Below are 71,929 nucleotides of genomic sequence, written 5' to 3'. Positions count from 1 at the left end.
GCCGAAGAATGCAGCGCCCGAAAAGAAAGAACAGCCTAGAATTTCAACAAGCAAAGCATACCAATGTATACACGGTGACTATTAAAACTCCGGCCTACACTCCGGAGAGTACAGTAATAACAGGGGACAGCACTTGGGCTGTGTGTACAGTTGCTACAAGTGCACGTTAGTGTCAGTTGCGGTCTCTCCCGGTACGCGGTGTGCCTTGTGTTGTAAAATGATGTGTTGTTTTCCTGCGTGATGGCATTCCCCAAACTGTCTCGTCTAGTCGCGTGCATGTGTGATATGAGCATGCGCGATGTTGTAGTCGAGAGCCCTTTTGTCACTCGTCTTGTTCGTCCCTGTCAGAGCAGTTTGCTTTTCCGTAATGTCAAAATATATAATGTGAGCCGCAATCAGCGAAAACGACCCTTAGAGGTTTCGTAATTTTTTCAAGAAAAATGTCGATTTGTGACGTTCAACGATTTTTTGATCGCGCTGCGAACAGCGCGACGAGTTCTTCTTGATCTCCTTGCTTGAATTTATTTGAAGTTAGTTGAAGTGGTGTCGAGTGGCGACTCGAGTGTTCCTTGATCTTGTTGCGATGGCTGCGGACGCCAGAGTTGTTCGCAGAGCACACGCGGCAGTCATTGTGTACAGCTAGCTCGAGCCTGGTGGGGAGTGGATGCTGAAGTAGCCGCTGAAGTTCAGAGTGAGGATGAGACGTTCTTTGGTTCCGACATCGACATCGATGTCGACAGCGAGGCGGAATCGCAGCCGTCATCTCCTGCTGCGTTGCGGCTCAAGGTGGTCGATGACTCGTCAGAGTCGGAAGATGAGGAGTCATCACCTGAGATAAATTCTGAGTCTGGGGCTAGTGACGGCAGCGACGTCGTGTCGTCAGCTGCGCAGGAAGAAATGGAAGACATTGCGGAACGACTCCACGCAGGATGCAGCTGCAAATAAGTCGATCATGTCTCCGCACTGTTCCGCTATTCTTTGTCATTCTAGCTGCTTACTGCGCTATTTCAAAGGTATTCAAGCTGCCTACCCACCTAAAAATGCTGGATATTTATTGTACACATATATCGTATATATACATTGCACCAATTTGGAGTACATCTTGTATATTGGTGTATACACCCGTTTTGAATCGGAATATTGAACTTTTTTTTGGCTGAGGTCCTTCAGTAGATGTGTTTCAACAAATTTCTAACCAAAAAGGAATTTTGAAAAATTTGACTCTAAGGGCTGTTTTCGCTGGTTGAGGCCCATGTAACAAACATGTCTTGTCCTTTGTGTCCTGCGTCCCGGGGAACGGAATGGCTGTGATTCCGTAACACTTGCTTTTTTTACAATGATCACTGCTCACAGGCAACAACAAAAAGTTGCATAGTTGGAGCATAGTGATGGCGAGGCTTTTTTGCCCTCGGCCGACGTGAGGTATCGACGTCATGGGGACTGCATTTGTTTTCTGGAGAAAAAAGAAACGGTTCTGTCTAAGCGAGACTGTGTCCATTGGCTGCGGATTACTTGTGTTTCTGTTAATAATAGCCTTCCCGTCTGCGACTAGAAATTTCACGAAAATGAACATGCAGAACATTTGCCTTGTTGGGGGCCATCCGTAATTATCGATCTTTTTCTCCAAGTATGATGGACTAGTCATGTACTATAACAAGTTCGGTTTGTCACAATTCGTCTTCGCTTAGCTTCCCCTTCTATGTTTATTACATAAACTTGAGCCTCCCAAGTTGGGTGGTCTGTTGCTTTGCGTCGTCGAGTTGTAGTAAGGCCGGTCTGTCCATTAGTCTTACTAGTTTCGTCTTTTTCACCAAGAGAAAAGTTTTGTTCATGGGTGCCGTGGGTGGGTTGAGAAGAGTTTCGTTATGAAAAATATTGATAGCTGAAACATCAGTCCAATTTAGCTCTCAAGTCACTATATTTTCCATTCATGGGGTCAGTGGGTGGGGAAGGGTCATAACTAAACTTTTTTGTTTCGTAAAAATTATCGATAGTTCCAGACGGCCCCTTACATTCTAAGCATATGCAATAGCAATTTTGCATCAGGTAATCACAGCACACAAAGCAAATTACTGACTTACCGTCACAACAATTCCTCTAAATCCAAGCCAAAGATCAGATGCACTGCTCAGGCTTGCCATTGTTTCAAGGTGGTGAGTTCGGCTGACACACACGCACCTCTCCTTTTCGAATACTAGTGCTCTCAATTATTGCACTGCAGTGTATGTAACAAATATTATAGGTGTTCGTGTGTGTGTGTGTGTGTGTGTGTGTGTGTGTGTGTGTGTGTGTGTGTGTGTGTGTGTGTGTATGTGTGTGCATGCAGATGTGTGGGTGTGTGGGTGGGTGTGTATGTATGTGTGTGTGTGTGGGGGGGGGGGGGGTGTATGTATGTGTGTGTGTGTGTATGCGTGCATGTGTGTGCATGTGCATGTGTGTATGCGTGCGGTGGGTGTGAGGGTGGATGTGCGTGTGGGAGTGTGTGTGTATGTGTGTGTGTATGTGTGTGTGTGTCCATGTGTGCGCATATGCGTGTCCACATGTGTGCCTGTGCACTTGTATTTGTGTGTGTGTGTGTGTGTGTGTGTGTGTGTGTGTGTTTGTTTGTGTATGTGTGTGTGTCCATGTGTGCACATGTGTGTGCGTGTGCACAAAAATCGGTCACCAATCTCCTGACTATGTCTTCTGCTGTCCTCTGCTTTCGAATCGTATGCCTAGGCCAAAACCTACCCGATGAGTTCATTGACAAGGAACGCAACGCCTTGTCTCCATTGCCCTCAAGCAAACAGAGCGCGGCAGACTCAAGACGAGTGAGCCAGAGCAGTTTGGCCAGCACATCCAGCTTGTTTGAAAAGCCGTCGCCATCGTCGGCAGCTAGGGGAAGCCGCTCCGGCAGCCGCGGCTTGGCCAAGTATCGCAACCCACGCGCCTTTGCCCACTGGCTGAGAGGTGGTAACCGTGGTGACAGGAACGTAAAGGTCGTCGTCAGCCAACATGGTGTCTCCTTGGTCCGCAGCCGCCCTGCCGCTGTGTCCACTGACGAAGTCTATATGGAGGCGACAAAGCACGACGTGCTGTACGACCAGGAGATCTATGAAGAGCAGGATTTCGGAGCCAACTTTGCTAAGGGGGAATCGCACAGAAGAGAAGTGCAAGGTAAGCCCGTCGACGGTGTCGCGCCCCCAATGCCCAAAGAATCCGCTCGCCCTGTGACCATCTCAACACGTGCCGGTGACTCCATATACGCTGACAACGAAGGAGAATGCATCTACGAGCGAACCACAGGGGCAGGTGATTCCCTCTACGAGGGAGCCAGGCCCGTTAATAATTCCCTGCATGAGAGGACGACGACTGTTGATTCCATGTACGAGGACGAGGACATAACCAACAGCGTCTTAGCCCGAATTGCGTCAGAGAATAGTGCAAAACACTCGGCTGGCAGTCCGGCAACAGTGCGGAACGTGGCTCCACTACTGTACGCTGGTACGAACAGCGACAGTGATCTCTATGGCAACGACCCCCATGGTGACGATCTCTATGGTAACAATACGGACTACGACACAGCGGCATTAGGACGTGGCTCGGCGCACACTATCCAGTTGCTCCGGAGCGGTGGGACTTGTGATGTAACGTCAGCACTGGAAGAAACTTTAACGACAGCAACAAGAAACGTGTCTGCAATGACAGAGATGGCAGACGAGGACTCGATCTATGGAAACAGAGATGACGACGCAATGAGCCAGTCATCTGGCTGCTATGGTAACAGACCTGATGACATCGTGTACTGCGCGTCGGAATTCGTGGACAACATGCACGGTACGCCGGGTGGGTCTTCTCGCCATTACGAGAACAAGGCGACTGAGAGACACAGCCAGGCAAGCATCCATTATGCCAACAGACCTGATGACGTCGTGTACTGCGCGACAGAAGGCGTTGACAACAGGCAAAGTACGCCGGGTGGATCTCGCCATTACGAGAACCGGGCGACTGAGAGACACAGCCAGGCAAGCATACATTACGCCAACCGACCTGATGACATTGTGTACTGTGCGTCGGAAAGCGTTGGCAGTGGGCGGAACGATGCGCTGGGTGGGTCATCTGACCATTACGTGAACCGGGCGGCTGAGCAGTACAGCCAGTCAACCATCCGTTACGCCAACGCTAACAACTTGCAGAGCAAGAAAGCCGACGATGAAGATGTGTATGGCAACAACGAAGATGAGGACGACAACTATGATGATGACCTGCGTGGCACAAGCAGGCAGGCCAGTTGCCATGACAAAGTATACGAAGCGCTTTAGGAAGCAACGGCGACGGCGTGCCTATGGCAACGCTGACCAACTGTATCGGCCAGCAGCAGCATTGTTAGTGACTCTCGTCAAATTCCCAGACTCCTTGCACCAAAACTATTACAGTAGTGGGTTGCTGTCGTAGTAGTAGTAGGCAAACTCCACAGTAGTCGTATTAGTTCTAACATTATTAATATGAATATCATGAATAGATACTCAAAGAACTTCATCATGAATAGGTAGTAGTGGTGGTAGTAGTAGTAGTAGTAGACATAGTCATCGTTGTTGGTGTGCTTAGGAGTCGAGAAGTGTCCCGTCTGTGCACTACCCACTACCGGGTGTCTTAGAGTAGTAACTGTAAAGCAGGGTCACGAGCTTTCGCGGTGCAAGTAGGCACCCCGTTGGTCATGTGATAACAGGTCACCCCCAGACAAAGTGATTCTCCAAGAAAACACATTCCTGCATGTTTTCAATTCAGCATGCCACATTCTATATATTTCAAAGAGGATTCTTTTCTTCATAGACATCATAAAAATTACACCTATTAATTTTCTTCTTCACTAGTTTGAGGGAAAGACACAATTTTCTTCCATTTGCTGATGCATGCCATGAGGAAATGTACCTCCGTTAGTCAGAGAGTTGTTTTTACACACGATGCTAACGTACTGTGTTCTCGACATTACGGCATTACCGTGCGATGCATTATTATTATTATTATTATTATTACTATTCCACAACCACGATGACATTGTGCCCATAAACATGTGATGCGGGTGATTTTAACCAGCCATGGTGGGGAAAACTGAGAAAAAGAAGGAGGAAAAAGAACAGTAAACCAAAACAAAAGGAGTACTAACTACCGCCTGTGTGCATGTATGTATTCATATTTCTCTAGGGCAGTCCCCACAGACATATGGTCTCCTTACGGGGTACCCTAGCCAATCTAGGATTGCGATAGGAAAATAATTGACTTGGTGAAGCAGCAAGGCGGACCGATGCCGGAACTGAGTTCCAGCGGTCAGCAGCTAAAAAAGAAATAAAATAAAATAATAATCTTTATTTCAGGATTACCCAAAGGCTAACGCCTATCTGGGGGATCTCCTATTTGTGTATGTACTAGTAACATAGTTAAGGATGCGAGAGAAAGTGCGCAAAGTGAGTGTGAAATGTTGGTTTTAAAAAGGAATAATAAGAAACACAAGGAAAGAAAGTAAGACAGAAAAGAAAAGAACAAGCATGTAAATCAATGATTGCACATCAAAGGTGTACCAGTGCAGTCGAACTGATACTTAGCAATGTGAATGCGTAAATGACGCTTGAATTCAGATAGGGAATCTAAAGTTGTCAATCGGGGTGGAAGACAATTCCAAAGAGAACCAGTTTTCTGTAGGAAAAGGGATGAAAAAATACGACCATGTGAGTAAAAAACGAGCTTTTTGGGCCTACGGGCACTACGTGATATGGTTATCGCAAAGCGAGAGAGATATTCTGGGTGGAAATTGATGTACTTAAATAAAACAACAAGAGAAATCAAGATACGGCGAAATTGCAGAGATTCTAAGTGACACAACCTATTCAAATTGGATTTTGATGAAAGAGAGGAAAAACCAAATCGAGAGGAGGCTCGTGGCAGTACAAGTCCAAGCGAGACTTGAGACCTTGTGCAGGTGCGGCTACGTGCCTCAGAATTGGCACGAAGGCAGAAAAGGCGGCACGAAGTGAACTGGCAGAAGAATGAACGCATCTGAATACAAGAAGGTACAGTTTAAGGGAGAAAAGGATAGTGATGGGTGTTTTTGTTTTTTGGTTTTTGGTTTTTTTTACTAAGGCCACAGCTTCCAATCATGACATGCAAAGCAGCGGTGCAGCATCGCAGGCATGAATCGTGGACGTGGTGACGGGGTCTGATGTGCTCCACCGACCTAGGGTCTCGGCTTCACTGCAGGGCATTCCATGTTGCAACGGTGCAAGCAGGGAATCCTTGGAGACAGCTATTCCGGGTGTTGGCAGGCAGGCCAGTTGTCATCTGGTATGGATGGGAATCCTGCGTGTGAAGTTGTTTCGAGCCAGAATACGCTGAACATCTGCGGTGGGTAGGTAGCCAAATACAGTACGCAATGAACGGCGAGAGATGCGGGTGAGAGAATCATAATTCATATTCATGTTGTCGCAGACTGTGTACATAAGCATTGCTTGCCTACTCCAGTGTAGACTGGACAAAAGAGAGATAAAATGTGCGCCTCGCTGCATTGGTCAACATGGTGCGGCAGCGCCGAAATGCACTTTTGCACTGACCTTCTTTCGGAGTGCATCATACCTCCACTGCTTGGCACACATCCACTGCTTGGCACACATCCACTGCTTGGCACACAACCACTGCTTGGCAACCATCCACTGCTTGGCACACATCCACTGCTTGGCACACATCCACTGCTTGGCACACATCCTCTGCTTGGCACACATCCACTGCTTGGCACACATCCACTGCTTAGCACACATCCACTGCTTGGCACACATCCACTGCTTGGCACACATCCACTGCTTGGCACACATCCACTGCTTGGCACACAACCACTGCTTGGCACACATCCACTGCTTGGCACACATACATGTACACCCTACTACTCGGCTGTCTTCTCTACATTACGAGTCATTTACGACATAAATTATTACATGTACTTTGCAAACATACACCCACTGCTTGACGCACATACACATCCGTCACAGTTAAAGGGAAAGTGCATCGATTTTTCAAGTTGGGCTCAGATGAAAGACAATTATTTGATATCGGTTCCGATTGTACATGTATACGAGTAGTCTCTCGCCTCCGTACGATATGGCATGTTCTCCATTTCTTTCCTTGGCGCTGATAGGTGGAATTCTCTGCCTGTCTCGTGTCGTCAGGTTGAGCATCTATCCGTTTTTGTTTCGCTCTGTAAAGAGCACTTAGGGTTCCCTGTAACAAGACGGCAACGTCTGTAGGGCCTTCCCTATCAAAATAATAAATTCTACTACTACTACTACTACTACTACTACTACTACTACTACTCCGTACGATATTGCAAACTTGCCATACTCAGTATAAATGGCCATATCGCCGATTTTCTTATTGCGTTTCCATGGCGACTACAGGTGATGACGCACATTCTGCTTAGCTCCGTGAGGGAGAAGGTCGATCACTGCAGTGTCATTTTCAGTGTTCTTATTGAATTCACGAAGTGATAGAAGTGAACTGTGTAGAAGAAAATGGAAGAACGGGGGTAAAACTGTGTGGCGAAAAATAGAAGACCGGAGGGTCAAACTGGGTTGAAAGAATAAAAGACCGTCCTCGAATACAAGACCGTCCTCAATTATAAGGCCGGGTTAGGACAAGTTTGAAAGATTAGTAGACCGGCCTACTATTTGCGGAAATACGGTATTGACAGAAAATCGAAAATCTGCAAAAAAAGTATGAGCTTTCTTCGATCTTCGCCGGCGCCGACGGCGCCTTGTACGAGTACATAACGTCGTGTAGATCTCCATGTACAGTCAACTTGGCTAATAAACGACCGCGGATATACCGTATATTCTCTATTATAAGCACAGGTCTCCATTACTAGCACAGTCTCTAATACTAGCACACTGTGAGCACCTTTCGAAACATTATAAGCACAGTCTCTATTATTAGCACGGTCTTGGTGGAAATCAATGCTGCATGCATGATATCTAGCATGTATTTCTTCTTGCTCTGTATGGATGTATTGGTTGAAAAAAAATATAAGCACGGTCTCCAATATAAGCACGGGGTAGAGGGGTGTTGAAAAAATAATTATAAGCACGGTGCTTATATTAGAGAATTTACGGTAACGACAATTCGCGAATAACGACAGAATTTCCATGCCCAGAGGCAAAGTCCCATCCAACTGTAATTATAGCAATAAAAACTGCTTTATGGCAGTTTTCTATTTGTATTTGTATTTATATCATTATCTCATGGCACATCATGATGACGGCCAATAAAACTGAGACAAGGGTGAAAGCCAACCACAGCAGTAAAACAGATAAAAGAATACAAATAAGAGGCAAAGAAGGCAAAGGAGGAGACAAACCAGCAGGATATACATGAAACCTATAATTGAGCAGAGATTTTAGCAACAAAATTATCCATCGACGTGCTGGTCTTGGCCTGCGTTGGTAATGTTGCCCAAAACACATAGCCAGCAAAGATAGGGGATCTAGTGAATAGGGTGGAGGCAGCGCGTGGGAGACTGAGTGAGTTCCGGGTGTTCCGTGTTTCGGAGAACCAATTATAAGCCTGCATATGCAAGGGTATTTTATTTAGTAATATTTTATGTATGAGAACACAGAGGTGGTACTTATGTCGAGTGGAAAGGGGACTGATCTTGGCAATTTCGTAAAGACTAGCGGAGGGAAAGCGACGATCTTTGCTAAATAAGATTTTAAGGAGCATGCGGTTATGGGTTTCTAGCTTGTTCAATACAGTAGTAGTTATGCCACACCAAGCAGTATCACAGTAGTCAAGTAAGGGCAATATATAGCAACGATAAAACAAGCGTTTGCAAGAAAGAGGAAGATGTCTACAGTGGGCTTGAAGAGCCCCAAGGATGGAGCTTGTGCGCTTGCAGACATACTGCACATGGGGTGACCACGACAATTTAGAGTCAATAATAACGCCAAGATGCTTATGCTCTTCAACAATGCGAATAGCAACACTTGAAGAAGGAAAACAAAGTGGCAGGGAAGGGGGAGAGGGGGAAATGTACATAGCTGCCGTTTTATCAACGTTTGGCTGCAACTTCCAATCATGCATCCAGGTTATAACTTTCCCAATGCTATCTTGCATGGCTTTGTGCAGGCGTATAGGGCAAGCATTGGAGCAAAGCAGAGCTGTGTCGTCAGCGAAAAGGCTGACACCAGGGGCAGTATCGGGGAGGTCATTAATATACAGGAGAAATAGCAGTGGCCCAAGGATTGAACCCTGGGGGACTCCAGAAGTAACGGGTAAAGGCTCCGATAACACAGTTGAGAGGCGTACAAGCTGATGTCGGTTAGAGAGATACGATGAGAGCCAGCCGATAGCCTTGCCATCAATGCGATATACTGTTCGCAGCTTAGCTAAGAGACCCCTGTGCCAAACAGTGTCGAAGGCCTTTGCGAGATCGAAGAAAACTAAACCAACATGGTTATGGGCGTTCCGGGCGGTGTGGATGTCTTGCACGAGGCGGGTAACCTGGTACCTGGTGGAGTCACCCCGACAAAAGCCCGACTGTGCTGGCGAAAGTGAAACTAAAAAAAGTTATTGTGTTCTAGTCCATGGACCTCGTCTAAAAAGTAAGAAATGAACGAAATGTGATAGCTGAAAATTAAAATTTCACACAAAACCTCGCAATAATCGCAACACTTGAAATGCTGCTTTCAACTTTAACTTGTACTGCACCAACAATTGGCAACATGCATGCATAGGAAAGAGGATCACGAGGGGAAAAGGTCTTCTACATGTAGCTTTTAATTCTGTGTGTGATTATTGTGAGGTTTTGGGTGAAATTTTAATTTTCGGCTATCACATTTCGTTAATTTCTTACTTTTTAGACGAGGTCCATGGACTAGAACACAATAACTTTTTTAGAAAACTGCCATAAAGCAGTTTTTATTACTATAATTTCTTTTGTTTTTTCCTGTCACCAATCAATGGAATGCCCTATATCAATATGTAAATGATGGCCTTCACATCATATCAATACCGTATTATACGCATTGATGTGCAAGCCTTTTCTTGCAGAAAATGGCACTAGCATAATGCATGTTCTTCTGCGGGGAAACATGTGAGTAGTGGTGGTGATACTTTTTTTATACGAAGGTCATTCTGTGCATGTTGCTGTTGCAGAATTTCATGACTGTCATAAATTTGTCTTGCCTTTCAGATATTTCAGATTTCCCCACCCTCGATCAGATTTATTTGAGAAATGTAGCCATGCGCCAGGTGTGTGTCGCAGATGTTTTTGTTGATTCTGTGTTTATAATGGTTTATAATCATGGGTTATCGTGATAAGGTCATCCAGCATCATATTGCACTGAAATCGTAATCCTGTTGATGTCGATACAACTTTTGGAAGTAGTTCAATGACTTCAAACTGTTAGTCCACGATTTTCTAAAACAACACAGCAAAGGAGGAACAATAAACATGTATTAAAATGTAAACAAATACATTGCTGAGTCCGACACCTCGTTCCAAGAACTACACTGATCCTGAGGATAAAAGGGTCAAGGCTATGGTTGGAGGTACTGATACTGAGAGATAAACAAGGCACTCCATGATAATAAAATCTTACACATCTTTTGGTGAGTATGAATGATATCTAGTCGAACCTCTTTAGGACGAACACCAAGGTACCGATGGTATTTTATTCTGTGAGTTTGTCTTAACCTATCTTATAACCAATGAATACAATTATTTCTCCAATAGACATACGAATAGATTTCTTCTACAGTGAAAGATTCTAAGTCACACCGACTCATTGACTCGTCTCGTATGAAACAAATGAGTCACTAGAGAGGTTCTGCAGAACAAAAATGCGTACAAACTTTCGCTCTACGTCATGAAGTGCAAAACTTCGCACGAACTTTCGCAACTTTGGACGCGAAACTTACATGGAACGCCAAGACTCGAGTAAACAAATCCAATCATACAAGTAGGAGATTTTCACGAGACGAGACTGCACCCATTGGCTTGTTTCGTATGAAGCAACTCCACAATGGAGATTTTCCCTGATATGCGAATTTATTTGGCAAACTCGGTCAATGAGTCCTTGAACCTTTCCCTCCAGATTGGGAACTGCCAACGATAGTATGCCACTGACCAGTGCCTTACTTGTAACGTACTAATGTGCAATGAATATGAGTCTTTCGACAACACATCTAACATAAGCCTTACCGTCAAGAAGGTGAACTCGCATTCTTCGCACACTGTAGGCAAGGGCAAAGAGATAAAAAATGGATCTAAATCCGAATAAAATCAGCACACGTTTCCGTAAATGAAAGGGTGAGCATAAGCAAATAAATCGAAGGAAGCTGGTCAACTCAGAGATCACCTGTCATTGAGTATTCCGTAAAAGTGTAATAGGTAGCCGAGTGGTAGGCGCGGTGAAATCAACAATAATTACTTTTATTCTACTTTCAGGTACACACCTGAGATATAATCGTTCGTGAAAGAAGAAGCGGCAAAATAAAGAACTTTCTCTCCGGTGCTCACCTAGAGGCTGAATCCTTATTCTTCGAGTTAGCTTTCATTGCTATCCAATCTAATCTAATCTTCTCTTCATCAAAACAGAAATGCGCAGCCGCTTTTATGCAGCAGACGCCGTACGCTTATATGCGGAGATACAACATAAGGTCGTTCCGTATTAGTTCCGTACTGCTTCCGTATTGGTCGGGCAGGGATACTACACCCTCCCTTCCTACAGATAATCACGCCCTCGTGATTTTCAAAAAATTAGTGAAGAGTTACGAACACAGCGTCAACCGGAAGATGGCAAATTATATCGGAAATGATAACGTTTAGAGTAGACAGAAGAAATGAACTGATAACAAATCATAAAGTAGAAGCACACCAGGTTCACACGATCTCACCGGGGTCAAAAGGGAAAGAACTGTCCTCCAAATAGGACCTGAAACCACAGCACTCGTGCTGCACTACGCTGGCACAACCCGCCAGGAACATCGCAGTTCAAAAACCAAACTGAATACACTATAACTATAAGGGGCGTTGTCACACACATTGTCCCACGTTAGCTGGGTAAGCCGTGGCTCACCATGATCAGACGCCTACCAAACTAAACTGGATTCACACACTCGCATAAAGGAAGACTGAAGAGAACAGGGAGACTGAAGGAAGACAGGAAAGAAAATGCCATACCTGGAATCAGCGTTAGTAACCACGGCGGCGGCTGGAGCTACGGCGGAGAGCAAGCCAGGTGTTATCTTCATCTTGGTTGAGCCGGTCACTCAGAGCGGCTAGCTCGGCGTCAGACAAATGACCTCCCTCCTCGTCTTGAATCGTGGTCTTCACATTGTCGATAGCATCGCTTTGCGCGACGTAAAGAGTGATGGTCTAGCCAGGAAGAGTGTTGACGAAAATCTGCATCCCACCACGGAGACGAAGTACCAAGTGAATAGTGGACTCCTGCTGAACGTTGTAGTCACTCAGGGTTCGGCCGTCTGCCAACGGCGTGCCGGCGAAAATAAAACGCTGCTGGTCTTGGGGAATACCCTCCTTGTCTTGGTCAGCAGCCTGCATGTCGTCCTCCTCATCAGCTTCACCATCACCACCGGTAGTATACGTGTAGGTAGCGGGTCGCTTGGAATCGCCATTGGAGTCTCCAGTGGACGCCATGCGGAGGGAAGGGTGATCCACGCTAGCACCCTGACTGAGCTGCAGGCTAATAAGCAGTGCCAGGCCGAGGAAGGCAAGAAACATGATTCTCATCTTGATTCGTCGCACGGAGCTGTAGCGGGTTGAGCCATCGGAGTCTGGGGTCGAATCACGTTGTTTTATTTAAAACTACACCGCTGCCACCAATGTAACAGGTCGCCGTGGTAGTCGCGGTGCAATTAACAAGAATTACTTTTGTTCTACTTTCAGGTACACACCTGAGATATAATCGTTCGTGAAAGAAGAAGCGGCAAAATAAAGAACTTTCTCTCCGGTGCTCACCTAGAGGCTGAATCCTTATTCTTCGAGTTAGCTTTCATTGCTATCCAATCTAATCTAATCTTCTCTTCATCAAAACAGAAATGCGCAGCCGCTTTTATGCAGCAGACGCCGTACGCTTATATGCGGAGATACAACATAAGGTCGTTCCGTATTAGTTCCGTACTGCTTCCGTATTGGTCGGGCAGGGATACTACAAAAGGAGGCCTCGGCAGCGGAAAAGCTAAATTTAGAAAGGAGATCCTGTCAGCTTTTCCATTATTTATTGCATTCCGCGCCGCCCAAAATCAGCACACTTTTCGTAAATGAAAGAGTCAACACAAGCAAATGAATCAAAGGGAACTGGTCAACTCACCTGTCATTGAGTAATATTCCGCGAAAGGTCTCAGCAGCGCCGAAACGAAATAAGCCAGGCCAGGAGACGAAATATCCGAAACAGCTCATGCAAAAAGCAGTTCCAAAGAAGGAAGTTCCTCGTGCATGCACATCCGAAAAGGCAACAACAAAAAGTCTGCAATGCACAGGCATGCGGCCAGCCGGCCGCGCGATGGTAGGAGCCATGGAGTAGCTCCCTGGTCCAGGACCAGGTACCGAGCATCTTCTTACGTACAAACTTACGTACATGTAGCTACGTAGACAACGTGTCTGGTGTCGTTAGGTAACGCCATGTGAACACAATAATGGGGCTGTTAAGTGATGACGTCACAGTTCCTTCGATACGCATAACAACGATCCCACTGGGGACAAACAAAAGTAGCGTCGTCTCCACAGAACCAGTTGTCAGTGGCAACATATAGGAATCGTGTACATTTCTTCGTTTCTTCTTTGCTGTTTTCAGTGAGTGTTTTGTTTTCTCTTTGTCCTTGATCTCGACGATGTTGTCGTGCTCATTACCTTACTGAGACGTCTCTTGTGACTGTAGCCAGTGTCACGGAGGATTTTATTGGCGTGACAAGGTAGATCGCCGAGATCGAGCGTGAAAAACGCTCTGCATTAGTAGCTCCTGTAGAATGTTTTCTGGGATGGCGTATCCATGGTCAACAAAACCAAGGTGCAAGACAGCATGAGAGATCGTGTAAACGATGTGAACTCCAAAAGATAAGCTCCTGAACAAGTGGAAAGATATAGGTATTTACAAACTCTCTCTTCATCCATCGATTGCCGCTATACATTGCATTTTGTCTTCACAGATAATCTGGCCAAATTTATTGTAACTAGAGAGTGCAATCGTGCTTGGGGGCCATCCCAATGTCATCACATGGCTGTGGTGACTAGTGTATATCTGGGAGAATTTTTCCTCCACTGATACGGAGTGCAGGTGGATCGATTATGAGAAATGCGAACATGTGAAGTAAGTAATTAGGTGTGTCGAAGAAATGTGCAATAAAATAAAATTTACTTTACACTCAAACATACACTGTAGATGTACATGTAACATCAAGATAATGATTCCATCTTCATTGTCCCGCAACTGGTACACCATACGCACCGAATACATGGTGTGTGTGTGTGTGCGCGCGCGCATGTACATGCACACACTCTCATGCGTGGCCGAGTCGGCCAGATGAACAGACCATGCATTTGCACGAGGTGTCCGTAATGTCATTGGAACGCTGTAATTTATGACTTTATTCCAAAAGAGTATGTCTTGCCCCTGATGAATGGAGTTGTGTCTGTGCTCAGCGGGTATCGGGCTATGACGCAACACTGCAATCAGCGCTGCAATTAAAAGAGCACTGCATGGATTATTTTGACTAACTTCCTTTGCGTTTACTTGGTTGAGCCCGTGGTTTCATTTCTGTGTTCTGTCATGATTGGCCTCTGGAAATAATCAGAGTGGATGTCATTTTGCCATATATGTGTGCCTTGTGCGACAGGTTCAAGGCTAGATGCACTTCACATCCAGCGTGCGATCTCAGCATCTGGGACCTGATGAAGTCTTGGTTGGATGATTATTCAAGCCTGATACTACTCGACACACCAATGTACATGTCAATGTAATTTTTTCAGAGCTGCACTATTTACGTGTTGATGCTTACTTCGGTGTTAGCGTGTTTCCCCCGGATTGTTTCTATCATCATGATCGTGTGTTCTTGGGCTAAGCGAGCACATGCACAAGTGTGCAGCTATAACCCTGTGTATCTTTGGTTACACTTTGTTCTGCAATGCATGTACCTTGTAACATTATGTGCTTGCACTGCTTTGTCTGGCCTGCGTATTTCGGGACTATTCAGTGCATTAGACCCAGGTTTGTTTGGTTGCCGGATGATCTCTTGTTGCGTCGCTCTGTATTTGTATTCATCAATTTTTGGGCTTGAGAATTGAGCTGTTGTGTGGTTCCCAATATGAAAACATCATGCTGGTGCTCTGTGTTTCGATTATCGACTGCCGTAGCAGTCATGCATTTATTAGCAGAACGGTCAATACTGTAGTCTTTTCACGTGTTTGTCCTTTTTTGTGTTTTTGCCGGGGGTATTAGCGGTAACGCTGCACACAGAACGGCAGTGTTGCATCACTGGACGACCCTGCCTCTGCATCTGACTTAATTTCCCCAGGATCTGGTGCAGTTACACCAGACAGCCACTTCCTGTAAACACGCAAACAGCAAAAGAAGAGATCCCGCAAATCAGGAAAAACCATTGTGGAAAATATAGAGTAGATCATACAACATTCAATAATCTGGAGTAATTACAGTGGGACAAACACTTCAAATAGTGTTCTCTCTCTCTGTCTCCATCCTTCCAAAAATACCCTATGACAATTCCCTAGAATTATTTTATTTTATATTCTTAGGACATCATTCTGAACATAATAAATTCTTCCATGGCCTGTCTTCAATCACCACGGAGGGCGAACATATATCTACAGTAAGTCATGCAGTTTACGGGAGGTGCGAGCTGTCATGGATATAGAGGCTGATATTGTGCCAGCGTGAGGGCAGAGACAGAAAGAAGACACTGATTTCTTGAACAACTCACCTATATATAATCGAATCCACAAGGAGCGCTCATACTTTGATCCATCAGGACGCGAAACATCTTCAAAGCACTCTCAAACACGGAGTTTTACTGTGGGCAGCCAATTTCACAGCCATTATGAAGGCACTCGAGGACTACAGGAGTTTTGTAGAGGAAAGAACAAGGAGTAAAGAGCGACAACAATCACTTGAAGAAAAAGCAAAGAAAAACTGCTGTCTCTCCAGTCATTTAGATGCTGTTGCCCTTGACATCTGGTTCCATCCAGAGGACGCGACTTTTGTTTGTCCCCAGTGCTCTCCGTTGCTATGCGTATCGAAGGAGCCGTGACGTCACACTTAACAGCCCCATAGAAAAGCTGACAGGATCGCTTTTCTAAATACATACCGGCAAGAGTACATGAAAACCAGAGTGTGCAGCTTGGGGCCTTTTCTGCTATGGGTGTCTGTCACGGCGAAATTCCGTGATTACATCATATTTGGCCCAGATCTAGGCGGGAAATGGCGTAGTGCGTACAACTGAGCTGCAGTTGTGCAGAAAGAGACCTGCTTGAATCCTGCTTGTACGCACTACATCACTAAAATGATGTAATCACGGAATTTCGCCGTGACAGCAACCCATCCGAGCTGCACACTCTGGTTTTCATGTACTCTTGATACCGGTATGAGACTTCGGGTATAACGACATTTTGTGAATAACGACACTTTTCCGATGCCCCGCCGAATGTCGTTATAAGCGAAGTTGACTGTACGTACGAAACTCGTATCGCGTAGACCTACGTCATTGTAGATTTTGATTCTCAAAAAGATGAAATTAAAAAAATACTGGAATAATTATTTTGAAACTCCAAAAGGCACAATTAGAACAAAATGAAGAGGATAGAAGCAGATTATTGTTTTGATAATAGTAACTGGGCTTTGATAGAGAGAACTGCAGAAGCCACAGGCGTCCCCCTACTCCCGGTCAAAGATGGCGTGCTGCCTCAGGCCGGTGCGTTCTGGCTGCCGTTCGAAGGGCGTCATTTGCAGGCCTTTGGCTCAACTGCCCTGGCATGTGTATGACAACGCCACACCGTCGGCATCTCTGCATTGGTCTCATAGGCAGAGCATCTCACTGGCGCAGGCTACGCCATGCACTGCCACGACGCTGCAATCGGTGAGGTTCTGCACGTCCCAGTCTTCAGACACGGCCCTGTCGGCAGAAACGGGCAAACTGAGCGGATTATCATTGTTTGAACGCATCACACGCCTGTCATCCGAGTACGTGCCTGCGGCAGGCCGGAATGCCGAACAGAACAAGAATCAAGTGGCACAATTGGCCGACGTCATGATGCAACTAGCGCTCAATTTTGACTGGGAGGCCGTGAAGCTTATTTCCCGTCAGCCCGCGCTGTCACCCTTGGCGTTTGACGCGCCCAGCGCTCTGGAGGAGCTGACGCACAAATGTCTTGTCCAGCTGCAGCATGTAAGCGAGGCACACAGCCCTCCATGTGTTCTGGCCACTATGCAGTTACTCGGCTTTCACGGGACGACGACGGACAAGATCATGTCGCTGATCCGTCGTGTGGAGCCCGTCCTCCAGCGCGATATGGAGACGGTCAGCTCCGCGGCCGTTCTGTTGCGTTTCCTGAACACCATCGGGGCCCGCTACAGCCGCTCCGGCGAGAAAGGCGCTAGTCCCGAACTGATCTGGTCGGTCTATCGGCAGCTGTCGCGCCAGCTGCGTGGCTTCGCGGCTCGGCCCAACAAGTCCATGCTGGTGGCGGTGTACAACGCGTGCGACTCCATGGCACAACTACAGGTACGTGAGCCAAAGTGCCTGCGCGCGTGGGAAGAGTACCTGGCCGCGGTCATCGCCGTTCCCGGCATGGTGCGTAGCGTGGCCGACCTGAGAGCGGCCGCCAGGCCGTTCAGTCACCTGCGCTTCGAAGCGCCTCGTCTCTTCCACGAGATCAACCGCCTGCTGCACCCGGTCGACAACGGCCTCTGGTCGTCGCCGGAGCAGGCTGTATCCACGCTGTCCCCCGCCGGCTGCGTGCATCTCTGCTGGTCGTTCCTGGCGCAGAACATGACGCCGCCCGGAGCCGCCATGAGACGCATTGCCTCGCTGCTGCAGAACGATCAGATATCACTAGGTCCGGCCATCGCCGGAGAGCTAGACCAGCTCTTGTCGTTGCTACCGTTGCCTGCGTCCGTCATGCCCGCGGTACTGCAGCGCATCACCGCGAACGACTACATTCCCCAGCAGGCGCGCCTCGCCCTGCGCCCGCTGATCGCCACGGCGACTGCGGGGCAGGTCAAGGGCGTTCACGTCATGTACGACGTGTTCCTGTCGGCGGGTCGCGTGCCGCTCGTCGCCATGGTTACTCGGGACGGCGCCGGCACCCTGCCGTGGCCCGACCACTGCCCGCCGCTGGGGCTGACGCGCCGGGTGGCCGACTGCATGCCTGGCGTTCCCGTGGCGATTCTCTTTGCCGGCTCCTCGCGCGTTCTGCCCTACCCGAGGATGTCGCTGGATGGCGTGTTGGCACGGCAACTGCATGTGCTGGTCAGCCAGGGGTTCCGTGTCAGCGTGATTCTTCCGTTCCAGCTGGGGAAAGTGTTTGCCGACGCGGCCGACGGTGGCGATGTTGTGCTACGCTGCATCCGCCAAGCCTTGCATATATATTGATGTCACGGCGGGGCTTTTCAAACGACACTTGAGCTAACATTTCTCCCACATGTGGCTGCTATGAGGACGATAATTTAACTGTGTTTGGCCGCCTACTGATCTGGTAGCTTGTAAGAGTGGATGTGGTGTGTTGTGCCAGGGATAGTCTATGAGAGTGGATGTGGTGTGTTGTGCTGGGGATAGTCTGTGAGAGTGGATGTGGTATATAGTGCCAGGGATAGTCTGTGAGAGTGGATGTGGTGTGTTGTGCTGGGATAGTCTGTAAGAGTGGATGTGGTGTGTTGTGCCAGGGATAGTCTGTGAGAGTGGATGTGGTGTGTTGTGCTGGGATAGTCTGTGAGAGTAGATGTGGTGTGTTGTGCTGGGATAGTCTGTGAGAGTGGATGTGGTGTGTTGTGCTGGGATAGTCTGTAAGAGTGGATGTGGTGTGTTGTGCCAGGGATAGTCTGTGAGAGTGGATGTGGTGTGTTGTGCTGGGATAGTCTGTGAGAGTAGATGTGGTGTGTTGTGCTGGGATAGTCTGTGAGAGTGGATGTGGTGTGTTGTGCTGGGATAGTCTGTGAGAGTGGATGTGGTGTGTTGTGCTGGGATAGTCTGTGAGAGTGGATGTGGTGTGTTGTGCTGGGATAGTCTGTGAGAGTGGATGTGGTGTGTTGTGCCAGGGGATAGTCTGTGAGAGTAGATGTGGTGTGTTGTGCTGGGATAGTCTGTGAGAGTGGATGTGGTGTGTTGTGCTGGGATAGTCTGTGAGAGTGGATGTGGTGTGTTGTGCCAGGGGATAGTCTGTGAGAGTAGATGTGGTGTGTTGTGCTGGGATAGTCTGTGAGAGTGGATGTGGTGTGTTGTGCTGGGATAGTCTGTGAGAGTGGATGTGGTGTGTTGTGCTGGGATAGTCTGTAAGAGTGGATGTGGTGTGTTGTGCCAGGGATAGTCTGTGAGAGTGGATGTGGTGTGTTGTGCTGGGATAGTCTGTGAGAGTAGATGTGGTGTGTTGTGCTGGGATAGTCTGTGAGAGTGGATGTGGTGTGTTGTGCTGGGATAGTCTGTGAGAGTGGATGTGGTGTGTTGTGCTGGGATAGTCTGTGAGAGTGGATGTGGTGTGTTGTGCTGGGATAGTCTGTGAGAGTGGATGTGGTGTGTTGTGCCAGGGGATAGTCTGTGAGAGTAGATGTGGTGTGTTGTGCTGGGATAGTCTGTGAGAGTGGATGTGGTGTGTTGTGCTGGGATAGTCTGTGAGAGTGGATGTGGTGTGTTGTGCCAGGGATAGTCTGTGAGAGTGGATGTGGTGTGTTGTGCTGGGATAGTCTGTGAGAGTGGATGTGGTGTGTTGTGCTGGGATAGTCTGTGAGAGTGGATGTGGTGTGTTGTGCCAGGGGATAGTCTGTGAGAGTAGATGTGGTGTGTTGTGCTGGGATAGTCTGTGAGAGTGGATGTGGTGTGTTGTGCTGGGGATAGTCTGTGAGAGTGGATGTGGTGTGTTGTGCCAGGGGATAGTCTGTGAGAGTGGATGTGGTGTGTTGTGCCAGGGATAGTCCATGCTAGTACAGTGTGCATGCATGCGTGCAGTCATCCACGCATGCATGCATGCTTGGGTAGTTTGTGTTTTGTGTGAAATGCAAGCACGTACTGTATTTAAAGGGGAAGTTAAGGCAAAAATTAAAATTTCACCAGTTGTAGTCTTCGGGGTGCTGAGTCGAATGGTCTTGGTCCGAGGAAGCTGAGACGCTCCCTTCCTACTTGAATCCCAATCGAACTCGCGCACTTCCACCGAAACTGGGTGACTGCGCCCTACGAGATGGGGATTTGTATGCAAAATGTCACTAAAAGCGCCATTTCGTTCTTATAAAAGCACGGATGACCGCGATTGGCCCATATGTTGTAGTCTTTGGGACGCTGAGTCGACTGGTTTTGGTCCGAAAAGGCTGCGATGCGGCGTTCCTCCTTTATTCCCAATCGAACATGGTTGAAGAAGCGGTCACGTGCTCCTGCGTACACCAGTCACCTGGTCACCGTGCCTGCAGGGTACAACTAAGAACTGGTCACCGTGCCTGCAGGGTACAACTTACTAGCCTGTTTGACCTTTTTTGGGTGCAGTCCTGTCACTCGAGTTGAACCCGAGTTGAACCTTGGTGTGAAAGTTGTCACCTGCTGGCGTGGTGACCAGGTGATTTGGGCACCCAGGACCACGTGACCGCTTCTTCAACCATGTTCGATTGGGAATAAAGGAGGAACGCTGCATCGCAGCCTTTTCGGACCAAAACCAGTCGACTCAGCGTCCCAAAGACTACAACATATGGGCCAATCGCGGTCATCCGTGCTTTTATAAGAACGAAATGGCGCTTTTAGTGACATTTTGCATACAAATCCCCATCTCGTAGGGCGCAGTCACCCAGTTTCGGTGGAAGTGCGCGAGTTCGATTGGGATTCAAGTAGGAAGGGAGCGTCTCAGCTTCCTCGGACCAAGACCATTCGACTCAGCACCCCGAAGACTACAACTGGTGAAATTTTAATTTTTGCCTTAACTTCCCCTTTAATATACAAATTTTCGGCAGCTATTTTAATTTCGGCTATATTCGGCACCGACCCAAAACGCCTAAATTAAAAGGCCGGTGAAATTTTTCACAGCATCTGTCGCACTATACCATGCGATCTACCCCACGCCGAAATGTCAAAAATCGTGAAGTGCCGAAATTTTGCAGCGCCGAAATGTTGTATATTTACAGTATGCGGTCTTCGTCTACGTGTGTATGGTATTGGCGTGTGTGCGTGTGTGTGCAGGCGTGTGTATGTGTGTGTCTCCCATATGGTGCAGTAGTATGTGCAGCGATTTCCAATCGAGAGGTTGCGGGTTCTATTCCCGACGATTATGGTCACACGTCTTTCTTGTCTTTCTCAGCCTCCTCCTGACTTTTCTTTCATTCTCCTGGGTGGTTACCAACAGCCAGTGCATACCGGAGTCTGTGGTGTGATGTGTGTGCGGAAAAAATATGAAAAGACCAAAAAGTAGGGATTCACTGGCCAGAAAAAGCCACTTCATAGTTGTGTGGTGTAGACCAGGCTGAATAGTGGCGGTCAAGTCTTCAGCCTTGCAAGCTGTTGAAGGTGCAATCCCAGCACAAGCTGCTATGGTTTCTGTTGTAGCATCGCTATCATCGCCTCCGACGACGACGTCCCATGGCCAATGGCGTGTGTGTGTGTGTGTGTGTGTGTGTGTGTGTGTGTGGGTGTGTGGGTGTGTGTGGGTGTGTGGGTGTGGAGAAAAGTCACTTCAAACAGCTGTGTGGTGGATACCAGGCTAAAAATAGTGGCGGTCAATTCATCAGCCTTGCAAGCTGTTGAATGGTGTAATCCCAGCACAAGTTGCTATGTCTAACATAGCTGTTCGCTATCATCGCTTCCGCGATGGGCATGTCTGAGGTCTGAGGTGTGTGTGTGTGTGTGTGTGTGTGTGGTTGTGTGGGTGTGTGGGTGTGAGGGTGGGTGGATGGGTGGGTGGGTGCGTGCGTGCGTGCGTAAGGCAAAATTGTGAGTTTGTGCGAAGGAAATAATTTGTCGGAGAGGATGCCTGACGGCGGAATTGCTCGACTCAAACAAGGGTGGTGCGCGCGTGCGCGCGCGCGTGCGCGTGTGGGTGCGCGTGTGCGTGCGCGTGCGCGCGTACATGTATGTTTGTGCATGTGTTTGTGCATGTGTATGTACGTGAAGGTATGTGTATTTGATTATTTCGTCCAGTATGACTGCATTCAATTTCGGCCAGTATCATGGCTGGACTGCATACTTCCTCTTAGGGGTGAGACATGGCCAAGTGTAGAGGTGTGAGCTTTCTGATTGGTCCGGCCATGCTATACAAAAGTAACGTTCATCCGCTCGATAATCGGACCCAATTTTTGTGGTGATTTTACCTTCCTTTCAGTCGCTACTTTCACCGAGACCAGTAAGCAACGGACCACCTACTTCCATTCCATGTTCACTTGAGGGAAAGACACAAGCCGGGGGAAAGTCTGAAAAAATTGACTGTCACCACCAGGATTCGAGCCAGGGACCTTCGCTTGTAGCCAGCGATGCGGTAACCACTGAGCTATCGTGTAGTCGTCATTCCAGCCGAGAGACCGTTCACCATTTTCTTCATCAGACTTCCTAACTCACACTTCCTGTGAATCCACACAGGCGGGTGGGACGCAGCCCTCACTGTAACCCACACATTATGTGCATGACTGTATTTAGTTGGTAGGTACGTTTCTATTAATTTTGAATTCGCAGAACCAAACTTGCGATGTCACCCAACTACCGGTACATGGAAGCCAATGGAAACCAGGAGTATGGTATTGTACTACTCCCTGATGGAAACAATAACGTATTGTAGAAAATAACCTATTATTATGATACCAGCGTGTAGTACAAAGCAAAGAACGCGCAGTCAATGAGGATAACGTTGATTTTCTTCGGGAAGGCCGGTAGACAGCACACAACGTAGATCTATGGTAGATCTATTGTAAAAGCACCGTAAACGTTCAACGGTACGGTAGTGTTCAGTAGTGGTCACCAGCCACTGGAATCTGTCATGGGTATGGTTTTCAGAGGCCAGCGATGATCGATTATAGGATGCAATGACTCATGCAATGATGTGTAATGCATAAAAGGTGGCACTCGCTCTCTGAACTTGACTGAAGGGTTGTGCGTTCATTTTGAAAGGGGGGGGGGGGCAAAGAGTGATGTAGGGCCCAGCGCCCCGCTATGTTGCTTTGGAAAGAACCCTGCCTACATCAGTACATGTCAATGATGTCATCATGTACTGCGAGGAAGAGTCAAATGCCATACATGTATAGGTACTACGGAGTAATTGTGCTGGCAACTGAAATCCGACCCCGGAGCGGTGCGCTCACATCGGAAAGAAGCAACACAGTAACACTACGAAATAGAGACCGCTAGAACGCATCGCTCAGGGGTCGGATTTCAGCTGCCAGCATGCACTGTGTCATGATTGTATTCTACTACCCTCTGGTACTCCCTGGCCGGGACTGTACATGTCATGTACAATGTCATGTACATGTACATGTATGTGTGATAGCCTTGCGCAAGTGTCCTGCAGCTTGCAAGGACATTATTATGCTGCTGTGGTTTTCTTTTCCCGTGTTTTTGCCTTTTTTTCTGTCTAGAACTTTGAGTTGAAGTTTTTTGGAACACTTGGGGAAAATATTCATTGTGTTTTTTTGGCGGTGAAAGAGGCTAGTAGGAGAATTGCACCACAGCTAATGTCTGTACCATGTAGCCGGTACTGCAAATTCCGTTGTTGGTCTTCTTTCTTTTCTCAGTTTTCCTCACCATGACGGTTTAATTAATGGTGGTTGCGACTTCGGCAATGATTGATTGTTAGGGGAGGGTTCGATGGACTCTCGTATGCTCTGGATGGCAGTCATGAGTCAGTCAAGTGTCAAGTCAAGTCGGCGGAATAGCGCGAGCTCCAGTGCGAGGAGCAAACGCTTTCCTCACCATGGCTGGTTGAAATCGTCCGCATCACATGTCTATTGGCACTGTCTCGTTGTGATTGTGGAATCACAACAATAATGATGCCGTATTTCTCGGCCGAACCCCCCCCCCCCCACCCTGGGTGACCATCTTCTCGATTAAAAAGTCTTCCCAGGGCTTGAACATGTAGTATGTATAATGTAGATCTATATGTACTCGTACCACCAGTGTAGTAGTTGCACCGAGCTCGTGTCCCAGCATCGCATGCACATGTATTTACACGAACGGCGTGACGTCACTTGGTCTCATCAAGCATACAGCGCGTGCAGGTATCGAGTCATGCCCTCAGCTGACCTGGGAACGCCCGCAGAAGGCACGCGGCTGCCATGGCAATGAAGCGTGTCGCCGCGGCGAGGCCTACACCATGCCCAAAGCCCATATAAAGACTTTGGAGTTGGCCGCACAACACACACAGGGTGCTATGGTGTTTTGTGTGCAGATATTCTCGGCGTGACAAGAGAGCGTATCACACCAAGAGTTAATTGCATGATCTTCAGCTTGGTTCCATGCAGCTACTAGGGCAGCTACAGTAAAACCTGTAACTAAAGACCACCGTGACTAGCGACCAGCCTTGTACTACAGTAAAACCTGTAGCTAAAGGCCACCGTGACTAGCGACCAGCCTGGTACTACAGACCACTTCGCCTGGAACGGACAATCTCACATTCATTATAATAATGGTTGAGCGGTGCAAACCTCTAACTAAGGACCACCTGCCACTAAAGACCGCTTTCTCTGGCCGGCCCCAAGGGGTGGTCGTTAGTCACAGGTTTAACTGTATATGGTTGTGCGGTGCAAACCTCTAACTAAGGACCACCTGCCACTAAAGACCACTTTCTCTGGCCGGCCCCAAGGGGTGGTCGTTAGTTACAGGTTTTAATGTACATGTACATGTATATAGTAGCCTTTGGCCTTGGCTGATATGCCGGCAGCAAAATTGGCAGAAGTTAGTACCCTTTCTGGTATGTTTCATGCATGTTTGGTACGTGGATAAAGAAATGGAGCAGAATTCAAGGAAGTGCCTGGCTGGTTTGTATAGTTCTACCAATTTCACTGCTTTTCAAGCAGAATCTGCCAATGTTTCGAACTGACTTCAAAATCCTCACCACGCGGCTCACCAGATCAAGGTGTGGGTCCTCTGCACTCACTAGAGTCAAGTCGAGCGAGCTGCAACTCCGGGTTCGAAAGGCGGGCTCACGCCCCTACGTGGCTACCCCCCCCCCCCCCAAGACTAAAATTAATTCCACTAGCCGACTGGCCGAAATTTTAAAAAAATGTTTCGAACATTACTAGTGTCCGCCAAGGGCTAAGCTATGAACGGGCTGGTATAAACTACACTGTAAACATACCGTGTAACACGATGGAGGTTGCTACTTCTCGCGTCGGTTTTGAGCACCTCCCAGCGCTGCAGCGTGATACTGCAAATGATGTGTCTGTCACACGTCCATTAGGAATAGTCAATGACACCAATCCAATGGTCACGTGATCGGATGACTTGTGCACAGTGAGTCAGTATGTGGCTAAGCTACGGAAAGTACATTGTAGATGGCCAGGTTTGCCAGGCGATCGCCCGAACACAGCAGACGCGCAGAGGGCAATGTACCGTCAACCGCTGTGACAACCTGCGCCGCGTTCCTGCCTCATCGAAAGTGAAAATAGAAAGTGCGGAAGTGCGCGTCAGGTCGTCCGCTCACGCTAAGATGTGTGTCGCTCGCCAGTACAGGGTGCACAAGGAGAGATTTCGACTGCATGAACTCACACCGATCCCTCCAGCGAGATTATCACGAGTCGTTGTTGCCTTCCCTTATACTGCTCCAAGTTGCTTGAGCGCGGCTTGAGTAAACCCTGAGTTGTGCATATCGGTAGACTATACGATACGGCATGGCTGATCAGCGGTCGAATAGTAAACTCGTATCAGTGCTAAAGAACATGACCGCACGCACAACCTACAATCGCCACATGTAGAGACGAACAGGTAAGACCTAGACAGACCATGCGCCGTTAGTCGACACCGTCCGACACGCCAGTACCGTTGCTCGGCGTGTGTCCATAGCGCACCGTGGAATGTAGCGTGGCGCGCGGCACGTGAGCTGTCCTCAGCAACGCACGGGCTCTTAACACGTTCCGATGGTGAAATCTGCGTAATATCCAGTCTCTGGCTCTCATTCTCTCAGTGATACACTTTATGCATTCCTACAGGACATGATCGCGTGGAACGGAGAGCTGAGCGGAGGCCTAAACCGTTTCACCAATGCTGTCACGCCACGGACGCCTCTTTTGTTCCTCGTGAAACCTGTGCGTGTGCGTGAACGCGCGCGCGCGCGCGTGTGTGTGTATGTGCCAGGCTCTCGCAGCTGCTGACCAAAAGTAAAACTGGAACAAGTGGATAGGTTAGCGTCTGACAGGTGACATTTCGACTGACAGCTGCAGTCGTGTCGCTAGGTTAGTTTCGACACAAGGAGGACATCCTTGCCTTCCTTCCCCTTCCTTCCCGTGCTGCTTGTAAGACATTTCCCCTCCGAGACACTACAGTGTGCCTGTGTGTGTGTGCGCAATAGTACTGTAATTGCTCTATGCAGAAGTAAGCCGAGACCCTTTCATACACACCCACATTGGAAGTGACGGATAGTGAATTAGCGCCCAGGAACAAATCGGCAATTCGTCCGTGCATACGTCTGTCTTTGGCAAGCATCTATGTGTAGGTTCTGCTGGTCTAGCATTGTCCAGGTGTGACAACTATTCCCCGTTATTCGCCACCGTGGAGATAGCGTGGGATACCAGCGTACATGCCCTCAATTTAATTCGCTGATCTGCCCAGCCCCGCGCTGGTACTGTGTGCAACAACTACGTGCTCTGCTCACACAGGAACGGCGGAAGCAGCTCTCTTCCTTTCTTCGACAGCTCCTGGATTAGTGTGAGGCAGTTGAACACAACAGGATTCTAGGCACATCTGACAGTTTCCAGACGAACGACAAGGCACAGTTTCCTGAGCAGTGTGTACCCACCTAGCTGAGCAGGCAGTGATTTGATCTCCAACCAAGGCCCGTGCGGAACCATCGGTGCCCAGGGACAATCGACTCTCAATTGAGACTTGTCAACGCGGACGAAGCGGTGAGTCTAGGTTGATTCCTGTGTCTCCGACCATACTCCCTGTGTCGGAAACACATGCTAGAACCAGCTCTTGCCGTGAGTTGTGGCTAGATGAAACTCATATTGTAGTTATTGGGCGGTTGCATTGGGTACTTTGTCAAATTGTTTCGCCACACGCGAAAAGTAGTGTGACCTGGAAACTCTTTGCTCCCGATTATGTCATTGCTGTCCATCCTCGTAAGCATGTGTTGGAGAAGAAGTTTGTCAAATCTTTACTTCTCGTCGAGTGAGAGGAAAGGGGAACTTCCCTGTGCTGTTTGGCAATGCAACATGTATGCTTGGTGCGTTCAACGCTGATGGAAAGATTGGTGGTTTCTTTTCGCAGTTTCATGGGACGATATCTTCGGACAGGAACGAGACTTTTATTACGCGAGCACCAATTTTTTTACAAGATGTCAGCGATGACTGAGCAGTACCTGCATACATGTCGAATCGTGACTCGCTGATATGCCTAACGGGCGAAGGACAGACGCACTAGGTTGTGTACTTAGTAAAAAAATTGTTCTGCATCAATGTGAAGAGGGGAGGGGTGAAAATGTTCTAAAAAAGTGTTGATTGCCCTCGTCTTTACGAATGTTGACATGATAATAATATTACGGAAAATGTCTCACCGCGAGTATTAATTAAATCATGGTTTCTCATCCGACTGTTTCACTCCCTGTTTGAATGACATCAACAACCCACACTTAGGCATTATAGGCAGAGAACGGTAAACGGTAAACTTCACCTCTAACTTATTCCAATATACCGGTACATGTATTCAATACATTGGAAGAATTATTTTGGTACACAGATGTATTTCCTTTTCTCTTATGATTCTATAACCACGGATACCAAAGCGGAGTATGCATGTATTAGCACCAATTTCCCTCGCTAGTTTCACCGGCGACAAACGAAGCCCACTCGAATCGGATTTCTCCCTCGAAGACGATACCTCTAGGTGGAAAGTATGCCTACAACAAAATAACTTCCTGACACTCAGTCACGTGGACTTGCCACGCGAACTTCATGATTTTGTTTCATTGGAGTCAGGTTGAAAACCTCGTGCAAACCGAGATGAAAGGAATGTATAATAATTATTACCAGTCAGACCTTTCCCGTTTTAGCTACCGCAACTACTGAATACAGTCAATGAGATTACCAATAAGAGGCCGTCCGACCACTTGCCACAGTCCACGTTTGTATGCATGGTGGCATCGCTGTAGCAGCCATAACGTTTCTGGATGACAAGTAAAACCTTACACATGCACAGTCAGGTATCGGAGGGTGAGGGAACGCGGGTGATACGTTTCCATCCATCGTCTTGCAGCCATTGGCTAATTGGTTGCTGTGTGGTAAGAATTGCCAGGGCATATCCCAATAGGTAGTCTGAGGTTTGTAAGGCAGCACGGTCTCACGCAGAGGAAGCGGACGGGCTCGCCAGGTTCCGCTCTGGGGCAATGGCCATTTCCGAACGCCAGGCCGTTGACAGGAAAAAGTATCTGAAATTTGCTAAGGCTGAAATACGATCCAGGCCAGTCAGCCATTACTGTACGTGTGTGCCAAGGGCAGAGCTAGGAGGTAATGAGTGAAATTAATACGCTTATGGGTGAGGCTATTTGCAGGACACCAGGTGGTGTTTGGTTCGGTCGTGGCCTTAAAGTTAACTTCAAGCTAGGCGTTAACGTTGGTAGTGCCGCAAGACAACCATGGGATCCCTTCCATTCTTCTATACTGTGGAGAATGGTATACAAATATTCACGTTTTTTGGTGCTGTCCTGCTCATTGAAACGAAAGTGAATTCCAATCATGTACATGTACATGTACGTGTCAGGGCATGTGCATGTGCATGTGCATGGGTTGGTTAAAACTTCTAACAAAGAATTCTATACATACGATAGTGTCCAGAGAACGCTGAATTTAAAGGATAGAGGAAGTGGATGGGAGTTGGAAGGGGAGGATATTGTTGCTTTTGTACCGTCAATCCTACAATGTTAAAGAGATCTCTCATCTTTCCTATTAATGTTGCAATCAACCGGACAACCTCGTGCCGCATACAGTACGTGTAGCGGAGTTATAGAAGCGTCGAACCAGGCTAGAGGATGTCCGAATGTGCACAGTTTGTACGCGCGTGTGTGTGCATCTGTAAACCTTTGGTTGTTGGGGAATCTGTCCGCACGCACTCGCCGTGTATTCGTCTGTTATGCCTACATGTGTATGTAATGGTGGTTATGTTTTGGTCGAGTCGTTCGAGTTTGGTTCACACCCGTCGTTACAGACATTGTGCTCTGTCGGTGAGTTCCTCGCCGAGTACACAATCAGAGTGACACCATCTGCGCGTTGGTTTCTGTGGGCTTGGCAAAATAATGGCTGGTCGCTAAGTAGCCCCTGTTAGTGACAAATCGCAAGTACTTTGTACGACATCGTGTTCAACACGACACGCTCACTTGCGCTCGGAGTGTATCTCATCGACGCAAAGACTGTCCACAATTATTGTGTAGATTGAGATACGATTCAGCTTGTACTTAGTACTTGCTGCTACAGGCAATGTGTTTAAAAATTAATGCCTTCACTTGTGCGGGCATTCCCGGCCGACCAAGCTGGTTGGTTCGGCCGCAATCTTTTCTTTGGTGGTCAGCGCGCACGGCGAAGTATACGCGCAATGGGGGGGGGGGGCATGTATGCTCGCGCTCCTGTGTGTGTGTGTGTGTGTACGCGAAATCTGTGGGTGCACATCCAGTGCATTTGCAGAGTTTGCGTGCTTCTCTTGCGACGGGCGTATACATGGTAAATGGTGGGTTAATACATGAGTATTTTGTACACTCGGAGAAAATTGCGGCATGCAGCTCTCGAGAGTGCTCGATGCACAGTGAGCCTGCAGTTCTGGAGGTTTCTCGCATCATTAGTTTCAGTTGTAACTCTCCACGTTGGTATGCAGCCGTCGCGCAGAGCCCAGAACTATGGCAAAGCGATGCACAAGACAACTGGGAAGCGAAGCGAGAGGCCTTCTCGCCCCGTCAAGCTGCTCACGCACGAATGTATATGCGTGTGTGCGCGCGTGTACGTGTGTGCATGTGTGTGCATGAGTGCATGCGCTGTAACTCTAATATCAGTTGTTTGTCTGTGTAAGGTGGCTTGCACATGTAAGACTACTAGTTGGTTATAGCGACATGGTGGTTGTGTATGTGTGTTCGTTCGTATATGTGCTTGTATGTGTGTGTGTGTGTTCGTGCGTGTGTGTTTGTGCATGCGTGTGTATACGTATGCATGCGGGCTCCATGACTTTCCCCGGTCTTCAAGTAATGGTTGACTCCAAGGGCAAGACCATCAAAGAAAATTGTATTGTATTGTTCTATTTTACTTGGGCATTCCCAACAGATCGTAAGATTCTTGTACAGGGTGCCCACATGATGTCGGCCATGTTGTTTCCACTGTCCACATGGCATTATCACTTTCTGCACAAATTTAGTCACATGACCAAGATGCGAAGCCACTATAATTATCGAGCATATCAAAACCGGGGTGGCTCTCGAGCTTGCCGCCGATCAGGCAACGGAATGGACGTGAGCAAACGGGTCGCAGCTTCTGCTCCAAAAACATTTCGGCCTGTCTCGCCAGTGTCCTTGCTGCAGTAGCTTGCTACCAGACGCGGGGGAATTCACGTGCGCTCTTTGAAGCTTCATGCTGCGCTCACTAACCTCAGGATACTACGTACACGTACATGTACATGTACAGCGTTGGTTAAAGAACCTCCAGGACCAAGGAACAAAACATGGGTACTTCACAGCTCAGGTGCTGAACATTAGAGGTCCAGTGATTTACAAAGGTTACCCAGGATGCTGGAAAAGTATATATTATTTTTCTGCTGCAGACAGACATGTTTGGACATACGATACTTGTACTTTTGTGCCGTGGTCAACACTGGACCTGTAAATTCAACGTGTGAGTTTCAAACCTAGCAGTGCTTGAATACAGACACGACGACGGACACTACAGAGTACGTACAGTGAGAATCCAGAGTGGAGGCGAATAAAATCCGACCTGCAGTGGATACGTGCAACCTTTTTCTGTAGAAATGTACATGCATAGCCAAGTAGTCGCTGACATATACAGGTAGCAGCGCCCTTTGTTCTTGTCGGTCACGCTGCTAACCACGGAACCAAAAAATGTGGTGACAGGAAGTCGGATTTTGCTTGAAGTATGCAATAGCAGTCCAGCCAAATCCGGCGGGTCAAAACGACATGTCCACGCACATGCATGTTGATCTTGTACTTCGCTCCATGCGGCAGAGAAGTGCGTTCACAAACGTCCGCATTCCACATGCTGTAGTGCCGATCATCTAATCAGTGAAGGTGCCCAGCCGGCGGCGGCGCCGATCGCTAGCTTTGAGAACACTTTCGCACATACACACGTCGAGCACCTAATGTAGTCAATCATGGGGGACGCGCGGTCGTTCATATACATGTACATAACTATAATAATAAAATAATTAATAATGTATTTCTTTACCGAAGCTCGGTTCTAAAACACGCGGGTCCTAAAACATTCAGCCTTCCATGTACATGTACTGTACATGTAGTATCTGGTTATTCGTATAGGAAGAGTGCTCATTGAAAGTGTCAGGACTCCCTGTCCGTGTTGTGATGAAAACATAGACTCGACTTAGCCAGAAAACAAAGAAATGCAAAGAAAACTCAGCTCGAGGCTAAGAAGACGCAAAGCATACTTCAAAACGCACAAATACAATAAAACAAAGACCATGCCAGAGCAAGGGAAATGAGAGAGGAAAATCCGTTGCTTTCCCAAACATTATAATGTTTAGAGAAAGGAAAGGAACAACGAACTACATGTACAAGGTACCCTATAATGTTCCTATAACTTAGAGCCTTCCGAGTTGGAAGGCTGTTGGAGTGTGCATCCAAGACATCCTAGAGCTGATTAGCAGCTAGTTGTGGAAAAGCCAGTACCATTGGTCAGTGTCCTGCAATGCTATCGCACGAGCTGATTGTCAAGTAACTGGTGGTACTAGTGGACATTATAGCATAACGTGTAGTTCCTACAGGCCCTTTTCCTTTCTGAAATATTATCCTTGGCTCTCCATCCGAGTCCATTATACTGATTCTGTGATCAGACCACAATTCGAATCTTGGAAGGAATGAGCTGATCTTGTCTCGTGTGTCGTATGTATTCGCATGATTTACGCTGCAGCTTGGCATTCTTCGAGGTTACTACCCCCTGCACCTGTGTCGGTGCTCGTTGGCAACGGTTGCCTGGCGACAAGGCAAGTATTCTGCTGACGCTGGTTAGCTCGACGGGGCGTGATGCAGCCAATGTGTTCCATGGCTCGTCGACATACGGAGACCAGTGCAGACATGGTCTCGCACACTACAGGTGAGCGCCTTTAGCTGAATGTTGCTGTTCAATTAACCAATGAAATCCGATCACAGAAGTCACGCAAGCGGAGCTCTGTGCGGCCTCGCGACCCTAGACCTGTACTCAAGACTCCATGATGTGGACTTGTTGCAGAGCGCAAACCTAACATGCGTGGTCGGATTTCATTAATACGCACTGTAGTTACTACTTGGGAACGTTGTATGTACATTGTACATGTACATATACACTGGTTTCAAATGAAATCCGACCCCTGAGCGGTGAGTTGACATTCTTGCGGTCTCTATTTCGAAGTGTACATGTACATAATACACTGGTTTCAAATGAAATCCGACCCCTGAGCGGTGAGTTCACATTCTGGTGGTCTCTATTTCGTAGCGTTACAATCCCGTTTTGGATCTTTGCGATGTGGGCGGTGCGCACCGCTCAGGCGGTCGGATTTCAGTTGCCAGTCACAACGATCCAATCCATGGTTGGAGAATGGAGACAGAAGTCGATTGTTCCGCCAGCACTGGCGGTAGATTGCGGATTCATCTGTCGAGACTCACACCAGAGCGCACAATACAGTCCTAGCCACGGAAATCCGGCCTCCTGAATATAACAGCGCTGGAGGCTATGTGGACCGAGGACCACACACACCACACACACACACCACACAGCGCCGCTACTTCACTCATAAAGTCGGATTTCTCTGGCCAGAGCTGCACATGATTGTGTCGGCACATGTGCATACAGTGAATGGTGGTCTCCTCGGACGGTTGGTCGATGGTAGACAGATGCAGGTGTATGCCGAACTAACAAACGTGGTCTGGTTCATGATGTGATTGTTCTCTAAAACAAACAAAAAAACACATACACATGTACGTCTCCGTGGATGGCTGGTCAGAAACGACAGGTTTTTTATAATTGTGGCGGTGACATTATGTAACGAGTCCCTCAACATGGATGCTGCGAATGGTATTTTTTGTTGGTCTTTGACCACTTTGTGGTGGATATGATCTATTCAGGTTCCACCGCTTTAGGAGCTGCATCTGTGCCTTGATCCGTAGAGGGTGGTGGCGTTCCTATACGGATGCTGACAAAGAGAGACCGTCGCTGTCTATTCGTAATACAGTACATGTAAAATGATGGTCCAGCATGGGGCAGGGGCGTTTCTCATAATAGGCATGTGCGGACAATGCCGGCAGAAAAATTGGCAGAATTCGGTACTTTTTCTGGTAAGTTTCATGCATGTTTGGTATGTGGATAAAGAAATGGGGCAGAATTCGAGAAATTGCCCGCCATAGGGTTTGTATGGTTCTGCCAATTTCACTGCCTTTCGAGCAGAATCTGCCACCTTTTCGAGCATTATCCGCCAATGCCTAGTACAAAAGGTCCTGGAAACTCATTGTTACCCTTGGTACCGGTAGATGCACCCAGACAATGACACCATGTTCGTGCATTAGGTGCGAGGACACGCAGAGTCCTACACCGGCGATCAATGGTGCAAGAATACTTCGAAGTAATATCAAAATGACTATCATACATAATAATGTAGCTTCGGCAATTTTCAACAGCCCTCCGCGTCCTTACTGCTATGATCAAGAGTATAATCTCCAAGAGTACAGTCATGTATAAGCCCAAGGGAGCTTTTTTATTCTTGCTATGAATGATTTTAACTGTTCCACACATACAAGCGTGTAGTCGTACATGTACATGTACATGAGCTAGCCTAGGTGCTGCAGCCTGTCTGCAAGTGAACGCATTCGTGGGGAACGAACGCATTGTACTGGAAGCACGCAGGGAGTAGCATGCATGATCTGCCGGCATACATTGAGCTGGTCCAGGGATAAATGCCCCGCCTATCAAGCTGGGCCACCATGTCAAAATGCAGTCAGGTAGATCGCGCTTCCTGGACAGCCAGAGACAGGGCCCAGGCAGCAGGTTCGTCCAGTTTTGTTCGAGAATGCTGTCAAGAAGGAAAAACGAGCGTGGGTGTGCGTTGGGGGGGGGGGGGGGACGTCCGAGGAGAGCAAGTATGATGTGGACGCTAGTATGTCGAATAGTGTAATATCGCCTAGCGCTTGTTACGGAAGAATACGAAAGTACATCTTTGTTTCACTGCAATAATCAGGTACAGTGTCCAATCGTCATGTGCATGCATCTCATGTATCATGCTCGTGTATGGGTAGGAATTGTTGGCGATCGTGTGTCGTTGAAACATGGCACCCAGGATGTGACTGATATGACCGGGGAAGGCAGACTGCTCTGGCCTCATTCTGTGCATCCGGGACCAGGGACGTGACGCAAGAGGTTCAGAGGCACAATGTACAGTGCTGGAAACTGAAATCCGACCACTGAGCGGTGTGTTCACATTCTAGCAGCCTCTATTACGTAGCTTTGCAATCCCGTGTTGGGCCTGTGCGATGTGAGCGCACCGCTCAAGGGTTGAATTTCACTTGCCAGAACTGTAGTTTGGGCAGCCACTGGTACTAGCATCAGGAACGTGAGGCAAGCGGAGGGGGGGGGGGAGGAGGGGGGAGGGGGGGGGGGGGCATAAAGTGGCGTTGGCTACAGTTGCAGATCTAGGCCGGCTTCAACAGTTCCAGGTCATCACATTGGCAGCTGGTAATAATATTATACTATTGGGCAGAATGGACAGGGTTTGCACTAGAAACAGTGTAAAATCTAATATTCCGAGTAGCCCACATCAAGGGAGTCTCGGTCAACAGCTTATGAAGAAAAAGAAACACACACACACACACACACACACACACAAGCACACGCGCGCACGCACGCACGCAAGCGCGACAGGACGCTGCCGTGGGCATGCAGACTGCGCATGGCATCCGTTCGGACACAGCTGTGGCCATGTGCTCTGCCGCTAGCGTGCGCGCTAGCCGTCTCTCGCCAGGAGCCTGGTTTCCGATATGGTATCCGGTAGGCCGCAGCAGCTCGAACAAGATGACAACAAACCTCCACCGTTGTTGGTCTCCAGTAGATGGATTCAGTGCAGCGCGGCTGGTTTGTCGAAACAGTGGCGTTGCGTCTTCTTCTCGTGGAAATCCGGGCAAGAAGGAACTGGGGTGGTGCTGTCGAGATTCTGCCAGGCGTTTAGGAGCTTCCCGAGATACGACGCCTATTTGATTACGGAGAAGACTGCAAGAAACGCTGCGGCGTCTGAAAGCGAGGGAACGAGGAAACGCACAAAAAACAAAGGTAGGGTGCAATTTTCTTGGACAGTGGGATAGGTGTGTGCTGTGGGAGTGGAGCGGCTGAGTGCTGTATCGACTCGCGCTGTGTTAAAGGCTTGTGGGAGTGGAGCGGCTGAGTGCTGTATCGACTCGCGCTGTGTTAAAGGTTACTGGAGACGAGCTGAAATGCAAATTTTGCGTTTGCTACCGCCATTATAGCCACGTCTAGGGACTTTCTCCGCCTGAGCTGATTCTTTTGCATGCTCTGGGTGCATAGTATGTAGCTGTGTGGGCTTGGGGAAATGATGGCCGCCGTTGCAGGAAGATTGAGGAACTAAAAGGAACAAGGCAGAAGTCGGGAAAGTGAACAAGGTAGCGACACGGGTAAGGCAGAAAAGGCATGCCCGATAACCGACTTGCAGCATTTAAAAGAGAAAAAGCCGCAGGACAGATGAAGGAAGGCGATCTGAGTCGGGATAACTTACGTGTACATGCAAGCATTAAAAAAAATAGTTTTTGGCCTTTTTCGTGCTTTCGGGTTATTTGTTGTTTTTGAGAGTAAAAAAAAGAGTTCTTTATATGCAAGCATTGGATGCTCATGATGCAGTAACGTCACAGTCACTGGAAATTATGAACGACGTCGGATTTTCATCATAGTAATAAGGCAAGGACTTTCGAGGTGACGACAGCAAAATGCGCCAAACAAGTAAGTTGTCAACCTCCTCGACTTGAGCAGAGTGTGAAACGTTCCCAAGATGTACTGTAAAGCAATGAGAGTACTTTTCTAACACCAGAATGTGTCATTCTGTAAGGAAAGGAGCTGTATTCCATCACGTGAAGTGGTTCATCGCGTCTGTGTTGGCCAGCTCTATGATAAAAGGTGTACACAAGCTTCACGGCATCGTAGCGATACAGTCTTGAAAAGGTATACCAAGTATCTACATGTAATAATAATTTATTACGTTTCGCCCGTGCTTTGCTATAGTCTCAGAGCTGTCTGACATGTTGGAAGGTTAAAATGGGATTGCGTGCTCCCTATTTTCTTTTCTTTTTCCTCTTTCTCCGTGGTTGGTCTCATCCTCTCCTCACTTCAATTGGCCGTCTTGACATGCTACGAGGTGCAGAAGTAAATAAATAAAGTACTTCATAAGGAAGTTGGTGGCCTAGCACACTGGAGATCGGGCTTTTTCCGCCCATCTGACTTGACACTTGAGTGACTCGCGACTGCCATCCAGAGCACAAGAGAAATCCATGGTACTTTCGACTCAGCAAACCTGCATTTTGTTGACAAGAACATTGCTATGATCCCGTTGGCGTTCATTATCAAACATTTTCTACAACCGTGGTCTAACATTCGGCTAATTCTGAGGCCTTTTTTGAGCGGCTGTAGATACAGTGCTGGCAACTGAAATCCGACCCCCCCCCCTTGCGTCTCGTACGAATCGCTAACCCGGCTAGCGCACCGCTAGGGGGGGGGGGTCGGATTTCAGTTGCCAGCACTGTAGTTATGCCTGTCGTGTGTGGACTGCTTTGCGACCTGTAATGCTGTATACCAATTCAGAGGGTGCACGCTGTTAGCTGTACTCCCCCCCCCCCCCACACACACACCAGTAGTCTCTATCACATCAGTCTTGTGCACATAATGGCGAACAGTTTGGAATAGAGCGGAACACGGAGAACTGTATGACTCTGGTAGGTACAATGCAATGCATAGGCGAGTTCGCCACGGGAAACGGAGGACATTACGTCAGGAAGTGAGGGATCTGTGTAAGCGGACTGTCGCATGTAGAGGCGTCCGCAGCAAAGTGGACGTAACGGATATCCTCGATTTTCTAAGATCTTGATGTACAAGTACATGAGTGTAAAATAATGTACACTCTATCTGACTGCGATCGTAGAGGCATGCGAGAAGTCGGACGAATCATGAGCCACCCTTCCAATATCGCGTACTCCAGAGATGTGTGTGTGTGTGTGTGTGTGTGCGTGCTCGTGTGCGTGTATTTTGTGTGCGTGGAGAGAGAGAGAGAGAGAGAGAGAGAGAGAGAGAGAGAGAGAGAGAGAGAGAGAGAGAGAGAGAGAGAGAGAACTGACGGACATACAAAGAGCCAAACAGACACAGACAGACAGCGAGAGAGAAAACTCTGAAACGTTTCAATCAACACGTGAAACATCGTTCAAACAATGAAAGGTTGGGTGGGAGAGGATTGCACAACGCTGCAACAGGTTCTAATTGCTCACACAATATGTGATAAGTTAGTAGGCAACACAGTTTTCAAGCAGTGGCGAGATAATGAAATGAACACACCGTCTGGATAGTGAATATTCCAGCGGTTTGAACGTTTCTAATCAAGGAACTGCTAAGAAACCTCATGTCTCGATGATGTCACGGTCCCCTGGGCCAAGCTAAGATGACGTAGTGGGGACGGGATGCCCGTCTGAATACGTGCACATGCACTTGCACTCCAGTTAAAAGCCTAGAGGAAGTTAGAGTGCTATCCGAACGGAAGCTATCGACGTATACCATAATGTCATGCCGCTGGGAACATCTGTACACATCGTATTAAACGCCAGATTCCCATGTATATGCGTGTATGCGGACTCGTCGTTAATTGCAAGAGCCGCGAATCACAAAACATCAGAGTAGCTGCATGAGATTGTACAGTTTGGGCGTGGCCTTCGTGCTCACTAACAGTTACATTCTGTGGTGATAGCTGTACGTCCGAGACTTCACAAGCGCCTCTCTCGCCATCGTCGTTCATGACTTCGTGACCCACGGCGCAATAGTGCCGTGTTCGACACTGTGGCGATACTTCACAGATCACGCAGCGAAAAATGACTGGTTGAGGCTGTCGTTCATCTTGTTCGAACGTTGCTCTACCTTCAAACTTCAAGTCGTAGTGTGAACATACGAATCGACAACTCTGGTTGCCCTGCAATGTTGCGATGATGGCGTGATAAGTTCAGAACAAGTCATATCTCCTTCATGTCGAGTCTGCACGTTTGCGAGCATTCAAATTCCGACAAAGACAACGCGTGCTACAGCAAAGGCGAGCATGTTATCGCTCAGAGCGCGAGCTGTGAATTGCAGCGGTAGATATTATGGCTCGAATGTGCTGCACGTCCCTGAAGTGCTTCGAGCTTGTTGTAGCTGCTGCGTACAGTTGAGCGCAGAGCAAAGATCAAAGCCGTGGCGGTGGACGACCCGATTCCGCTCGTCACACCAGCGCTCGTCGCTCAACTGAACAACGCAGAGATTCTGGAGGAGCGCGAACACTTCCGTCCTAAGTAACGCCACAAAATGGCGGCGGTTCACCAGGTACACCAGCAAGGTGTGATCCAGGGGCAGTTGCTCTCTCTCTCGGCCTCTCCAGCAGAACACCAATGTTGATTGGACCGGTCTGCTATGCTAGCAGTGAACGTATAGTGCAGTTAACTCCTTCTGAGTGCGCAGCGGTTGTTCAACGTAAAGCTAGTTCCAATATCTGGTCAACGCGATAAGCATTAGTCCTGTGTAGACTGGTCGCACTCGGGTCGATGGGGGTTGAATTAGGCCATTGCCCGCGCTCAAACGTCCAGGCTTTGGCATGTACGCCTGACCTGACCGATCCAATGGATGGAACAATGAAAGGCTGCGAGCATAGCCGCTGCAAGGAACTCCCAATTGGACAGAGCTGTGAAGGCCAAAGATCATCGCACACGCGCATACACACACACACACGCGCGCACACACATATGATCCGTGTACAGTCGCAACAGCGGATGCAGCGACGGAAAGAACTCAGGAACACGGACAGGAACTGAGCGCATCCTCAGTCGCACTCCACAAGAAACCTCCGCAGTTGCAGCTTGGAAAGTCCATGGTGACACAAACACTGTCCGACAGCTACAAAGCGTCCAGTGTTTTGCTTGTGGTTATTCCTGGAGAGGAAGAGGAAGAGGAAAGATAACACGCCCCGCCAAAATCTGGAAAGCTCGCTCCAAGGGCTGCACTGCTGCGAAGACGTATGCTAACTGCCTCGGCACCTCACCGCGTGACAGCACCGGCCGTGACAGAGTGGGCACTTTTCGTTGTTGGTCTGCAGAAGTATACGAAGGTAAGTGATTCCTTCAAGGATGATATCGATTTTAAATGTTGTATCCACTCGTGATTCCGTTTCTGGGGAGAGGGAAAGGAAGAAAATGTTCGAAAGGCGATGTTCACCGCTCTTTCTGAGCATCGTGCAGAAGTCGAGGGTTACATCGTGTCAAGTTAAGAGCTTGCTGCTACAGACCGTAATTAGGCAAAGGAGAGTCTAGTTTCTCTATGTGGACCTCGTGAGGCGCAATATTGCTCTTTTTATTTTTAGCATGCGTTGTAGTGCTGTGTGCATTGTACTGGGCTCAGATATTTCCCGACTCTGGTCGCGTCATCAAGAGCACAGACGGATACGGGACAGTGCGGCGGCAGTAAGATGGGTCGTCTGCGGAAGTCATGGGAAATCCGACCGACTGACGTGATGAATCCATTCATTGCTGTTTGTGCTTGCGCTACTGTCTGGTTTTTGTTCTCTATTGTATTGTTTTACTGGGGCATTCCCAACAAGCCCGAATGTTGAGTTTGCGAACTTCATGTGCCCCATTAAAGAAGGACAGGGAATAGCACTAAGCATACATGTACCTCAATGGTGAGAGCATCGTAACCTGAAGCAAAGGTCCCTGGTTCTAGTCTTGGTGGTGACTGTCAATTTTGTCATCAGACCATTTCTCGTTTTATTCCCTCAGTCAAGTAAAATAAATTGTTACAGGGAAAATAGTTGGCACAAGTTATGCGGTCGAGTCCACCGACTGAACCAGATTTTTGAACAATTATACGTGCACAATCTAACACAACTCGACCGCATAAAGTGTGCCCACATTTTACCATGTTACATATTTTCCTTGGCTCACAATCTGAGTACGTGCACTAGTGAATAAGAAAAGACATTCAAAATATTAATTTTCAGACTCCCTGAATAAGGTTATGCGCAGGAAAACGACACAGAGACCATTAGGAGGAAGTGCCATGTTTGCAGAGATCAGTTGTCAACCCTACTGCATGAACTGTTCGCAACCACCATCCCCATCCCTTGTCGTCTTTTATTTTATTTTCATGATAATATCAGTACATGTTCAATTTGAAGTCGAGACCTCCGGCCAGCCCTGTGCACTTGGTTTCATCATCATTTTTGCTCCTCGATTCTAACAAGATTGGAGCACATGGGCACTGGTAGAAGAAAATGGCTGACTTGTCGAACTAAAAAGCAAGACATTCTCCTGCACCGCGTTCCTTTGCACATGCGAACGTGCTGTTGCAAATACAAGAAAATGTGGTTAATTTTGTCTTGCCATCGATTAAACAACCGCAGAGAGGCCGATTTCAATACGAACACATGATAACATCAATGCTGCCGATAAATTGGTTGGGCGCTAATGAAATCGTGCTGGGGGAATCGCTAATTTTCCAGCCCTCGTTCTCCGGTGATCGTTCTCCGATAGAGTGCTGTACATTGTCCACGTCCCGGCGGCTAACTGCTCATCGTGAGTAGGTGTCTAGATTTTACATGCTCATCTCGCACTAGCCGGCGAGCGGAAATTCTGCAGAAGAAGCAGAAGCCGTCATCTAAATTGTGTTCGTGTGAGGATGAGCGCTTAACTTGAATTCAAGAGCCATCCGGAGGCTTTGATTCCTGCTCTTGAGTTAAACTACGACAAGGGTCATTATCAAGTTCATCTGCAGCAACCAGAGGCCCAGCGTTCATTGCTCGTCATCATATCCAGTTGCAAGCGTGCATGTTCAGATGTGGCTGGATTCATGATAAGAGAGTGACTGCACATCTTCGTCACCTGACCACATTTGATCAGAAAGTGACCGTAGCATATGCACAGTGGAACCAACATGGCCGATACCATGTGACCCGTAGATGTCAGGCCTGCCTACTTTGCAGGTAAATCACTAGCTGTTCTGTACATGTATTGTCTTTGAGTACAACTAAAAACCTGAGAAGCTACATGTTCATGTAGTACTATCTTTATTTTTTATTTTTTTATTTTTTTATTTAAAGGAGGCAAATTCGCCTGTTTGTGGTGCGACGTTAAACAAACTTCGACAGCAACAGCTACTGGAGCTATTCAATCGGGCTTACCTACATCAGAAAGAGAGTATCGACATAATCCTGTATAATGTGCGTTGAGCGTGGCATGAAGATTCCACTCTGTCAACATTGTACTAACTTAGAAGAACACAATGGTATCGAGTGGTACCAGGAGCAAATATAGCCAGTGGACCAGTGAGCAATTGTTTTGCTTTACCCGCGCATGGAAGGTTCGTTCGATAATAATAATTGATGTACGTACGAACAGATATACACTTACTGCGCAAAGAATAACAATTCTCCCCCCCCCCCCCTCCTCTTTCCTCTGTACGTGTGAGCACCTCACGAGGTTTGTGGTCTTCGTGTAGTCAGGCGCACTGCGAAATCCAGCGACAGAACTCATGGGGACATATGGTGCTCCGTCGGATGTGATCCTGTGAATTGCTCCTTTTGACGCTTCCACAGAGGAATTGGCCATTTCCTCTCTCTCCCTGCAACGCGTATCCCCAGCAGATTTGGGCAGTGCATGTGCGACAGAGGCAAGATGCTGCGGTCCGCGAAGCTATCACAGGTACACGCTCGACGACCAGGGCTAATCTTCCTACATAACAACGATGGCGTACTCTTGCAGCACCCATGGAGTGTACGAGCTACTGTGTGTGTGTGTGCGTGCGTGCATGCACTGTTCCCTATACCTATGGCCTAACCCTCACTCGCTGCAGATATAACTTTACCCACAAAATCATGACTTCGGAAGCAAAGCCCAGATTGCAGGGTAGATCTACTGCCTTTCAGTGCGAGTATGGTTGGGTCCTGTAGATCTGCATGACTCGTAGATCTACAGTGCTTGCAACTGAAATCCGACCCTCTGAACGGTGCGCTCACATCGCAAAGAATGTGAACCCACCGCTCAGGGGGTCGGATTTCAGTTGCCAGAACTGTACATGAAAGTAACAATTACTTGCGTACTGTCTGTGTCTTATATCAAGGACAAGTGATTACATCAGTATACCGCGGTACATGTAGTTAGTTGCTGGAGACTCGAAGCTGTAGCCAGGCATTCCCTCGTTGTAACCCAAACTCCGTAACCCTAGACAAACTGCCGAAGAACATCAATGATTCCGTAAAACTCTCAGACTCCATTGCAGCGTAGTTTTCACATCGGAAAATATCTCCATTGCACACCGTACAGCAATGATAACAGATTAGTTCAAAGCTTGCTGGCTGAAAGTGGCCAGGGGTCCAAGCCCAGATACCGATACCAATTCCCGCACACAAAAAAGAGAGAAAGAACGTGGCGCTCCCCTGTCTCATTATGGTGGGAAATACTACCAGTAGCTTTCTTCGTCACGACGTGTTAGCGATTATATCCTGCAGTTTCCCACCAATAGCCGCCTTTGCTCGATGGATTGCGGCCCGTATCGGACTGATAAACATTCAATCAAGCTTGTACTAGTTGTAGCTGGCTGACAAGCGACTGATGAAATCGTGCACCAAACCTTGATCCTGTAATTCTAGCTAGTAGCAGTAGTAGAGGCAATCATCACTGTCGAGGTGCTCGATTGTGCAGGCTTCCTGTTGACTCAAGCTACACCTTGAACAAGCCTGGGTCGCCCCTGCCTATCTCTCTGGCTACCACTGGCGAGAGAAGGGACTCCTTTCAGACTTAGCCTTCAAAGTGCAGGCCTGACTTCGTTGTCGAGAACCGTCCGTGGATCAGTGAAGGATGCAGCCGACCTAGGTCCAGGACAAGTATTATTTTAAAAGGGCTCTCTGCGTCTCCGATCTTTCTCGTTGGCGCTGCGTGGGTCCGCGAATGGGCCTCTGTCACCTTCCTACAAAAAAAGGGGTGCACGCCAGGCCGAGTAGTCCACCTGTGACTGCGATTGCTCCTTCTTCGGGCGGTCCCGGCCGAGACCCGAGTTGTCAAAAGGTGCAGGCATCGTCTTCCTTTCGAAAATGTTCCCGGGTGCAAAGGTGCGTCCTTGTACTTTGTACTGTTAGCATTTCGCAGCGACGATTACGAATGGGGCGTTATTATTTTCTCGACCCCTCATATGGGCTCAAAAAACCCTCGTCTCGTGTCTTCAATGACTTCAGTCTCCACATTCGGCTACGTCTACCCCGGGTACTTCAGTTTGCAGGCAGTCTTTGCTTTACTTCAAAGTAACTAGCTTACTTGGAAGGAGAGGGAAAAGTAAAGTGAGCTGTAGTCGTCGAGAGAGAGTCGATCTACTTCACTACACTACTCACTAGTCTTCAGTTCTTGTGCCTTTGACGCCTTTGTGTGCGTGTGTGGAAAAATACACAAACTTAGAGTTGACACCAGGCAAGTCCGTGTCGTGCCTGACCGATGCTGCGCTGATCGCTGAATGTGCGTTGCTCAAGTAACCGTAGGTCCGTGGATCGGAGTTTGGAGCTAGATAGAGTCGGCTGGGCGTAAAAATCCACAGGTTTTTTTTGTTTTGTTTTTCACTGCACCGACAGCGTACAAAATGCTACAACTGTACAAGTAGCGCGGTAGATGCTTCCATAAATTATGCAAGGCCATAGCTGGGTAGTGCCGCGGATGCTCGATTCCAGATCCAGTTTGTTTTGTATTCCTTCTGCAACTTCACAAGAAGAACGCAGACTCGCCAGGCTACCCCAAGCACTAGCGCACTCGTGAACCACCTACTCGTGTGCCTACGGACCCGAGCTCGCCCGGCGCTCATGTGACTTGCGGGGGAAAATGGGAAAGGTAAAGCGGGCAGCTAACTTGTGAGTGGTGGCTCTGTACTGTTTGGTTGTCACTCGGGCACGCATGCTATCATAGGCGTACACCTAGAGATGATGACAGCTCTGCAGCTAGCTGCTAGCCTACGCTGAACACCATGCTGATGATGATCATGGCCGTGTTGCTTTCATGTGATTTTTTTGTGGAAGTTTTTCAGTAACCCAGGTCCCTTAGACTGTGACATGTTAGCAGTGTCCGAATCTAAAAAAGATGCAAATAATCTTGCCATTATTTGTTCGTATGGACAGTACTTCTCGCAAAAGAAATTCGACCCCTGTGTACTACTCCACTACTTTTTATAGCATACGGCAAGGTCGAATTTTTTGGCAAAATTGGCAAAACTTCCGTGCCTATCTGTAATGAGAAGGTCAAAAGGGCAGGCGACATTGCATTATGACAAAATCATTCTGACACGGTGTTCGATTATGTTGTACGGATGTTGTGTGTGCGTGTCGGTGTGTGTGTGTGTGTGTGTGTGTGTGTGTGTGTGTGTGTGTGTGTGTGTGTGTGTCTGTGTGTGTGTGCGTGCGTGCACGCTAATTCGTGTGTATATCAGGCGTGTCCGCAGCATTCCAGCCGGGACAAGGCGGCGGAGGCATTGGCTCTTTCGCCTCCCCCCATTACCTGGGCTACAGCCCAGCGACCGCCAGCACAAGCGGTGCGTATCACCACGCGGGAGAGACACCGTCGCAGGGGTATAGCCTTGCGTTCTCACTTCCGCCAACCACTGGAGATCACCTACACGACCAGCATCATCATCACCATCAACAGCAGCAGCAGCAGAGTGGAGCTGCTCCAAGCGCTCACACATCCATGGGCCTGGAGGAAAGGACATTTCCTCCGACACCCTCAAGTGAGCGCTCGTTTGTGTGTTTATGTGTGTGTGTGTGTGTGTGTGTGTGTTTGTGTGTGCATGTGTGCGTGTGTGTGTGTGTGCGTGCGCACGCGGTTTCTGTCACTTCCTGAGCGCTTCTGGAGCCTGGGCTATTTCGCTTTGTGATTTTCTTCTGTCGTATAAAAATTAAAAAAAGTAAATTATCGTGTCCGTTCCCGAAGGGAACTCACGACGACCGCTAACACCCGGTAAACCCTTCTGTCGTCCTGTCATTTATTTCCCTTCCTCCTTTGCTTCTTTCCTTCCGTACCTGCCTTCATGTCATTGGGCCCAGTTGCCGTTTAATGTGAGAAGTTAAGTACATGTACTAGTAAACAGAATAACTAGCAAACAAACATCCTTTCTTCTTGTTCGTTTCATCCGCCAGGTGTAATTACTACGCCATTCCGTTCTCACGACAGCCTGGTGCTCGAGCAAGCTGCATGTGCCAGCCAGACGAGCAACAGCGGAAGTCGTAAGAACAACAACAACAACACCTGCAGCGGTAGCCAGCCGAACAATAATCCTTCATCGGCGTCCGCCGCCGTCGGTACTGCGAACTCATCCCTGTTCGCTTCCGAGTCCGGAGCGTATTCGTCACACCAGTCGGCAGAGCAATCCCTGCTGCCCTCCGACGCCTATCGTCAGCGATCCTCTGTGCACGCAACCATGGCGACCACGCAGACCCTAGCCGGCGGTGAATTGCCGGCGCACGACGACGGAGAGGTTGCCATGGCAGCGGATGCCGATCACCACCACCAGCAGCATCATCAGCATCACATTGGTAAGGGGCCATCCGGCATTATGGATAATTGTCATGGAACGAACAAGTTCAGTTTTGACCCTCCCCCAACCACTCCACCCACTCAACCATCCACTCTATTGAACAATATTTTCAAAAACAAAACCCTCCGTAACCAACCCACCCATCAACGAAGCATTTTCGTTTCGTGTAAAAGATCGATGATTATGGACGACCGGTAATAAGGGAATAATTTCCGGAATGACTACAGTTTGAAAGTACAAACAAGTTGAAGTTTGAAACAACTCAAAAGTAGGGATTGCTGTCCAATTCACGACCATGCCATGAAGTCTAGAAACACACAGGCAGACACGCGAGCATGTCCGTGCCCGTGTTGTGTCCTGCTTGTGGTGTTGGCTCTCCATCCAACCCTAAACCTATTCTTCGTTTTTGCGCTATGGGGAAAAAAGGGAAAAAAGAAAATGTTAATGGTCTCTCCTGGGATGACAGCTACACCATAGCTTAGTGGCCTCAAGTGAAGGTCCCTGGTTCAAGTGAAGGTCCCTGGTTCAAGTCCTGGTGGGGACAGTCATTTTTTTCTTCAGACATTTTCCTTTTCCATTCCCTCAACTTATTCTTATTTGCACTATGCTTTGGTGTCGTTTTCAGATGGGAACGCGGCATCCTGCCCGACCCCAGTGGCCGACCTCAGTGGCTGCCACGACAACCGCAGAGGCGGCGGCGTCGGCGGCGGCAACAGCGCAGGCCACCACCCGGCAGCCATCGCCGCAGCGGGGGTTTCCGTGACACCCGAGGAGTCTCAGGCGGCGGAGACGCTGACGCAGCTGACGTGGCAGCAGCCCGTGCTGCGCTCGGTGAGTCCGGCCAGTACAACGTCGGACGTCGACGTCGTCGGAATACAACGCCATCGACAACAAGAGGTATTGTGTTGTATTCTTTATTTTACTTTGCAAAATCAAACGGGATCATAGCCCAATAATGTGATAACGAATGGGTGGGTGTGGTGTGGGGATATAGGTATGCTACACGGAACGGCATCATCGTATCCAAGACTGAACTTTTTGCAGTGAATCATAACTGATTCATAAGCCCATTGCGCATTGCCAAATATGGAATGTATGAGTAATGTATGTTAGTACGTACGTTGGGATCAGCAATGCATTGTTCAACACCTCACACACGACCATCCCCAGTTGGCTTTGTGGGGTGTTTATGGTACAAATTACGTGATTGCGCGATGGGCCTATTGCGATCACATACTCTGTGTTTGCCTTTTCCTCTAGTAATGTTCACATACTCGCCGGCATCGCGGCAAACACTTGAACAATGGTAACACATACCTTCTCTATACGAAATCGCCGGACGTTATTGCAACTAACTGTATGGGTGTGCGCGCACACGCGCGTGTGTGTGGGTGTGCGTGGGTGTGCGTGGGTGTGCGTGTGTGTGTGTGTGTGTGTGTGTGTGTGTGTGCGTGTGTGTGTGTGTGTGTGCTTGCCTGCACGCTTACTTCAGGCTGCCAACGCGGCGGACGACCCTGGCTACGTCGCTCCGGCGTCCGCCGGCCACCGTATCCACGACAACAAGAGCAGACAGGCGCAGCAAGTGCCGCAGCACTCCCACGGCCAGGACAGCGTGGACTTTGAGCAGCGCCAGCCCAAGCAGGAGAAAGAAGACATTGGCGCTCCACCGCCAGCGCTGATGCGCGTGCAAGCGCCAGCGACCACACCAGTGGCAACTGACAACTCGGTGAGTGCCGTACTGCCTAACTACTACAGTCCACTTCGCTTAGAACGACACTCGGTGGGGCATCAGAAAAGTGTCCTTATTCGCCAAGTGTCGTTATACCCGAAGTCTCATTACATGTATTACAGTTGGATGGGACTTTGCTCTGGGCATGGAAATTCTGTCGTTATTCGCGAATTGTCGTAACATCCGCAGACGTTATTAGCAAAGTTGACTGTAGTCTTCATTTTCCTGTTTGGCAATCTCCCGTGTCAAGCATAAGCCGCTGTTTAAGCCTCGCTTTGTGCCTTGTTTCTGATGTGTGATACTCAGCTGTCCAGACAGGCTGAGTCATCCGACAGCGCCATTGGTAACCAGCCAATCATTCCTGCATCCGGACAGAATCATGGTAAGGGCATGTACTGGGTCTGTTTCCTTTCAATATGCTTAGTACTGGCAGGAGAAGTGCTCAATCAGCGTTTAACCCATCGTGGTTCTTATATAGTGTCTGAAATGCTATCACCAGGTAGTGGTTCTGTTTTGGGCCTACTGATGCTGCTGCTGGTGGTGGTGGTGACGGTGGTAGTGGTGGCTGCTGCTGGTGGTCGTGGTGGTGGTGTTGCTGCTACTGGTGGTGGTTTTGCCACCGTCACGACCACCACTGCTGCTTCTGTGGCCGCCGCCGCTGCTGCGACTGCTGCTGCCTCCCACGTTTTTGCTTTCCGCCGCTAGTCGATGTCTGCAGCCACTGCCGCTTCTACCATCACCACTGCTCGTATATCACTGCCGCTATCGCCATCAGCCCCAGCGACGTATCTCTTGCTTACAAAATCACGACAGCACACGTTCTTCTTCACTTTGTCTGTGCGTGCGTTTTATCAGATGGTCAGCAAGTGCAGCTCTGGCAGTTCCTGTTTGAGCTACTCCAGGACGAGAAGCATCGCTCAATAATCTGCTGGACGGAGCACAGAGGAGAGTTCAAACTCCTGGATCCGGACGAGGTGAGCTATAGGCGCACAATGCTACACTGCACGGGTGGATCCAGAGATCTCTACGGGGGGGGGGGGGGGGGGGCGAGACTGAATTGCTGATACAAGACAAGGATCTTACCGGTATGTATAATTCTATTTCATAAGCCAACAACGAGGAAGTCACTTCAAGGACTCGGAAGACAGAACAACAACAACAAAAGGGCAAGGCAGCACAGGTTGGCCTGCGTGCATGCAGAGTCCTAGTGACGTCTTAGTGACGTCAACACAGAAGACATGTACATGGATATCACGGGTTTCCAGTAGTATAATTGGGAAATTTGAGGAAGTTACTTAAAGTCTGTATGTTGTGTATAATATTATGTATGTATTACATTGGTTCTTGTGCGTAGGTGTCACACAAGTGGGGTCTCCGCAAGAACAAGACCAGCATGAACTACGACAAGATGTCCAGAGCAATGCGCTATTACTATGACAAGAGCATACTACACAAGGTGAGCTGCTGCTGCTGCTGCTACTGCTACTCTCCCGCTGATGCACATGGATATGGATCGTGTATTGGGAATTTCCCCTTCCAAACTCGGCAGTGTTCTGCCTGCATTTGGATGATATCCAGCAGATCCGTAAACATTTTCTTTGTGTGTGCCACAACTTGGAGAACCTCATCTACGCGTAGAAATCTGGACCTAAAACACGCGAAGCCGTAGACTCTAACCCAGACACCTGCTCCCTACGTGATTTCTCTATGTTTCATGTATAGCAGAACCTCTCTGATAATTATAATAAATAACCCCTCCTTTGCATTGGCTTCTGCCATTGGACGGTGAAATAAAAATAAATAAATAAACAAATGTAAAAAGAGAAGAAACACATGAGACCGAGTTATGCAGCAACTATCCACGACTGTAACGAGATGATAAACGGTCAGAAAGTGCGATAATAGGGCACAAAACTGACAGGCTACTGAGACATTCAGCGAACCGAGACCTAGCTCTAACACACCTCCAGTGCGCAAACCAACAGCCTTCCACCTGGGAAGGTTCATGGTTACGTAGGACCGAAGAGGGGAAGGATAATAAAATAATTAATAATGTTCTTCTCTTGTTGCCTTGTTGTAATGCGTGGCGCTAGGTGCAAGGCAAGCGATACTGTTACTGCTTCAACGAGAAGATTCTCAGCCAGGTGCAGGGTGGACAGCACGCTCACTTTGCCTCACCGTCACTCAGTGTCATGGCAACCCAGGGCGGTGCACAGCTGGCCATGCCCCCGCTGGCCGATCTGTCGGCAGGACATAGAGGTAGGCCTTGTTTGAGTACCGTAATACCCCTTTTTGGGGGGGGGGGCAGGGCACCCCTTGTCCCAGAATCCGCTCATCACATCCTCCTCCTACTACTAGTGGCCCCCGGGTATGTAGCATACCCCTTTGGGGTGACACGGAATGTTCGCCACCCCGAACTCTTCCATACATGGACGTGACTAGAGTATCTGTGTGTACTTAGTCCGTATGAATAATGTATGATCTAAACAGAAAGTGTGCCTCATTCACATAAACAGACATTGTGGGGATTTGTAGAGGTACTCTGTTTGAATTTGCCTTTCCTCCAAACGCACTGGATCAATGCTTGCCACCATGAAAATCCATGTGTTTCCCCTGCTGATACTGTCGCTGCTGATGTTGCTGCTGCCGTCGCTCCTGCCGCTTCTGTTGCTGCTGATTGTCTTGTTTTAAAGGACTTTATCAAGTCGGTCAACACCACCACCACCAGTATGGACAATCATCACCATACTCTCACCTATCTGCGCATCATCAACAGTCGCAACACCAGCAACAACAGCAGCAGCATCAGCAGCAGCAGCAGGTTTCGCAGCGGTCTCATTCGTTCGACGGCTCGCAGCGTTCTCTCTCTCACAGCCACCTCCACCAGCAGCTGTCCCCGCTGTCTCCAACGCTGGTCAACCACATGACGCAACCCGGTGGACATCTCGTTCAACGTCATCCCATTGCCGCCATGCAGGTAATAATAAAACTACCCAGTTTATGTGTACCCCCCCCCCCCCCCATTGTGTACCGTAGTATTTAGGTATGTGTACCCTTACTTCGTGAACACTCCCCCCCCCCACGCACCCCATTTTTTTCATTTTACCATTGCTTCTGTATCCGAGTTCAATTTTGTTTTGTTTGTGTGGTGTGCTTGTCACAGCAAACTCCTGTTGTGGCTGGCGTACACGGCTTGCAGAGATCACTGGGCAGGACAGGCACTACGTATCACCCTGCGGCTGCGGCCGGTGTGGCAGCCGCAGCAGCTTGGCCGGGTAGCAGCCTGTACTCGCCAGCTGGCACACCCACAGGTCAGTCATCCGTAACAGAAACTACCAGTCGTACTCCTGTCTTTGCTTGCCTTTAACCACTGTAGATTGATGTGCCCGCTTGAGAGTACTTTAGCTGCAGTCAACTTCGCGTGTAACGACACTCGGCGGGGCATCAGAAAAGTGTCCGTATTCGCGAAGTGTCCGTGTACCCGAAGTCTCATTATATGTATTACAGTTGGATGGGACTTTGCTCTGGGCATGGAAAGTCTGTCGTTCTTCGCGAATTGTTGTTATATCCGCAGTCGACTGTTCCGTATTTGCTGGAGTATACGCCGTACTCATAATTCACGCCAGAAAAAGTCACTACGGATACACAGTGTACATGTCTGTATTACATGACAAAACAAATGTTGCTTGTGCTCCTGTGCGGCTTATACTCCGGGAATACGGTGCTCTTAGGACAGTCACACCAGTCACCCTTTTGACAATAATGTCATCGTTCTGAGTGTGTGTTTCTGTGTCATTCTGTGTGTGTGTGTGTGTGTGTGTGTGTGTGTGTGTGTGTGTGTGTGTGTGTGTGTGTGTGTGTGTGTGATCTTTGCTGTGTCCTTGTAGGCGTTGTCTACACGCCCAGTACGCTGCCTAGTACACCGCTCTTCTCCCCGCACACACCGGGCTCTGCCGGCCCGAGTGGTACGGGCACCGGGGTCGCACCCATGCAGGGCACGCCAATGTACTTCTGCTGAGAGAGAGCGCGCCTGCGCCTCGGCCGTGCACCGCTGCTGGGGAACGTCGGATGTATTTCGGCTGAGAGCACGGCTGCACCCGTGCAGAGCACGTCAATGCACTGCTGTTGAGATGACGCCCGTGTTCCATGCTGGGGAGATCAGTGTATTTCTGCTGAGAGCACGGTTACACCCATGCAAGGGACACCCATGCACTTCTGCTGAGAGCATGATTGCATCCGTGGAGGGGACACCCATGCAGGGGACACCCATGCACTTCGGCTGAGAGCATGGCATTGGCGGTGGTGCAGGTGAACTAGGGAGCATCAGCGCGCTAGCTGGCTTCGTGCCGTCAGCCTGCCAACTGCCGATAGACGGTCTCCAGTGGCGACAAGCTGGAAAATGTGTGAACCTCGAAGCAACCTATTGAAGCTTTGTATCAACCTTGTGAGCGCAATGCGTTGTGCTTGGTGACATTCCGCTATCGTCAGAGAGCGATCATCGCCTATCCGGTTTTAGTTGTACTTGTACTTGCGGAACATGGACACATCTTGTGAGGCCGGCGCAATAAGCGGCCAAGTATCTGTACCGTCTGTGTGTGTGTGTGCGTTCGCGTGCGTGTGTGTGAGAGAGAGAGAGAGAGAGAGAGAGAGAGAGAGAGAGACAGTGCGTGTGTGCATGTTTCATTGTGAAGAATAACTAATACATACATGTATCCGTTTCCACTACATTGCTTGTACGGCCATACATACATGTACATGTACATTCACGCAGCTTGACCAGTGGTCGCATTCAGCCAGTGCGCCGTCCTCTCCATCTCCCCCCCCCCCCCCCCAACACTTTCTGATTAGGCCACGTTCGCCCGGTCAACCGCAAATTATTGCCTTCGTGTGTATCCTGGGCCTGGTGGTAAAACATACACTGTATTATTCTGCACGACGCCAGCTGCCCATCTATATTTTTGTTGCTATGCGGCCCGTGTTTTCGTCAAGGCATGCCTTGACAGCGCAGCGCCCCCCCCCCCCCCCCCCCCCACACACACACGCACATGAGCGTCATCGACTGGTTGGAGCTTGGCTTTGTGTTCTACCTGTACATGTTTGCGATGCACGTACGCCCGCAAGAAAGTCCATGTCTGCATGCGACGTGCACTTATTATGAGATGCCATACTGGCAATCATTTTCAAAATCGATATTCCTCACCCTTTCTTGTACATAGTATTGCGTCCCAAAAATATTTTCTTGTACATATCGCGGCCTCTAAAAATACTGCAAAACATATTACTCGCCCATTCTATCTGCTTCTATTATCCACATATACATTACAATATTGATGTCACCGTCAGGACGCGTCAGGAGGTGTCTCATTCCTGGAACGGAAAATCAAGGGCCCAGGACATTTGAATCTACCACTTCTGGTTATTGTTCTGCACCTGTATTGTCAACCCTCTCTCACCCTCGCTCGCTTGTCGTTCACTCTCTCGCTTTCCAGACGTTTCCAAACACCGATCAAAGAATCTGTAAATGTTATATTAATTATAATAATAATCTGGTTAAGAGAAGTTGCAAATGATGCCAAGCCGTGAGCTTGTGTGTGTTTGTGTGTGTGTGTGTGTGTGTTGTTGTTGTTGTTGTGTGTGTGTGTGTGTGTGATGTGTGTGTTGTGTGTGGGGGTGCGTGCGCACTCCAACAGCCTTCCAGCTAGGAAGGTTCTAAGTTACCGGTATAGAAAATTAATAACAAAGGGAGGGGAAGGTGTGCGCATCCAAGATGTGCCAGCTAGGTGTTGAACGTCAGTACCGTTCGTCAGTGTCGTGCAATGTTATCGCATGAGCTGATTGTAAAATATCTGGTCTATCCCTGCGGGAATTTGCGGAAAAATTCTCGAAACTTGCGCAAGAAATTGCGGCAGAAAACAACAAGAAGTGCGGCGAAAAGTGCGGAACTTGCCAGGAATTTGCAGAACTATGTGCAGAAAATTGCGGGTTTGGGCCAAATCACGACATTTGATGATTTGTTGCATCCTTAGAATCCCTATTTGTGCAGCAGATCTCCTCGAGAGTAGCACTGTGCAAATAGCCTGCATGATCATGGAGTACAGTGCGTGAAAAGTGCAGAAAACAACAAAAAACGCGGGAAATCACGGGTTTTGGCAAAAATCGCGAAATTTGTTGCATCCGTGGAATCGCGATTTCCTAGAGGAACAGACAGGTGGTGCTAGTGGATAATGCAGCGTAACTTGTAGCTCTTTGGTCCTTTTTTCTTCTTATAAATTAATCCTTGGCTCTCCACCCGAGTCTATCTATGTCCTTAAATGCACGTGAGTAGGGTACTTACCTTTTCCGAGCTTTAACTCAAGCACTGGCCACTCGCACACAGACTGACCTGCAAGGAAAGTCGGAAACTAATATTAGAGAGTTTAACTTAAGATGCACGTTATTTCTGAAGACGCAAAATTTCATCTCCGTTATTTGGCTCGCGCGTCGAAAAACAACGCGAGTGACCTGCAGCTCACGTCGAAATTTGGAGTTTTACGCCAAATGTTACGTGAAATTGCGAGTCATGTCGGAAATAAGGTTCATCATAACCTCTCTAATATTACCAAGTGCACCCGTCGCAAGAGAATATAGTTATTTATATAATATTTATTAAGGCGATGATTTGTAGGAAATCGTTTGCTCCCCACACCGGAGCTCGCGCTATTCCGCCGACTTTACTTGACACTTGACTGACTCACGACTGCCATCCAGAGCACACGAGAAGTCCATCGAACCTTCGACTCGGCAAACCTGCAAGAAAGCACCACTCCCTTGTGTGCTCTGGATGGCAGTCGTGAGTCAGTCAAGTGTCAAGTAAAGTCGGCGGAATAGCGCGAGCTCCGGTGTGGGGAGAAATCCCTTTCTTAATATTTATTATTTAAAAGGATTTCCCAAAGGCATAGCCTATCGGGGGGGGGGGGGGGGGGGGAATCTCCTAACAGTGAAAGTGATCATTGACTAGTGAAGCGACTTGTGCAGGCAAATATATAGAAACACGCCCGTCGCGGCCAGTGCAGTGGATGTAACACCCCTTGATGTTCTCTTCCAACGATATCAGACATGAAGCCATTTCCTTTTTACTAAGTTCACATACGTGATCAACAAATGTTCACATACCCAACAAATGTTCACATACCCAACTGGTAAATGAGCCTCTAGACCCAAAAGGGGGCTTATGCAGGCACCGGGGATTATGCCGGCAGAAAAATTGGCAAAAAAAAATTGAAAAAAAAATTGAAAAATTGGCAGAATTCGGTACGTTTTCTGGTACGTTTCATGCATGTTTGGTACATGGTATGTGGATAAGGAAAAGTCATTTCTGAACATTTTGAGTTATAATATGAGCCGTCAGATGCAAAAAGGTACCTTATGACGTTTTGCTCGCAGTTGAGGAAATCGCGTTCGAAAAAGTATTTTCTGTGAATATGTGATCGATAGTCCGGATAGTTTCCAGGGTCACTCGGTGATGAATTGAGATTTTTGGACCTGGTTTTTTGCACGACACTCTCCAGACCAGGTTGTATCTCAAACAATCGTTAACTCGATTTGGCCAAAAATGTCATAAGGTACCTTTTTGCATCTGACGGCTCATATTATACCATGACGTTGCTGTACCCCCGCAGATCCCTCTGTAAAAAACCTAGGTCCAAAAATCTCATCTTTCACAGAGATATGGGTGTTTCAATAAGTGAATTATACATCGCTTTATGCGGAAAACTCAACTTTCAAATGCATTTTTGATGATTTTTCTCAACACTGCGCAAAACCACGTACCGGTTTTCGGATCTAGAGGCTCAATTAAGAATGAAAGACAATGGTACTGAGACTAGGACAAACGTGACCACTACTGAGCAGGGGCTGCACCGAGACGCAGCAGTGATGGTGGGGCATTGATGGCTCTGCCGACTTGAGGTCTCGACCAGAGGTCTCGGCATCACGGCCAAAAACACACACCAAAAACAAAAGGCAGAGCTGTAGATCTACGGGTCAGCAAAATGAAAAGAAAGAAAGGGTTCACATCAACTTGTGTGCCATGTGAAATTATCCCCAATGCACACACCTAGTATCTGGTCTACGCCACACGAAATGCATCGAATTATAATGACCAAGTAAGTTAGCTATGTATCTCTGTCTCTCTCTGTCTCTCTCTCTGTCTCTCTCTCTCTGTGTCTGTCTGTCTCTCTCTCTGTCTGTCTCTCTCTCTCTCTCCCAACCCTCCCCTCTCTCTCCCCCTCCCAACCCTGCCTTCCTCCCTCGCCCTCCCAGCTCTCCCTTCCTCCCTCTCCCCTCCCAGCTCTGCCTTCCTCCCTCTCCCCCTCCCAACCCTCCCTCTCCCCCTCCCAACCCTCCCTTCCTCCCTCTCCCCCTCCCAACCCTCCCTCCCTCCCTCTCCCCCTCCCAACCCTCCCTCTCCCCGCCCAACCCTCCCTTTCTCCCTCTCCCCTCCCAACCCTCCCTTCCTCCCTCTCCCCTCCCAGCTCTCCCTTCCTCCCTCTCCCCCTCCCAACCCTCCCTTCCTCCCTCTCCCCCTTCCTACCCCTCCCCTAGCTCCCAACCCTACCCGAACCATATAATTATTGTATTCATCAAGCAGGCAGGCACAGTGGGTTGGTCTAAGACCATGATTGAGAAACGAGAGGTACGAGGTTCAAGTCCTGCTTGGAAGCGGAAGGATTTTTTGTGGCAAATGGGATCGAGGCCTTCGGCCTCTGGTTGGTGGATCTGATCTATCCTCCCCCACCATTTAGGCCGCATCTGACGCCTGATCATGGGGTGGTGGCGTCCCACGGAAGCGGAAAGGTGGTTCTTGACCAGGGAGTTGTACGACTCCTTGTTCTTGACCTGCCCGGTACGCGAACCCCATCGAATTTATTTTTATTTGTGTCCATGTATATCATATTAAAATCAAGTGCACTCATTCTGTCATAGGTCACATGTCAGTTATTTATTTATTCAACATTTTATGGCTTCCGATGGCGGCCAAAACGGGAAAATGTGGGAGACAGCAAACCATGGTAAAAGAAGGAGAAGATTATAAACATGAAAAGGAAACAGCCGAAAAGCTATTATTGATTAGGTTTAAAAAAAATTTTTGTGCACGCAGTCATCAGCAGGCCCTTTTCTCGAGCACTTAAGTTCAGAGTTTTCAACAAGTTAAATAGCAGCTCTTTTGTAGGTGTAGCTTGTACTAGCTTCTGTGACATACCCTCAGGCCTGTTCAACTTGCAACTGCACTGATACTGCAGGCGGTCAAGTCGTTGAATGACGCTTCGTCAGAACAATCACTGTTCCATTCTGAAAGTGCCACATTGTGGCACTGCAGAAATTTCATGAAAACAAGATTCTATAATACAATTATTATTATTATTATTACACAAGAGAGAGTTTGGAAGCTTTGTTACAACTCTGAGTTTCACGTATTACTACGATCATCAGGCAACTGATGGATCCAAAACGGGCAGCCAGAACATAAGGGGGAGCAAGGTGAGAAATTCTGAGGGGTGTCATAGGCGACGCGTATCATAGCGCAAGAGTCAGGTGCAGGCGTGAAGTTGCCAAGTCTTCAGACCTGGGGCTATGCAGCAGTAGTTCCGGCGTGAATGATATAGGATAGAGCTGGGGAGAAATGCCAAATCCACACATGCCCACACCACTACACAAACTTACACCCACACTCTCTCCCTTTTCTCACATACACATACACTCACACGCGCGTCCACACACACATTCTCTAAATCTCTCACACACACACACACACACACACGCACGCACACACACATTCATTCTCTATATCTCTCTCTCACACACACACACACACACACACACACACACACACACATTCATTCTCACACGCACACACACATTCTCCAAATCTCACACACACATTCTCTAAACCTTACATACACACATTCTCCTAATCTCACACGAACATTCTCTCTCTCTCTCTCTCTCTCTCTCTCTCTCTCTCTCTCTCTCTCTCTCTCTCTCTCTCTCTCTCTCTCTCTCTCTCTCTCTCTCTCTCTATCTCTATCTCTCTCTCTCTCTCTCTCTCTCTCTCTCTCTCTCTCTCTCTCTCTCTCTCTCTCTCTCTCTCTCTCTCTCTCTCTCTCTCTCTCACACACACACACACACACACACACACACACACACACACACACACACACACACACACACACACACACACACACACACACACACACACACACACACACACACACACACACACACACACACACACACATACACATATACACACACACAAACACACACACACACAAACACACACACACACACACACACACACACTCACTCACGGCCACAATACTCATCCTTTCATTCTCACACCTACCGCACACATACTTGCACCCGCACTTATCCAATCACCCACACGCACTCTCTTTCTCACGCATGCACACAAACACACACACACACACACACACACTCACATTATTATTATTATTCACACATATCCGCTGGATGAGTACGCGTAGCCCATGCACCATGGGGGCCCGCGAATACAAACCAGCATATGTTCCCTCACCAATACAAGCAAGCAAGCAAGCAAAGATAAAGAGAGCCCAGGCAGCGAAAACGAAACGAAGAGAGATGAGGACATAGGCAACGAAAACAGTTCCAAAGCGTAGCCAGGGATTGAATGTGTGCATCTGGGTACGATAGTTAATACGGCTAGTGCAGCTGTACAGAGCGCAGCAGCAGCACGAAAATACAAGAGTGCCACAGCAGCAGCCATGCGCCAAGAGTGTGCAAACACTAAAAAAGAAGATCAGTCCATGAAAAAAATTATTGTCGCCACAGGTAGACATTTCCGGGAAGAATGCATGCATGCTGCATGCGTGCACACGAGTAGGTAGGCAAGCATGTCAGGGACTCAGGGGTAGGCGTATTATTATGGCCAGGCTAATTAACAGTGCTGTTTCGCAATGAATTTCATCGGCATTTATCATGCGCCACCTTCCGAAGCTGGGCTGGGCCAGGTCGCGACAGAAGCACAAGCCCCAGCTTCTCCCGACAATCCAGTGAGAGAGTGGTTAGCAGTGTTGTTCTTGGTCTGCCTCTCCTTCCCCGCAAGGCACCAGGAGCAGCAAAATCGAGAGCGACCTGTGGCGGTGCCCCTTGGCATCCAGAGCACATGCCCCAGGAAGCTCCATCGCTTCGCCGCGATCTCCTTGGAGATGGGTTGGGTGCGACAGCGGTTGTAGAGTTCCTTGTTTTTGATTATATTTGGATACTTTATACGGAGTAGCGTGCGGAGGTGACGGCGGTGGCAAACGTCCAGAGACGTTCTGAGTGCCTCAGTGAGGCCCCAGGTAGCGCAGTTGTAAAGCAAAATGCTTAGAACGTAGCAATTGTACAGCCTCAGCTTCAACGTTAGGGAGATCCCTGATGACTGTAGAAAGCTTTGCATCCGGCCAGCTGTCTGCGATGCCAGAACCATTCGGTGTTTGATGTCCTCGGCAGTACCAGCTCTCGATCCAACCGATTTTGCCATCCGCCATTCTTCATTCCCTCTTTTCTCCAGGTCTGCATCGAGGTAGAAGTGGGTCCGTTCAGTTTTCGCACCGTTGACCATCAATTGGTGTTCTGGCATCTTCAGCACGCATACATCATGGGTTTGTTCAAGATTTTGGTCATTTTCATCGAGGAAGTCAAGATCACCTGCGTACTGTAGTTCAGGGATAGACGGTGCTAGGCCTGTACTTTCTCTTCGGAACTGATGTCTCAGCTGCTGCAGAACATGTTCAAAGTAGCACGTAAACAGGACAGGGCTCAGGCAATCTCCCTGTGGTGTGCCAATGCCAGATTGAAAGGCGTCTGCAGTCTGTCCGCATACTATGAGCAAGGCGTTTGACCGTGTGCAGCACACAGGTCTGCTGGGAGAGCTAGCCACCACTGGCTTAGGCGGCACTGTCCTCAAGTGGTTCTCAGACTATCTCACGAACCGCAGCCAGCAGGTTACTGTCAATGGTGAGAAGGGTGACACCAAACCCTGTACAAGAGGGGTCCCCCAGGGGTCTGTTCTTGGGCCTTTGCTTTTCTGCGTCTACATTCGCCGGGTACCCGATATATTTCACCAGAGTGTCGTGCAGCTGTACGCTGATGAGATTGCGTTCTACGTATTCGGCTCTGATGTGGCTACAATTATGCTACGCTTGCAGGATAGTATGCGGTTGCTAGAGCAATACCTTGATGAGAAAGGCCTTCTGCTCAACCCCACTAAAACACAGTTCATGTTGATACGGCGTCCTGCCCTGCCTGCACTGAGCCCAGCCCTGTACCTGACCTGTAAAGGTATTGTCATTTCCCCTGTCTCTACTGTGAAATACCTCGGTATACTAATCGATGAGCATCTAACGTTCCGCCCACAAGTAGAAAAGGTGTGTTCAGTGGTCTTCGCTAAACTAGCCTGTTTTGCTCATGGCCGTCGCAATTTATCAGCTACAGCTCGGAGAACTTTCTTCTTGTCAATTATACAGTCTACTCTAGAATATGCAAGTAATGCGTATGTGCACTGTTTGAAAACTACCCTATATAACAGGCTTGTAACGGTCAGCTATATTGCGATGAAGAAGGCATTTGGTTTAGATAGAATGACCCCAACTGCATTAGTTTTACAACGGTGTCATCTGTATTCGTTTGAGCAACGAGTTAATTTGAAACTATACGTTTTGGTCTATCGCTGCTTGTCATCAATTACTAGCCCCCTCCTTCAGTCACTGTTTCTCCTGCGTTCAGTTGGCCCGCACACAAATGCTCGTACTCGTGGCCAGGATACAGCTGCCTTAGTATTACCTACTGTACATATTGGGTATGGACTGCGCTCAGTTTCTTTTCTGGCGGCAGGTCGGTGGAACACTCTTCCTCCAAACTGTCGTCAGGCACAATCTGCTGGTACTTTTGCTCACCTCACAAAGATTCACCTAGGGTTCCCTGTAACAAGGCCATGCCTGTTGGGACTCCCCTAGTCAAATAATAAATACTACTACTACTACTACTACTCGAACACTGAGCGTTGTGTCCACAAGCAGCGTTGAGACCATGGCTCGAGCATCAGGTACGCCAGGCGCTGCAGTGAGGATTGATTCAAGCAGGCTGTTTCTATGCGGAGTGTCAAAGGCCTTGGAGAGGTCGATGCCCAGCTTGTTGAATGACCACTGCTTATTTTCTACTAAACTGCTCAGAATACGAAGAGTGAATACAATATCACTCGTTGACCGGCCCGGTCTGTACGCACTCTGTGAGGATGGCAGGTACTGTTCCACCTGGTGTTGAATCCGTCGCAGTGTGATACTTGACAGGATCTTTCTAACTGAATTCAGAAGAACAATTGGACGAAGGCTGCTACATGGACCCTTGGGTTTCCCCGGCTTCTGCAGAGGTATCAGCAGACCAGCACCAACCGCAGAATCTGGTGTCGCCGACTCTACAGAAGTTTGTAGGATGTGAGCAATGGATGTACATAGAGGCTCATTGCAGGCATATTTTAAGCATCTCGTGGGGGGGGGGGGCATCTGGCCCTGGTGACTTGCCATTCTTCAGTCTGCGTATGACAGAGGCCACTTCTGCTGTCGTTATGTTATTGGTTAGAGTTGTTGTGTCCTTCTTTAACGGCTTACTGCTAGAGTCTGAGAACTGCCCACAAACATGCTCCGAGACGCACCTGGCTTGCTGTGCTGGGTTGCATATTCTTGCGCCGTTCCCGTCATCAACAGCCATCCCAGACCTTCTCGGCCTGCAGAGGGCAGCAACAGAAGCATGCATTTTTGAGGTGTCGTTTTTGATGCATTCTATTTCCACTGCCTTGGCTTCCAGACAGTCTGCTTCACATTGCTTGACTGCAGCACTCAGCTGACGGAGCAGGCGATTTCTTTGCGCTTTCAGAGCAGTTTTTTCCTCAACATTTGGTGTTGCATTGATCTGGATTCGTAATTGTTTCTGGTGCGTAGATAGATCACTGATCGTTGGGTCATCGGTGACATAGCTGGAAGACTTTCTTCCACGGGTGTTTTTGCCCAGGACAGCCTCCACTGAGCACTTGATAGTCTCTGCAAGCTTTTCCCATGTCACGCCATTGTCCAGGCTGGATATTGCATGCGATACTGAGTCTCTGTACACTTGCTGAAGGCTGGAATTTGTGGAGAGCTTTTCAATTGGTATGCGACCGTCCTTCTGTTTACTGCAGTAGTGGCTGCTGATGGCTCTTGATGGCTCCACCATGGTGGTCACCACTATCTTGTGATCAGATGCCAGTTCACATCCCGCATAAGCTCTACTGTCTTGTAGTCCGTGGCATATTTTGTCTGGGATCAGCACATAGTCAGTTTGGTTATAGATATTTACATTTTGTTGATTACGTCGGATGGTGCCAGTCCTGACCAGGTAGTGATGTGTCTTGCAGGGTGCTGGAACGTAGTGTTTGCGAGTCGCATGCCGGTTTCCTCACAGCTCTCCAACAGCACTTCCCCGTTCGAGTTCCTTCGACCGTTCGCCCACCTGCCTAAGCAAGTGTATGCATCGGATACGTGGCGGTGGCCGACCTTAGCGTTGAAGTCGCCTCCCACGAGCACGAGCGTTCTCTTGGCAAAACTACGAATTAGAGTGAGCAGCGAGTCATAGTACTGCGGGAGTCTTCTCAGACGTCGGGAGCAGGGAGTCGTAAAATATTTTACGACTCCCTGGTAGGGAGAGTTGGAGCGTACGCCGAGATTATACTATTGAGTTCTTGTTCGGGGACGGAAATGAAAACAGAGCGTAGCCGAGCCGTTCAGAGACCGCTCTCCAGCGCGACAAGTGCGGCAGTAGGCGCGGCCAATAGCCAGGCCTAGTCCACCGTATCTGTTTATTGTGGGAAATGAAAGCAGCTTATAGCCGAACGGTAGACTCCACGTGCATTCGTCAATAATTTTAGTTTCCTGAACAGCACAAACATCAACCGAGCGAGTTTTCAGCGAACTAGCCAACTTCTCGCAGTAAATCATGGTAAATGGGACGAACAACTACGAACATTCCACGTAGCGACTCTCAGAAGCTTACGAGCCATGGCGGAGGGATGAAAGACGATGAAAGAGGAAGAGAAGAGGAGAGAGAGAAATGTCATGGGCTTGTCAGCACCCAAACCATTTAATTACCACATTCTATTACCACATGGAGAGCGAACTACCACAAAGACGACTCATTAATTTTATCGAATGAAAGGAAGTGTCGACAGAAGTTTTCTTTGCAGCAAGATGATGACAATCGCTTTAGCAGAGCCTCCTAACTCCTGTACAACATACCAGGCAGTTTGTAGGCACTACAGCCGTTTTCGTACGCATTCGACCTTCACACCAGCTTTCTACAACTAATACTTATAATTGACCTGAAAAAGACGAAAATAGTACTCGTATGGACCCGCTGGGGTGGACGTTTGCTGCGAAGTGGGCGTTTGCAGCAGGGAGTAGTACGTGGTATTGTACTACAGTGAGTATCGTTTATAAGGTGACCGGGTGTAACGATATACCGGCTATAATGATAGAGCTTGCCAAAATCAAAATCAAATCACAAAAAATACTGCTAAAATATCACTATACACACTATTATCGGCTATACCGATATATCGCTTATTGTGATGGGCTTCTGGAAGCAAACCATATCAAATGCACAGGAAAATATCGCATATACTGATCAAGAGTGATGATCACAAAACAAGTGTTCTTCCAATATAGTTGACTTCTTCCAAACTGATCCAATGTTGCCTGGATGCATCTGGCAGCAGACATGATTGAGAGAAAATTCTTCCCTGTATGCTGCAAGCAGCCACACGTACACATGGCTGCTTTTTATGCTTTTTCCAGCATGTACGCATCATTTCATGCACAGTCATGTGCCATGTGTCAGTCATACATGCAAATCGGCTATAGTGATGCACCGGATATAGTGATAAATTATTGAAAATCAAAGGGGCACGTTATATCCACTATTTACTGTACTCCCTGGCTTGCAGCGGACCTTGCCCCCACATTCCCCAAAAATCATGGCCAAACATCACCATGTTTTCAAGCAGGGAGTCGTAAATATTTTACGACTCCCTGTTTTCAAGTGGTGCTGTGTATGCTGTGCAGGGTACTCTCACAGTTGACATACCATCTTTGGAAGTTTCGGGATGGGTCTATACTTGTATCATAGTACTGGTGCAATACCAGTACCGGTACATCTGATTGTAGCCTATTTTACTGTTTAGACCCCAAAAGGGAAGTAATAGTTTCGACTTTCGTTGGAGCTTCGTTTCATTTTTATAGTTCAAGTAACATGAGTACGGTACGGTGGCAGTTTGTAGATAGCGTCATACACGTGGGTGTGTGACTGTGTGTGGGATCACTGGGATGGGAGAGAGCGTTTTTTTTATAGATATACATGTAACCAGATAACCAGGGAGTAGTACAATACCTATTCAGGCTATTGTACTACTCCCTGGATATAACCAAGCCTCTTCTTGTACGGGCAAAACAAACACGAGTGCAACCTCAACAGCATACTAGCACCGGAAAAAACGAGCAAAAATGACTGAAAACAGTCGAGAGAGCAAAAATGACTGTAAACCAGGATACGTACGACTACTCCCTGCTGTGAACACAGTCGATTGGAGACAGGGAGTAGTTTTTTTTAACGATTTTGACCTTTTCTTTTACAACTTGTACAAATTTATTGATTGAGTAATTATACTAAAAATGTTTGGCACCTATGATCAGGGGATGGCCCACGCCTGGTAAAAAAAGTAAGTATTAGAAAAAAATTAAAAATAAGAGGTTCTGTGTTCCGGCTCTCCGCCTTCTCCGCGAACAGTCATAAGACAGGGACAGGGAGTAGTACAACAGGGAGTAGTACAACTCCCTGGAGAGGGGCCTAGGGGGTCGACCGGTGGCGTACATACGATATACTAGCACCGTACCGGTGCAGCATTCAGATCAGCATCTCCGTTCGTCGAATTCGCAAAGTCCGTCGAAGCTCTCTTTTCCCTGTTCCTTCGGATAGCTCTCTCTCTCCCTCTGTGCGACCCGTCAATGTTTCGTCGCCTTCAGCACCCCGGCCATAGCTTAGCCCTCTCTTTTTGCACTGCCGCAGGGTTTAGTCACGCTGTAGGCTGCAGCCGTGCAGGCGTTTGGCGAGTCGCGCCCCCACCAAACCGCCAGGTAGTGCTGGCGACGGTTGCAGGGAGTTGCTGGCTGCATGCAGAGACGGCGGAACTGCACTACGAAACAGGTACAGTGTTCGTACAGTCCTGTCAATAGGGTTCCGTTTTGTTTTGTTTGGCGAAAAACTAGTTACTTTGCCTTTCTAGCGTGCTGATGCAACCGAATCAATTCTTCTTGTACCCACTGGAGATGTTGGTGTTCACAAAAAGAATTTCTACTGGCCACAGTAGATCTACCACGTTCGACTTCATTTTCGTAAAGCACGCTGAAGTTTTGACCATCATCGCATACGGTAGCCAGTGCCAATGATCTTGTAGATCTACAGCGCTTCAGTCCATTTCAAAACTATAGACGCGCAGTGTTTTTGAAATATTTCAAATTTGGCTGGAACTTTTTGAGAATAGTTTTCGGAATATTGCTCAGGTCCGCTCCACAATTACTCTCATATTATAGTTTCTAAACGATTGGATAACAGACGCCCAATTTGGAAAATGTTATGCACTAGTGATCACAGATTTTATGTGGTATAGATGCTGGCATAACGGTTTTTGCCTAGGTACACGTCTATAGTTTTGAAATGGACTGTAGTTAATCTGAAGTACAATTTACTGGTGGGGGAATGATGGCTGAGCCGAAAATTTGCACTCGGTGGCACGAATACGGATGAACGTACACATGTACAAATTTGTGCATGTGTACGTTCATCCGCATTCGTGCCACTTCCAGGGCGTCAAGGGCCACGCAAAACGAGGGTGCTAAATGTGCGCTCTGAGTCGTAATTCACCGAGTGCAAATTTTCGGCTCAGCCATCCCTCCCCCACCAGTAAATTGTACTTCAGATGGCTGACCGTACCACACTAAAATACCTTCCGACGCACCTGGAGGAGCGTATGCGTCGGTACAGGGCACCAGTTTTGCACTTTGGGTGGGATTTCAGCGAGTGTGGCTGTAGTGGCAGTCCGACGGTTCCTTTTGTGTGATGTTAGCACTGATGAACTGCACTGCTGGCCTCCCTACTCTGAGCACACACGAAAGCATCGCACTAGGGCATCGCATGAGAGCATGGCACGAGAGAACATCGCGCAAGTGACTTCACTGTACAGGCGTGACTGCTCGCACCTCACCTGCAGCGCGAGATGATCCAGAAACGGCGCTCTGGCCTCCAAGAAAACATTGCTCCTCGAAGCAGGCACTCTCATTTATCTCACGGTGATTTTCCTCAACCAGGATAGGACAAACTGAAGTAGTTGTCTCGATAAATTTTGCTTGAAATGTCCTTGTGAGACATTGGATGTGATTGGTTTTTAATGTATGGTGGTGACTATCACAGACTGTACCGTGACCCTTACCCTTGGGCCAGGCCCTGAAAATTTGGTGGAATGTAAATTTGGGATTTGAATGGCAGTGAAGAGACTGTTTCTAGAGTTTGGAGTTGAGAAGTCAAGTTTCCCGAACGTGTAAATGGCTGCGTTGGAGTTTGCCGACAGTCGGAAAAACCTGAGGTAGAGAAAATTGCGGCCAGGTCCGGCTGTCCGACAGTTGATACGGTTCTTGTGTAAAGCGCTGCGCCACAACAGCTATCAAGTACTGCGGGCAGGTGTTGTAGGAGTATGTTACCATGTGCCAGTGTCTTTGAGTGCGCAAGGCTTTTCGCGGCAAGGAACTCTGTCCGGTCTGGTTTGTTCTAAGGGCTGTGCGGACACGGCAGGAGGATTTTGCTGTGCGAAGCTCTGCGTTCATTTCCCTCGGCAGGCCCTTCGAAACCACCCGTCAATGTTGGTCGTTTAGACGTTTCCGGAGACCCCGCTCTTGCTCGCATCCAGATATCTACTCTATTAATGTTTTGGGGTGAGTTTTGAGTGTTCAAAGTGCGGCCTAAACATGTACTCAGGAAAATACTATAAATAAACAAGTTGGTTCCACCAGCTGACGTACAGTCAAATTCGCTTATAACAACACTCGGCGGGGCATCAAAAAAGTGTCCCTATTCCCTATTTCCTATTCAAGTGTCGTTTTACCCGAAGTCTCATTATATGTATTGCAGTTGGATGGGACTTTGCTCTGGGCATGGAAATTCTGTCGTTATTCGCGAATTGTCGTTATATCCGCAGTTGTTATTAACGAAGTTGACATATGCGTAATCTGTTTGCACTATGCAGGCAGTGACGGAGGACAGTGGCGGACGGAGAGGGAGAGGACGGAATCCGTTGTGACTGGCCCGCACACGCAGCCGCCGCCGCCGCATGCCGTCGCGAGTGAGAATGGCCGCGGTGCGACGATGCCGCCGAATTTCGACTGGCGCTTCCGTCACTGCTGCTCTGGTACTGGTGACCGTGTGCTTGCTAGGTTCTGCTCACGGGAAGATAGGTAAGACGTTTATGACTGCTGTCTGTTGGTTTGAGGATAATTATAACCTTTTTGCTGCAATGTGAGGCCGACTTAAATACTTGTATACTCTTAGTTTGAAGTTTTGAACTGTCTAGGGTAGCGGAATGATTCCCAATTTAGTCAATGTACAGTACCACTGCCCTGCCCGGGACACTTCCCTGCCCGGGACACTACCCTACCTGGGGCACTTCCCTGCCCGGGACACTGCCCTACCCGGGACACTGCCGTACCCGGGACAATGCCCTACCCGGGACACTTCCCTACCCGGGACAATGCCCTACCCGGGATACTTCCCTGCCCGGGACACTACCCTACCTGGGGCACTTCCCTGCCCGGGACACTGCCCTACCCGGGACACTGCCGTACCCGGGACACTTCCCAACCCGGGATACTGCCCTACCCGGGACACTTCCCTCGATGTACAGTGCCACTGCCCTACCCGGGACACTTCCCTGCCCGGGACACTTCCCTCCATGTGCAGTCACACTCCCCTGATCCGGACTCGGTGCTGGCCGCGGCACGTGCTTCTAGTACCGGAAGAACTCACGTTTCCAGAGTACTAGAGTACCCGTGTCCAGGCATGCCCTGTACTACCATTGTGTAAACGCCTTCTTTCAGGCAGCAATCGGTCCCAACAAGCCAGGATAAGGCAACCTCTACTGTACTACCTTCCTGTCCACGGTTTTTAACCATATTTGGGCAATTCGCCGTTTTTCATTCCATATAAATGCGGGCTGTGCGTACATGTGTTTTGATCTGTGAACCTTGCTATCCTGTATATGGAAGTACAGTTATGGCATGTGAAATCCGACACTTGCCATAGGGGACAGCGTCACAAATGGATACCAATGATGTAATGCACTGCACCAAATTTGTACTATAGAGCCGTATGCATCCCAAACAGATCGAAAGGTCACAGCGTAGATACACACAGTTGACAAACATGGTACACATAAGGAGTATTGGTATCCGATCCCCATTCATTTTTAAATTTTGCCAGCACCTTTTGAACCTTGACTGTGATGAGTACGAGTTTTGTCATCAGACAGATAAGTAACATTTATAGTTGTATGTAACGCAATGTCATGTACTGTACGTATGCAGGGCTGCAGACTGCATGGTGCAGTCCCTTATGCCAAGTGTCGGACTTCACTTGCCACATCTGTACATGTAGGAAGAGCACTATAGTGCTGGAGAAGCCGCTGCGCATCAATCACATGACCACACGGGCGGCCATGTTGGTTGTGACATCATCAAATCTCTGACAGGCATACTAGTACTAACTACTACAGTCAGATCTCGCTTATCCGGTCCTCTTTTATCCGGATCCCTCGCCATCCGGACGAAAATCGTTGGTTACCGATTTACAGCATGTGTCATGCATACATACAGTATGTGTGTTCGATTATCCGGTTCCCTCGCCTGTCCGGATATTTTTTGTGGGAAACGGATGTGTGCGGTTATGCGAGGTCTAACTGTAGCCCGATTTTAAGAGCAATTTTGCTAGCAAAATATCGAAGGGTTTTGAAGGAGAATGTGCTGGCAAAACACATCAAAATATCGGTGTGCTGGCTAAGAATCGGGAGAGTTAAAAGGTGGAACGCTCCCCACAAAATAGCGAGCGGCCTGGCAAAATGAAGGCGAAATATCGACGCTCGGCTGAAGCAAAATGTCGAAGCTTGACTGGCAAAATCGGGCTTTGCCGTATCCCTGAATCTAGTGGTGACATGAAGCCGGTGGTCGCATCGGTCCCACTGTCGACCATCATGCTGTATGTACTCCAATTTCAGAAATTTTCGGTGCTCAATATTTTCGGTATGAGGGCAACAGGCTAGGTTAGGTGAACAGAAATTTTCGGTACAGACAAGCAGTTCCCTATTGGATTAAGTGTGTTAGTGTTTGTTCGGTGTATTGAAATTTTAGGTATAAAACAGACGCACCGAAAGTACCGAAAATAAAAGTACACCGAAAATTTGTGAAATTACAGTACTGTATAAGCAGAAATATTCGTCTGGAATTTAATTTCGTCTTTTTCGTCCAAGAAGCTTTTGGACTAAATTAAATGTAGGACGAATATCGATTTGTCCAGCTTTTCTATACGCTCTTATGATCCATGGACGAAATTTTCAACCAGACGAACTCCTTTTCTTTGGAGTTGGACGAAATTATTGACCGATGAAATTTTCTGCCTCTACAGTATTCAGGTCTGCTCGCTGGCATGCCGCTACACTGTTCACAGCAATCCTCCCCTCCCCTCCCCCCCCCCCCCCCCTTCCAAACTGTACTCTCTTGTAGCATCATCCCTCAATGCAACGGACCCCACGATAGGCGGTCAGCCTTTGGGTCATCCCAATAAAGTAATTAGTTTTAAAATTAGTTATGAGCTAGTGGATATTAGCAAGACTAGATAAACAAGAGTGTGCAACTCCGGGTCTCTCCTGCACAATCCGCAGATACCCCCGGCCCACGGCGGAATTTTTTGTTGACGTCACCTTTTTTCAGAGAAAAGCGCATTTTCTTGCAGAGCAGTGTGAGGGCACGTGCTGGGCACCGACCTTGTAGTGTAAAGCCCGGCCAAGTCGACAAGGGAAAACTGGCATGCGCATGCGTCGTCGAAAAGATTACGTCAACAAAAAATTCCGCCGTGGGCCAACCCATCCCGGAGTTGCACACTCTTGTTTATCTACTTTTGATAGGGCTTGAAAGTGCTACATCACAGCATAGCAATGGCATAGCAACAATTTGAAAAATTCAAAAACTGTATCCACCTGGATCTAGTTTTTGTATGGATCCAAGCACATTTCAAGCGGTCTTACTCACAGCAAGGTGATGTAACCAGTGAAATTGACTGATTTGGCTAATGGGGGCGGGGTGACAACTGGTGGCGAAGTAAAAGTCGCACCTGCATACGACATGAGTGTGTTGCTATGCACCCACATACTGAGGCAATAGCAAAGTCACACCTTAGTGGATCCAAAATAAAAATCTGGTGTCAAATTACTACTCCCATCACTTTCAAGCCCTATAGTACCCAGTCCTCCACCATAGTGTGTTTCAAAAGTCCAGACCTCTGGTTTCCAGCATCTGCACCACATCAAATCTGTGATCACGTTGGGCATAACATTTCCGAAATTGGACGTCTGTTATCCAATCAATTAGAAATTTATACGAGAAAAATTGCCGGAGCTGCCTGAGCAATATCCTGAAGAAATTTCTCAAAAAGCTGAAATCAAATTTGAATTATTCGAAAAAGTCTAGAGGTCTATACTTTTGAAATGCACTATAGCACCATCTAACACTACTCGTTTCCCAAAAATATGCTTTTGACATTTGTGCAGTTGTACTCTGGGTGAAATCCAACCCGAAGTACGTACTTGTCGCCCCCCCCCCCCCCCCCAACTTGCATGGCCTGTGACTACCCGGGAGGTGGTACGAATGCGGCCGGACGTGCGTATGCACCAATACTGTGATGTCACGTGATCGGAACTAGTTCAGGACAGTTTTGCACTCCAGGTTGGATTACAGTGAGCACTCACCTGTACCTAAACTGCCACCCTGGTGTTTTCAGGCATGCTGGTGACCTGGCACAAACTTCTCTAAGCTGGTTGTGTTTCTCAACACAATTGTATGTTGAAAAAAGGAGGACAAAATGTTACGAGTTATGACTAACTGTCCACCAACATAACGAGATTTTATACAGTCAGCGAGTGCGACAAAATGGCACAAAACTGACAAGGAGTACTGAGACATTCGGCGACCTGACACATAGCTCCAACACTTCTCCAAGGCGCAAACCAACAACCTTCCAACTTGGAAGGCTCAGATTCGGAAAGGTCCAAGAGTTGGTGGACAGTTAAGCCTCGTTTACACGACAACGATTGAACAACGCTTTTGTCAAAACGTTTTCAAAAGAATACGCTTCCACAGATGTTGATAAGAGCGTTTACATGACAACGCTGAAAAACGTTTCAACGTTTCAAACGAAAAACGGCTTCAAAGTGCTTTTCAATCGTTTTCGTTCCGTTTCGTTCTCGTGTAAACGGCAAAAATGTTTTACTAGTACGAGCCTTGTACTCAAAACATGTCGCCGCCAGCCTGGGCCAGGCCAACTTATTGCACGTGGCCATTGCGCGCCGAAAAACGTGTTGCAGTGTACACGATTATCGTTTTCGTGTAAAACA

The 71,929-nt window shown here is 48.3% G+C and overlaps 3 protein-coding genes across 6 annotated transcripts in view; all 3 read left to right on the top strand.

Annotated features, from left to right (window-relative positions):
- LOC135827354 (sushi, von Willebrand factor type A, EGF and pentraxin domain-containing protein 1-like) overlaps positions 1-5,008 on the top strand; it is a 168,198-nt gene extending 163,190 nt beyond the window's left edge. For all 3 annotated transcript variants that reach the window (XM_065339864.1, XM_065339863.1, XM_065339862.1), the window contains one exon: positions 2,719-5,008. In XM_065339864.1, the coding sequence (XP_065195936.1) occupies positions 2,719-4,301 (1,583 nt within the window). In that variant the 3' untranslated portion in view covers positions 4,302-5,008. The remainder of the gene's footprint in view (positions 1-2,718) is intronic.
- A 21,756-nt stretch (positions 5,009-26,764) lies between these two features.
- On the top strand, positions 26,765-53,694 carry LOC135827766 (uncharacterized). Of its 2 annotated transcripts, XM_065340214.1 has the most exons (13): positions 26,765-27,278; positions 32,505-32,687; positions 45,303-45,599; positions 46,009-46,404; positions 47,032-47,303; positions 47,899-48,132; positions 48,442-48,517; positions 48,991-49,109; positions 49,490-49,591; positions 50,229-50,394; positions 50,829-51,112; positions 51,299-51,446; positions 52,023-53,694. In XM_065340214.1, the coding sequence occupies exons 2-13, from the start codon at positions 32,618-32,620 to the stop codon at positions 52,151-52,153; spliced, it is 2,295 nt and encodes a 764-aa protein (XP_065196286.1). In that variant the 5' UTR covers positions 26,765-27,278; positions 32,505-32,617; the 3' UTR covers positions 52,154-53,694. The 2 variants fall into 2 exon arrangements, with proteins under 2 accessions (XP_065196286.1, XP_065196285.1); XM_065340213.1 differs by lacking the exons at positions 26,765-27,278; positions 32,505-32,687 and adding an exon at positions 35,582-35,885.
- Positions 53,695-67,580: 13,886 nt separating this feature from the next.
- The window catches only part of LOC135827141 (sushi, von Willebrand factor type A, EGF and pentraxin domain-containing protein 1-like), a 25,744-nt gene continuing 21,395 nt past the window's right edge, over positions 67,581-71,929 (top strand). Inside the window, exon 1 of the mRNA XM_065339666.1 lies at positions 67,581-67,727. Coding sequence (XP_065195738.1) covers positions 67,604-67,727 — 124 coding nt within the window. The 5' untranslated portion in view covers positions 67,581-67,603. The remainder of the gene's footprint in view (positions 67,728-71,929) is intronic.

This window comes from Sycon ciliatum, chromosome 11, assembly GCF_964019385.1.
Source record: "Sycon ciliatum chromosome 11, ocSycCili1.1, whole genome shotgun sequence".
NCBI classification, from domain to species: domain Eukaryota; kingdom Metazoa; phylum Porifera; class Calcarea; order Leucosolenida; family Sycettidae; genus Sycon; species Sycon ciliatum.
The sequence above is the reverse complement of the archived record's forward strand: the minus strand, read 5'-3'. Positions and strand labels throughout refer to the sequence as shown.

What these genes read in the sequence shown, in the direction of transcription:
- LOC135827766 (XM_065340213.1), top strand. Translation starts at nt 35,597, where the DNA reads ATGGTATCCGGTAGGCCGCAGCAGCTCGAACAAGATGACAACAAACCT. An exon ending in CAGTGGCAACTGACAACTCG is followed by an intron (nt 48,133 to 48,441) that starts GTGAGTGCCGTA and finishes TGTGATACTCAG; the next exon opens with CTGTCCAGACAGGCTGAGTC. An exon ending in TCTGTCGGCAGGACATAGAG is followed by an intron (nt 50,395 to 50,828) that starts GTAGGCCTTGTT and finishes CTTGTTTTAAAG; the next exon opens with GACTTTATCAAGTCGGTCAA.